The 72,089-nt window shown below is 36.4% G+C and overlaps 1 protein-coding gene across 1 annotated transcript; it reads left to right on the forward strand.

Annotated features, from left to right (window-relative positions):
- The first annotated feature begins 11,759 nt into the window (after positions 1 to 11,759).
- Positions 11,760 to 58,192, forward strand: LOC131064019 (uncharacterized). Its single transcript, XM_057998044.2, has 5 exons — positions 11,760 to 11,970; positions 12,296 to 12,621; positions 12,729 to 12,831; positions 35,575 to 35,776; positions 57,616 to 58,192. Exons 2-5 carry the CDS (start codon positions 12,322 to 12,324, stop codon positions 57,695 to 57,697), a joined length of 687 nt encoding a protein of 228 aa, XP_057854027.1. The 5' UTR covers positions 11,760 to 11,970; positions 12,296 to 12,321; the 3' UTR covers positions 57,698 to 58,192.
- Positions 58,193 to 72,089: the final 13,897 nt, after the last annotated feature.

Genomic DNA, 72,089 nt, shown 5'->3' on the forward strand with positions numbered 1-72,089 from the left:
CCTCTCAGTTGACTACCGGTTATCCTAACACCTTGTAGATCAACAAGAACCTCCTAAGGATTTGTGCATAACATTTGATCCTAGTGAGACCATTAAAGCACCTGATGGCCCATTATACATAAGTGCAAAAATCAAAGGTATACCCACTAGAGGAGTCGTTATTGATCCGTATTGCACGATTAATGTGATAACTGAAGAATTTATTTATACTCTGCAATTCCATCAAGTGATATATGATGATACTGATGTGATAGTTGAAGTTTTTGATGACTTCTCTTGTCCTGATATTGGTTCTATAACACTTCCTATTCATGTTGGCACTAAATGCTTAGATGTTCAATTTGCTATCATTCCTACATCTGATCAATTTTGTGTGAAGTTGGGACATCCTTGGCTCTCTTCGATGAAAGTGACTGCTTCTACTATTCACAAGTGTTTGAAATTTCTTCATAATGATAAAATCATAACTATTAATCATAGCCTATTTCAACCTACACTAAGGCGCATAGATGTTTATCCTGATTATTTTTGGTCCAAACAATTCAAGCCTCTTGAACCTAGAAGTCATACTCTTTTTAGATCATACCAAAACTGGAAAAATGAAATGATTTTATCCTTGAGTAAACCTGGTGTGAGATTTTTCCAAGATCAAGAGCTCAATGAAAAGTACAAAATAGAGAGACAAAATATAAGACAAGAATAAACTATATTCTCATCAATAGATAAATGATCAAAATAGTTGTTACATACAATGTAGATGAGCCTGCATATATAGGCAAGGCTATATGGATATGTGAGCACACAAACATGACATGTGGCTCAATAAGAAACAAGGGTAGGTAGGAAATAGGTGTGGTAGGTAGAGAAACAATAAAATATTCCACATGAGGTGGGTCACCCACCAAAGGTGGAATTATCACTCCACAATAAGTGGATAAGATAAAGTAGTAAGAAGATCGCACCATAAAAGGTAGAAATTCTCCTACACACACTATCCCAATGTGGCACAAACACCCAAGTGTCTCATACCCAAACTACTATGAAATGCATTTCCTAAGTAAACTTAAGTAAGGTGTAATAATATCTAACATGAATAATTAATTACACCAACACACCCCCTTAAGTGCAACTTAGGGGAACACACTTAAGTCTACAATGCAACTAAGCAGTGCAAGATGGGTCCCGACTACAAGGCCATGTTAGGTACCCATGTACAAATGCAAATGCATGCAAACCAATGCAATGAAATTTCTCACAAGGCGGGGAAAGAGAGAAAAACCCAATGGGAAAAAACCCTCCCCCAAAAGAGAGATAAAAAATATACAAGAGAACTCTCATAGAAGTATGTGAGGAACAAAACCCTATGTGAGGAAAAAGTCCCCCCCATATGAGAGAAGAAGAGAAGCTAGGTAGCCCCCCCTCAATGTAGAATCTGCACCAATGATAGATGCTCGAGGATGAATGAAGAAACTGCTCCATGAACGTCAAACAACATTCCTCCCCTTAGGAAGAAACAAAACCAAAGGTGTATCCATGAAGTCTCCCTAATCATGAAGGGAAGATGTAGGAAAAAAACTCATGATGAAAGGAATCTTTGAAAACTGCTCAAGTGTCCCCATGTCAATGATGAAAAATACCCCCTCCAAAGGTGGTAAACTGCTCCACACTGCTGAAAAAGGCACTCCAAGATCTAGTGGAGATGAATGTAGAACAAGTCTCAAAGACTCACATGTCTCCTCTAAGCATAAAGAGACCTCCTCCAACTATTGTACATAAGAATCCACAATCATATCAACCTCGAAAGAATGATCATGTAGAGAATGAACAAGAGGGTCGGAGTGTTCCCTCGCAATAATCGAAGAAGGATCATCTTCATCAAAGAGAAGATGAATATCATCAATGATGTCTCCCAAATCTGCAATGTAGGATTCCATAAACAAACCTCCAACGTCTATCAAGTAATCATCCCACGAAACTAAAGCTGGAAGACAATGAATATCCTACTGCACTGAATCACAAGAAGGCAAAATTGATCATTAGGTACAATAGGTGTTGTGATATTAATAGGAGGATATGAAGCACAAGGCTCGAGAATGGGGTAACATGTGAGAATCCCCAAGTTCAAGTACCCAAAGTTCTCCTCAAAATATAAATCATCACAAGAAGTGTGATCATCATGTGTAGAATCATCATATGTGAAATCATCCTTATCAACAAAATCTGAAAAGGAGTACAACCGAGATGCATGATCAACCACCCCAATTGCAATGATAGCTCTAGTCTCCAAGTCTCTAATGAAAACTAACTCAGGTGTGAACTCCACAATTATCTTTGTTGCCCCATGTGTGATTTGATAGATGGAAAGGAGATTGTTTGCCAAATGGGGTACTGGTGCAGAAGCACCTAGTTTTCTTGGTGAATTTTCACAATTTTGGAGTGAATGATCCTCAATTGGATCAATGAGTGAATAAAGGACCATTGGTAGGTCCAAAAGTGTGTTTTAAGGTTAATTGTAGTTTGTTTGTCTCTAGTGTTAACTTGTTTTCTTAGTTTTGGCCAATGTGCCTTTGGAAGCCTAAAATGGCATCATTTAGCAAAATTGGGTAAAGCTCCTTGTAAGGCCTCATAAGGGTTTTGGACATGTTGGTTTGATGTTAGGGAACTATCTTAGGGGGTTTAGAGTGAGTAAATATGTACACATTTTAAAAATGCATGGTGGAGCAAAAGTTGTCATGTTTGCTTGACAACTTTTTGCAACTTTTGGAGCAATTTTTGAAAAAATGATCAAATCAGTGGTTAGAGAACCAATGGGTGGTTAGTTATGAGTGAATAGGTATATATAATTCTTTTCAAATGATTTTAAAAGGGTTGGAAGATCAAAAGAGTAAATTTTGAATAACAATTAGAGGCAATTTCCAGATTTTTGCATAAAAACTTGTAATTTGCTTATAGCAGTCCGTACTAGATGGATTGATATTGGTACTGTTCTTTCATGGTGGCTTAGGGTTCATTGTTGTGGTTCTCTAGAAGTAATTGTACTCCTTCATTGTGCATGTTTAGTGGCATGTTTGAAATTGTTTCTTGATTGCACTGCTCTCACCTTGAGTAAAGGGATTAAGACCCTAGGCATGGCTCCAACTTGAATTCCCATTGTGTTTTCTCAATGGCCTTTGGGATTCAAGTCATGGATCTTGTGTACAGTGTAAATTTTCTTTTTAGTGTCCTGGAAGTTACTTTGAAGCAATTTGCTATCATAACTTAGGCAAGCTCTGCATAGCCCAGCTAGGGAACATCACTGTTATTTGCATTATTGCTTGCAGGGGTGAACAAATGTGATTGAGCCAAATGATTGACATGGAAGATGGTTGTCTAGCAGAGCCTTAGTGTGAGTATGGAGGTGTGACAAGTTGTGGAGATCAGTAAACCCTATTGGAGAAAGCTCTTAATCCTTAAACCCTTAAAAAGAGCCTTTTTGGGAGTCGTACCTGTACAGACGTGTCAGAAAATCTAACCTCCTGAATCTCAAAGAATGTCCAAAAGGGTATTCAGATCACTAAAGCTTTTCGGAGTTGTTACACCATCTCAGTATCCTCCTTGTCCCTTGCAAATGAAGGTTAAAGATTTTGGCATCATTTAGCAAAATTGGGTAAAACTCCTTGTAAGGCCTCATAAAGCTTTTGGACATGTTGGTTTGATGAGAAAGAGCATCAACCCATGTGTAGTTCCCACCACTTTGGCACCAAAGAAGGGAGGTACTTGGAGGCTTTGTACTAATTCAAGAGCCATCAACCGAATTACAATCAGGCATAGGTTTCCCATTCCAAGAATTGAAGATTTGATGGATTGTTTAGGGGGTGCTAAGTATTACACCAAGATAGACCTCAAGAGTTATCCCCAATGGCAATAGATCCTTTCCTAATCACATCCATGTATGTATGATTGCCCATCAAAATCTGCAACATGGTGCAAGGCTCAAATGTAGAGAACATAGACTGTGAAGATGCCAAATGATGAGAAGCCCTTGAATCTAGAAGCTATCTCCCTGAATCATGACTTGTAGTAGCATAAATAGATTTTCCTTTTCTTGTCCAAAAAGAGTGAGTCTTCCCACTTGTTGAAGCCATGAATGCTTGCCCTTTCCCCTTTGAATGTGAGGAAGTCAAAGTTTATGAATCCTCATTTTCTTGTAGGCATTAGGCAAATCAATGTTGTGCTTTTTGAGGATATGTGTGAGTTCATCAATCTTTTTAGAATGGCAATGACGCTCCTCATGACCAAACTTTTTACAATAGGCACAAGTAGGTCTCTCCCTCTTTGGTGAATTGTCCCTCTTGGAAGAGGATGAATCTCCTTATTGTGGAGAAGGTGATGCTTTGTCCTTAGGCTTTGATTGCCATTTCTTCTTGTTTGAGTTGTCGTTTCCTTGATTTCCTTTGTTCCCTTGATTTGCCACTAATGCTTGAGAATTAGAAGCCTTAAGAATGCCCATGCTTATCAACTTAGTTTATTCCATCATCAACATTTCGACAAAAGCATCAAATGTAGGCATTGTGTAGCTTGAACCCATTGTCATCCTATGGGTTTGGAAACTAGAAACAAATGTTGCATATTCTTGTGGAAGCTTGCCCATCAAATTGAAGATCAATTGAGTATCCTTCTTATCAATGCCACAATCTTTGAGTTGCGCCCTAAACTCTTTTGCCTTAGTGACATAGTCTTGTATAGTATAAAAGTTCTTGGGATCTAACATGGTGTGATCACTATCAATTTGTTATCCCTTAATCTCATCAACTTGACCATACAAGTCTTGAAACTTTTGCCAAGCATCCTTGATTATATTACATTTCTCAATATGAAAAATGAGATCCTTTGATACATACTTTCTTAAGGTACCAATTGTCATGATATTCTTAGTGAGCCAATCCAAGTGAGCAACAAGATCAACCTTAGGATCAACGGAAGCAACAATAGTTCCATCAATATAATGAGTTAGTCCTATTTTCATAAGTTTACTCCATGCATCAATTTTCCAAGTAGCATAATTATGAGGAGTTAAGAGAGGAAAATTAGGAGAACCAATAGAAGCAAATAAGGAAAGAACACAAGAGCACAAAAGCACAAGAGACACCCCCCCAAATTCACTCAATCAAAGTACCCCCCCCCAAAAAAAAAATAAATAAATAAATAAAAAATGATGATTTTGACACTTTATATGTAGTGCGTGTACAATAGGCCACTTGCAAATAATGGCAAGGTGGACTTCTGATTTTGTTTTACAACTGCCCCAATAGGCTAATAACTACAATGCAAAAGATCAGCAAGATAGATCTATACAATACAAGTGCCATTTTGGCCAAAAAACACCATATGTTGAAAGTACAATTTCTATCCAAAATTATTGCAAACTAATAGCATATTATGAAAGTAGATGAAAAATTATGCACTTTCAAAAAAAAATGGCACTTGAAAAGGAGTTCGTATGAGCCCAAACAAAGTCTCGAAAGTTGCAGAAATGGGGATTGGACAGGTACAGTAACCAAAAACTGAGATATCTGAAAAATATGTCCATCAAAATTAGAAAATAATGCCACCATGAGAAAGTACATGAAAAATTATCCCATTTCAAAAAAAATTGCACCCAAAAAGGAGCAAAAATGAGCAAGATATGGCCTTCCAAGTTGGAATGCAAAATCGAAAAGCTCAACGAGAGGGGGCTGATTTTTTTTTTAAAAAATGATGATGTCAACAATCTGTGAGCCTAAATTTGATAGCCATATTGTCGTCGCCAAAATTTCGTGTCCCCTGCTGACTGGGCGTCCGTACGGTATAGACTGTTGACGTGGCGAGTGACTAGTTGTACAGACGAATATGTGTCCTGCTGATGTGGCAGTGTACGGTTGCTGATGTGGCTAACCGTACGACTGATGTGGCATACCCTATGTAGGTGATGTGGCTGATAGACGAGGTCCACGTGGCAGTTGCACCGAGGCTGATGGCGGAGGTGGGTCGGCCAGAGTGCAGGAAGCCGACGAGGCAGAGAGCTGAGCCAGTACAGAGGGCGGAGCCGATAGGCAGTGGGGAGAGAAGGCCTGAGACTGGGGACCGTACAGGAGGTGGGGTCACCTGCAACTAGCGGTACACTCCCTGCAGCAAGTACAAGGTGTGCTGATGTGGCGCCCGGGAGGAGATTGTGTGGCGGTATCCACGTGGTGGGCCGCATAGCAGGCGAGGTCTATCAACGAGTGGGGCCAGTGCTGGTGGGAGGAAGGTCATCCAGCGGGCGGTGGACAAAATTACCTCAGCGGGAAGACCAATGTTGACGACTGGAGCAGAACGCGGGCGGTAGAGGTTTCGATGGACAGAGCACGGGTACGCCGGGGTTGTAGCCGTCGGGGTCGCCAGAAAGTGTTGCAGCAGACTAGAGATGGAGTGGTGACATCGGGTACAGCTGGCGATAGGGGTCTGGATGTGCAAAGTACATAGTACGAAGTACGGGGGTGGGGGTTACGACCCCCCCCCCCCAAAAAAAAAATATATATATATATTTTAAAAAATAAAAAACTTTTCAATAAAAAAAAATTTCTGCGGATTGAGTTTTTTTGTTTTTTTTTGTAGAAAAATAATTATTTATTTATTTAATTAATTTTTAAATTTCGAAAATCCAACCGCCCAAATTGGGCAAAAAAATTCTCTAGGCCCGAAATTTGACTTTCACCCAATATAGGCAAATTTATAGTCAAAATTCATGGAAATGACCACCTGAACACAATGGCGAGGTCAGATCTGGTCTAGGATGCCTCCAAAAGATGCTACTCCTCAGATCTGCTTCTTGACGCCGTAATAATGCCTCTCAAAGATGGATCAATGATGCTCTAATGGCTCTGATACCATGTGAGATTTTGCCAAGATCAAGAGCTCAATGAAAAGTACAAAATAGAGAGACAAAATATAAGACAAGAATAAACTATATTCTCATCAATAGATAAATGATCAAAATAGTTGTTACATACAATGTAGATGAGCCTGCATGTATAGGCAAGGCTATATGGATATGTGAGCACACAAACATGACATGTGGCTCAATAAGAAACAAGGGTAGGTAGGAAATAGGTGTGGTAGGTAGAGAAACAATAAAATATTCCACATGAGGTGGATCACCCACCAAAGGTGGAATTATCACTCCACGATAAGTGGATAAGATAAAGTAGTAAGAAGATCACACCATAAAAGGTAGAAATTCTCCTACACACACTATCCCAATGTGGCACAAACACCCAAGTGTCTCATACCCAAACTACTATGAAATGCATTTCCTAAGTAAACTTAAGTAATGTGTAATAATATCCAACATGAATAATTAATTACACCAACACCTGGAAATCCAACACTTAGCATTCTTCTTGATGATCATATACCTCTTCTCGAGGATAAGATTGTTCTTCCTCCTAAGGAAAGAAATAATCTACTTCCCAAATAAGCACCTATTCTTTCTCCCAAAGAGAAGAGTATCCTTTCACCCAATAAAAGAGATAATCCTCTTCCTAAAGAAGAATCCATTCCTTCTCCAATGAATGAGTCTCCTCTTCCTCCCAAAGGTAGAAAAACTCTCCTTCCTAAAAAATAAACTATCCCTCCTAAGGTTAGACCTATCCCTCCTCATGATGGACCCAGTCTCCTTCCTACACCTCCCATTCCTCCTTTATATGGTGCGGTTCCTCCTCCTCCATCTTATAGAGAGAAACGACTAACCTCTCCTATTGTCCAACCTAAAAGACCTCAACCCACTCATCCTTCCATAAAAGAAGAGATGAAGCCTATACCTAATGAACCTAACCCTCCTCAACCTTTAGCCAAGACTACACGAAACTGTTGTGCGAGAGAATGCAGACAAAGACTTTGTACTAGAGATCATGAGGTTGCTTCCCATACCATTTCTTCTCCCAAAACACCAACTGTTGACATGATTCCATTTTCTCCTAAACAAGATATTAAACCTAATTCTCCAAGACGCAAAATGCTTAAGACAAATGATGGTTCAATTTCTATTCCTATTAGAGCTCCTATTCTTATTAATCTTGATGAAGAAATAGGTGAAAATGTTCTTGATGATGAAAATGTTGATCCTAATATTTTTGATGATGAATATGAATATGTTGACATTGACAATGACTTATCTGCAAAATTTTCCAAAGCATTGATCCTAGCTCCTAGTAATGAACAAAGTGACTTATCATTAGAGCATGGTCCTTGTTTGGAACTTGTGATAGCTCCATCTACTATGCTCAATGCGGCTCCTATTGCATGTTGTCCACCTTCCTGAAATAATGATTAGCAAGATTGAGGGGAGGACGACGTGCTCGATTAGCTTCATTAGCACTATAGACTCTCTCTCTCTCTCTCTCTCACTTGTTTGTGACATTCTTCTATTTGTTCTCCCCATTCTTCTATTTGTTGTCCCTAGTGTTGTCTACTTGAGGACGATGCAAAGCATTGAGATCTCTTTTGGTTTCTCCCATGTGTTCCCTTCTTCCATGGTGGTTTCCTCTCTTTGGGGGATGAGGATGATTTTATACATATACATGATATACATGAGTTATCATAAAAAGCATACCGACTTCAAAATTAGGTGAAACCACCTCGTGCTTTGTATTTTGTGTTCATTACCCTTTGATTTGTCCTTTCTTGGAGGCTAAATTGCTGCAATAACATGCTTATCTTCTTTGGGTGTATCCTACCTTAAAGAAATTGCTCCTGATAAGGCGTACACAATTGCTTTAACGTGGGGGCATACACTCCACTCATGATTCTCTCTTTTGATACTTAAAGTTGCTTAGTGAACTTTGTCGTTGCTTTGTAATTTTTGGTATTCTTTTCACGACTCATAGTAAGAGAACCTTACTAGTCGTAGTCATGGTTGTCTCTTTCTCTCTCATGATCTTCCCTTTTACCTTATCATTGACGTTGTAAGATCATAAAGTCCACTAGGGGTTTGGTGAATCTTGCCTCCTTGATGTGGTGAAAGTCTTTCAATCTGAATTCCTTGTACTTTACTTACAGTATTTGCGTAAGCTCATACTCTCGCTAAAGTAGGGGCTAAATTTAACATCCTAAAATTGCACTCCTTGCAATTTTTGACTGCATTTGGGTCTTTGCCTTCGTGTTTGCACCCCTTGGCCTAATCAAAGACCTAAATATGCTCATACAAGTCAAAACTTGCATTTTGCTCAACCCTGCACCTTAAAGCCACCCTGATCGTGCCCCAAAACAGGGCAAGACCAGGGTGTGACGCCTTGGGACCTATTTTGGGGTCCCACCCTTTGACTCATCTCAAATTAGAGTGAGAAAATCTCCCCTATATGGGCCCAATTTGGAAAATCAGTCAATTAAACTCACTGGCAAGTATATAAGAGTGATTTCCCCTCTCATTTGACAATAACACACAAGATCAAGAAAATTCAATCAAGCATTCGAGCATTCAAGAGATCAAGCATTCAAGCATTCAAGAACAATCAAGCATTTTCAGTCTTCCTTCAAGCTTTGGAGCAACAATAGAGACAAGATTTCAAGCATTGAAGAGGAGATCAACATTATACTTCATGAAACCCTAATTCCATGTGGAGGCAAGCAAAAATTCACAAGGAGGTATAAGCATTTCAATTTCATTCAATTCAACATCCCCTCAAAGATGAGGATTTCTACTTTCAGTCATTTCATTTACATTATTTTAACCACTTGGTTAATTCCAAAATTGGGGTTTGATCTGAAGACAAACCCCTATTCCTAACACATTTCCCTTTCTTTCTGTGTAGGAAACAATTGCGTAGCTGTACTTCTGGAATTAAGGTTTATTCGTAGAGACGAAAAAACCCCTTTCGACGCGTGGAAAGTTCAGAGGACCGATAGGAGGGTGCCCCTGTCTGAACACACAGTCCCTGGAACTTTTGTCTGATTTCGCAGAGTAGCTTCGAATCATCTCAAACTTCTTAGTTCCAGGTGCACGACTGAATCCCAAATATGTAGCTCACTATTTTCTCATACTTTGTCTTCATTTCGAGCACTTAATCCTAATTCAATTAATTAACTTACAAAAGAGGGTTAATTACATTCCGATCTACTCAGTATTCAATCCTTGCATCTTTTGGGATTAGATCTAGTAGATTCATCCCCCTCTTTTGAATCTAAAGTTTCTCCAAGTGAAAATTGAACCTTATTTAAGTTCCCACCTTTCTCCCAAGTGGCAAATTTGGCTAAGGTTACCAATTTTCTACTTTACACCATTCACTCTGACCACCATAAAATTTGTACAATTAAACTAATACTTATGCACAAATGACCCAATATTCTTTCAGTATGGGTAAAAAAATAGTCATTTTGAGGTGCCGTCCAATACATATTGTCTATTTACCTTGTTAAAAATTCACTTTGACCACCATAAAATTTGTACAATTGAACTAATACTTATGCACAAATAACCCAATAATCTTGCACTATGTATACCAATAAAGTTGCACAATTCCTCTGAGTAGTAACTTTTTTCTCAGCTACCCAACATGACCATTAGATATTTTTTTAATGGACTTCAATACATTTACATGTCATGACCATTAGATGCTTTTTTAATGGACTTCAATACATTTACATGTAGGGTTTTATGGCTGGCCAACCATAGCCAGCCATGTTATTTTACATCTTTACCTAGAAAGAAAGTGGGCCAAACTCCACATTTACTTAAATAATTGACTTCAAACTTAATAAAATCACATACACACACACACACACACACACACATATACACCAGGAGGTGTATTATACTCAAATAATGGATTGCTCGTCATAATTACAATTAGTTTTACTATTACTTAAATAAAAATAATAAAAATAACTTTATTCCAGAGTTCTCAAATTAAATATTTAAAATTTTCATAATATTACTCTTTATATAAATAGAAATCAATACAATATTTACTAGATTTTATTTCAAATTAATGTAAATAAATAATAAATAAATTTAAACAATTTGAAATAATTTAAATAACTTTAACTTGTTAATCAGTTATAATAAGAGTTCTCATATTAAATATTCAAAATTATAATTAAAAGTAAATTAACCATTATAAAACAACTTATGATTAAAATTGACATTCGTCATAATTACAATTAGTTGTACTATTACTTTTACTTTTAATTTTTAGTTTAATAAAAAAATTGCATGGTAAATTTGAAACGATCTAAATACTCTATGAAAAAAATGAATTATAAATGAAATTCACTAGTAGATCAAGAGACAGAGACCATTGACAAAGGCTTTCATATGTAGTATTATTAATGCATGGTTGAACTTAATTCATTAACTTATAACAAGAATTTTCAAATTGAATATTTAAAATTTTCATTATATTACTCTCTCCCTCTCTACATAGAAATGAATCAAATGTTTAGTTTATTTCAAAAAAATAATAAAATAATAATTTAAATTAATAAAATTAAATAATTTAAAATAATTAAAATTAAAGTAAAATAATATAAATTAAATTAAATTAAAATATGTGTAGTATTTAACAAGTTAAAATCAATTTAATATACAGTTTTATATGGCTATATTTTATAAACATTATTATAATTGATCTAATAAATATACATCTAATTTTTCTCACATCAATATTTATCTATTTTGTTATCAATTTTGTTAATTTGTTGTGTCAATACATTTTAGATTTTTCGGCATAGCTTTACATAGATTTTTTAAATAGTTTTAATTTTGAAACTAATTGAAATTAAATTAAAAAAAAGAGAAAAAGCATTACGCCGCTGTGCAGCGAATCTCCGACTGCAAATCTCCGATGCTGCTGCGAATGAAGTCGATCACCTTCTACATATACACATGCCAGTATAAAGCCGAAGTTAAGGAAGAAGACGGAGGATCGTTTATGGGAAAATAAGTCAGAAATCACTGTGTACAGAGAAAAAATGGTACGTCTAGGGCGTAAACTCTATAGAATCGCGACATACGTTTCTTTCAGCGTTTTTATCTCGATATAATGGCAATTTGTTGGAGATAAAGCAAAAAATCGTCCAGACGGATTTCATGATCAAATTACCATTTTCAGCTCCAAAAATCGTTTTGCAGATTGACGCATGTTTTTTTTGTGGCGATTATAGTAATTTGGAAATATCAAATGGCTGGTTTATTAGGGTTAGGATGTTAAATTCTGGGCACACTTTACTAATCTATCTTGTGACTTCTTCTTCTCTTCCCTTGAATGAGGAATTACTAAGAAATACTGATAATAAGCAGGTGCGTTGATTAAAGAGCCGTTAATAATGGCAGAACCCACAATCGAAGAAGATATCCAGCGTATTCAAATGACTCAAGTTTTAACTGGTCAGGACACAAATAATTTGAATAAGACTGCCGTAGCGGATGCTAAAAAGGAACATGAGCAGGACAAGAATGGAAATGTCATGGAACACCAGGGAGGGGAAAGGACAACCAGAACTAATCCGACTCCTCGCAGAAAGAAGCTGAAAGAGTCAAAATTCTTGTTGTCAAAGAAGGCAATTGATAAAGAAGTAAGCGAGGAAGATAAGGCTTGGCTTGCATCCCGCACAGAACCAGAGTTGGTAAGTAAATCTCCAACAGTGCTTGTTTGCCTAAGAAACTCAACCTTGAGATGCATTTTCATTAGTTGATTAAAGAGACGATGATGAAATGAACCTTTTAATTGTAGGACATGTTGATCAGCATTAAAAAGATGGCTATGGAGCGTGCTAAGACCATTCAAGACGAGCGTGCTAACGGCATTTTCAATTTCAAATTGCTTCGTACTATAGGTAACCTAGCTTCAATCTTGAAGATTAAGTTGGTCCCTAGATTATTTTGTTTACTAGTATGGTACACTATGTTTGTACTTTCTAATATTCTCTCCCTCCCTATTTCTTTGGAGGCATCAAGATTTCTTTAATAGGTGTACTCTTTCCTTGTATTTGTCATACTTATCACCTTTTTGTTGTGTTGATCAGGTAATTATGTCATAATTATAAATTATGTTATTGCATATATAACTGTTTCATGAAATACTTAAAGTCTACTTCTCTCACATGTTGAGATATGTTATTGAAAATAAAACACTCATGATAATATGGAGTTTTGTTTACGAACAAGGTTAATTTGATGAGAAATGGAAGATTAGTCTAGAATTTTATCGCATAGTAGCATAGATTAAAAAATTGCCGACTTTGAGTACTTGAGAAAATTTCATGAGCAAATCACTTGTGATTTTACTTGCTGACGATTTTTTACAATACATTCCATGGCCAGAAAAGCATCAAAGTACTTAATTTAGTAACAATTTCTTGTTCCACTTTTCACTTCTTCGTCATGTTAACAATCTAAGTGCATTTGGAATTGATTTTGTGTGATCTTGGACTGATTTGACAATTAGTAAGGTTTTTGGCAACATTTGTAAGGTATGCAACATTGTGACCTTACAATATCCCTGTTGTGTTTTTACTTTTCAGATCTTTGTTTTATTTTTCCCTCTCATTCTAGGATTTTTTTATTATTATTTTTTAAAATTTCCCTATTATTTAGCGTCTAGTTAGCTGCTAGGGTTTACATTTTATAATTATTAGTTTTTAAAATTTATGCCAAGGTTTCAAATTCAGTTCTTCTTTTGGAGACATGATGTTTGCAAATAGGGACTCTGTTTTGAAGCATGGAACACTAGAGGGAGAAACATGACAAGTAGGGTGTCATTGTTGTCGGATGAAGATTAGAGGAATCAGCTACTGCAAAGATCATCTTATACGTATCCCTGGAAGAGATGTTCCACTTTCTCATCAAGTAGAGTCCAATATTATATGAGAGATTATGGCTCTTCTTTCTCATTTGAGGTGGCAGCATAGACAGTAATAGATGCGGCCGAATGCGATTTAGCAGCCAATATGATGTGTTTTGAATCACGATGCTTTTTTCCACAATGATCTTGATGTTTGAGATATATGATCATGACTATTGAAACAATTTAACTTGACATAATTAGTGATAATTATGAGCTTATGCAATATGAAGTATGATGAAATTATAAGTGATCAATGATCAATAATGTGTAATTGTATATTGAACTTTTTTTTTGATCTATAAAATTATGAATGAATGAAATACTACTTAGTGTTTATCAGTTATCACTTATGAGTTCTCTACAATCAGCTAAATGATTTATCATGATATGGATAATTTAGTGTGGGTTTTATTGGGGCCTGTTGTGACCATTTCACACATCGCCCCATTAAAATGGGGACCCCCTCTTTTTGCTCGTTTTTGCTCGCCTTTTGCTTTGCTTTTTAGGGTTTTGGTAGTTTGTCAGTTGTCTGGATTAGGGTCAAGCCTTAGGGTTTCCCGTTTTGTCGTTTTCAGGCCAGAATCCAGTCAATCTTGAGAGTTTTTTGAGCTTCCTCGCGTAGGATGTAATTTTGAATAAAGTAAATTCGCCAGAGGCTAAGTGAGTTGGTCTATTTTCAATTGGAATTTTGAATGAATTTGTCTAAGTGTTGATGATGAAATTGTGAATTTTGTCCAATTGAGTGATTTTGACCAAATTTTGAAAATTTTGATATTTGATTCCGGGCATTGGAAAGGTCTTGTTTTTGCCTTGTGAAGTGATTAAAATCCTAAAATCATGATATTTTGGCCTATAGGAGCAAAATCGCTCCTGTCCCTCAGTGAAGGACCGGAGCTCGTTTCTCAAAATCTTACTGTCCTTGCAGGATCAAGACGAATTTCAGAGTGGAAGTAATAAAGGGAGGCATGTTCTTTCCGTTGAATATAATTTGAAGAATTTCGCAAAGACAAAAATGTGCCAGGAGTAAAAATCGCTCCTGTCCCTCAGTGAAGGACCGGAGCTCAAAATCAAACAGTGCCTTGTCCTTGCAGGATTTGAACAATTTGACGATTTGAAGAGGTCAAAGGAGATGCATTTCATCAGTTGAATATAATTTGGAAACGCGAACATGAGGAAAACATGACTTTGAAGCAAAATCGCTCCTGTCCCTCAGTCAGGGACCAGGGCGAAATTCAGTGTAGCTCCCGTCCCTCTCCCAGGGACCAGAGCGAAATTCCTCATAGGGCAAAATTCAGGCAAAAGCAAGCAAGTTTTGAGTTTGAAGGCAAGAAAGGAGGGTGAAATGAACCCGTTGAATACAAATTGAAGATTACAAGACATCAACAGGAGACTCAAATTGGCCTAGGCGCTCCTGTCCCTCAGTCAGGGACCAGAGCGATTTTTGCCTTAGGACAATTTCTTGCCAAGTTTGAACGAAATCCAGGCCAAAGATGAATGAAGTGGGGCACTACGAGTCTATTGAAGATAAATTTGGAAGTTGGCAAAGTGTAAATGAGCTTGCACATGAAAATTCGCTCCTGTCCCTCAGTCAGGGACCAGGGCGAAATGTTTGTTATTATGCCTTCATCCCAAGTTTTAGACCACTCCAAGTCAGGATACAAGGAGGCAAGGACATTTTGAAGCATCTTAACGAAGAACAAAGTTATGAAGATCGCCAAAGAAAAAGGATTTGCACTAAAATGCCTAAATTCGCTCCTGTCCCTCAGTCAGAGACCAGGGCGAAATATTCAAATGTGTCCAAATTTAGGGTGCCACTCACATTTTAAGTGTTCGTAAGGAAGTGAAGAGCATCATTTTGAGCCTTGAAGATAATTACAAGATAAGATGATGAAAGAATTGCACTATAACTTCAAATTCGCTCCTATCCCTCAGTCAGGGACCAGGGCGATATTCATTTTATTAGCCAATTCATTCAAAAATCACGCTAAGTCAAGGTTGTGCGAGGTTGCAAAGTGTCAAAGGTATCTTAAGAAGATGATTTGCGAGAAAATCAAACGTCAAAAGGTGATCAAATTGAACCAAGAAGCTATATCGCTCCTGTCCTTCAGGCAAGGACCAGGGCGATTTTTATTAAATCACTCATTATCCTTCAAGATCACGTCAAAGCCAAGGTACACAAGGTAGAAGATATCGTTTGGAAGGCGATCAACAAGAAACAAAGGTTACAAAACAACAAATTTAGGCTAAGATACAAGGTTCGCTCCTGTCCCTCACCAAGGGACCAGGGCGATAATCCTTCAAGCATCAAAATGCCTTGTTAAAGACAAGAGAAACAAGCATGGAACGAAAGGCTAACGTTGTTTCTTCCTCATGATGAAATTTGGTGATCGTAGAAACAAAGGTCAAGGAGAAAACATCAAGTTCGCTCCTGTCCCTCAGTCAGGGACCAGGGCGATATTAGTCACAAAAGGCACTCATCCACAAAGTCAAGTTAACCAAGTTTGAAATTCCCAGCAAACATGCCAGTTTCAACGTGAAGATGGAGGTTTTGAAAGTCAAAGGCAAAAGAATCAAGACTAAAAGGATAGTTCGCTCCTGTCCCTCAGTCAGGGACCAGGGCGATAATGGTTTGTGTCCTTACCTTTTCCAAATTTGGCGCTAACAAACATTTTTTTTGAATTTTATTAAATGCTAGGGAAATCGATAAATTTAAAAAATTCAACTAATAGCATTTAAAAAATAGCGCAAAGCATTTATTAATTAATTTTTGCCTTTTTAAAAAAATCGAATTAATAAACAAAGGCATTTAATTAATTAATTATTAATTTAATTAAAAATCAAATTTGAAGCGCTTGGATTTAAATTCTTACAAAGTCGGCCTTTGGTTTTATTTATAAATTGTTTTAAAATTGCCTTATTTAGCAAAGTCGGCCTTGAGGTAGTTGTAAGGGTAAGCGCCTATAAAGGGAAGGTGATAATTTCATTTTCAAATCATTATTTCACCTTCATTCATGTGCTATTTGGAGAAGGCAAAAGGTGTGCGAATTGTGTTCAAAGAAATGCGAATTTCTATCCAAAGGAAGTGCGAATTTAGCAAAGGAAGTAGTTCGAAGCATCATTGAAAGGGAGTGCGAACCTTGGTTAGAATTAAGGCGAACTTGCCAAAGACATTGAAGATCACATCAAAGACCCCAAGGGTGGCGAATTGATAAAGAGGACGTTCATTTGAAGAGAGATCACGTGGGAAAGCTTCAAATTAATTTTTGCCTAGGCGATTTTCTTCATTTTGCATTTTAGAGTTAAGCTCTCAAGTAAGGTATGGCAATGTGATCCCTTGTTTTAAATTTTGAATTTTTGATCGTCATAGTCTTAAAGTTTGAATTTTGAAATTTTGAATTCCAATGGCTCAATCGTTTTTAGGAAATGATAACTCAAGGACTTATCATGAAGTTTCCTAAAATTAATCTAATCTATGCTATACATTACAAAGTCTAGTTACTTATTATGAAATGTTGTGTAGGTATGGCGACCCCGAAGGCGGGAGCATCCACCAGTCGTCCAGCTCTCATGAAGGAAGATCAAAAGACCGAAGAAGTGGAGACCAAGATCGTGTCTAAATGGAGCAACATTGGAGATACCAACTTGGGCAACTTCAGCACGAAGAAGTTTCGAGAGGTCCCTTACATTGGCAAGCCATCACCTGTCGCCCGGAGGATAATTGAAAGTGGCATCATTAAGGCGGCCGACTTCCCTCCAGCAGTTCAGTGCCATGAGTTGATGATCGAGTGTGCTCGCCATTATGATCCTCAGTCCAGAACGATCGTGTCCAAGGAAGGAAACACTTTAGCTTATCTTTCCGAGGAAGCTATAAGTGAGGCTTTCCATCTTCCAGAGCACAGAGATATGGTCTACAAGAGCATAGAAGGAGCCAGGTCCATGTACGAAGATGATCCAGATGCTTGTCTAAACATCATCAACAAGAACTGGTTACTCAAGAGTCGTCCTCACCTAAGCAAGATCCCGAACTCACCACATAGGATCGATTTTCAGGAGGAGTATAGAGATTTGATTACAATGCTCAACCGAGTTACAGGAGCCCCTCAAGCCTTCTACTTTGAGAAGTGGATGTTCTACTTTATCCAGGTGATAGTTCAGGGAAAATGAACAATTCATTGGGCTAGGATGATTAGCCATTGCTTGGACGTACAGTTGAGGAGACTCAAGGCTACCAAGTCCTTCCACATGAGTTCATACGTCATATATGCCTTGATCAGGAGTTTTGAGTACGCAGGACTACCTCACAGAGAAGTGATTGGAAGAGGACCCGGCGAGGTCAGAGTTTGTGATTCCTATGTCCACTTGCATCATCCGCCAGGAAGCAACTACAAGTTAGTTAATGATACCTTCACGATGAACATCACAAGGACGTTGCAGGGTGGGATTCACAACAAATTATCTCAGGATGCACAGGAACTAGTAAAGAGGTACGGTGCTTGGTTTATCCAATTTCCGAAGTTTACTTATATTAGAGTTCATGGATGTCCTTCACCTCCATACATGTTTCCGAGATATCCGACAGACAGAATTGTGTTACTTGAAGTAACAAGACAGTTGGCAGCATATGCGAAGGCATTCAGACACAGACATGGGAATGGAGTTCCTGTACCTATCATATTGGGCAATTCAGTTGAGGTATGTCCTAATGCTTTAGCCATGGATGACGCAGAGAAGGAGTTAGCTTTGTATTCTTTTTCATCCTTTGCCTTGAGAGAAAGCTTTGATCCACATGGATATATAGAGGAGACAGTCGGTAGGAAGTTTAAGTATGAGTTTCAGATAGAAGATTTTATGATGAATCTCTTAGACGATCTTGAAGTGAAAAGAAAGATGCATTCTAGATTGCCTTTGGATTTCATCAGGAAATGCAAGATTTATAGAGTGGCCGACCAAGCACAGGACAGTGGCAGACATCTCCAGTCATCCTATGATCGAGAAAGCAAATCAATAAGGTTAGATTGGAATGAGCCTGAGGTCGTGGATCTAGATGCTTTGATGGCTCCAGTCTTGTCTTGTACTCGCAGATGGGTTGATGTGCAGCATCAGAAGTTGAGAGAGCAAGGCATAGCTATGACTTTCACTTTGGAAGAGAAACCAGCCGAAGGTGGAGCTAGTGTAAGCGAAGGCAATCCTAATCCTAGGAATACAAGTGAAGGTGACCTTCGATGTGCAAGTGAAGGCAATCTTCATCCAAGAGGTTCGAAGAGGAAAGAGGGACCTGAAAAGAGGGAATCTTCCAAGAAGAAGCAAGGGGCCAACCGAGATCGTTCATCCGGCACATCTTCTCGACCAGAGAAGAGGACACTTGAAGTGGAAGAGTCTATGGAGTCAATGGTACAGAATGATAGGCAGGAAGAAGGACAGGCACCGCAAGGGTCACCAGATGGATCTCTCCAAGATTATGAGCTACATGAAGATAGAGAAAATAATGAAGTAACATCTCCTCCCAGAGAAGAAGAAGCACTGCATAAGGAGATACAGGTTAAAGAGACAAGATCGGCCATCCCAGATTGGTTGAAGGAAAGATTAACCAAGGTGATCGTGATTGAGGAAGAAGATAATGTAATTGATTTGGAGAGCCTTGTTGGACGTTCTCAGGAAGTGACAGAAAAGAGAAAGGCTACCAAGATGTCCAAGATGATTAGAGATGAGACTGGATCCAGAAAATTACAGATAGCTACACCGGTAGTGGACAAATATGAAGGGGAGATCCTAGCAGAGGAATATGATATAGAGACATTTGAGCTAGGTCCATCCACAGCCGAACAGACGATGGACGATGCCACCGATTCATTTGAGGCCTTGAAAGACAAGCTTAGAGAAGAAATGGAGAAGAATAGAAAGCTTGAGAGAGAGGTCGGTGCATGGAGAACATATTTTAGCCATCTCAATGAACCTTTGGGACGTCAGGATCCAGCAAGATCACCCGTGCAGGCACTTCCCCTTCAATCGATTAATGAGGCAGAGAGATTCAGGAGTATGGTCCAGCGTATGAGTACTTGGATGGACAAATCTCATACAGTTGCCATAGAATTTGCAACAAGGATGATGAAGACTATTCATAGGGCTATCCAGATTCTTGAGATCATCCACAACTTGATGATAACAGTAGCCGCTTTTGCCCATACCAAAGATGTTATCATTCCTGTCTTGAAGGTAATCAGACAAACATCGAGGAAGGTCTTAGCGCAGGAAAAGATCATGGATGGAGGACCTCACAGTTTGCTTCAGTGGTCAACCTTACTCCAGATGAAGAGTGTTCTCTTTGAGGACATCAGTACTAGATGTAGCCATGTTGAGGAAGTGATCAACTCGATCCAGGACAGAGTATTTGAGGTACTTCGTACCATTCTTGGCAGGAGGATTGAAGTTGAGACAGATGTGGATTTGCAGGAATTGGAGGATAGAATCAAGGTCATCTTTTGCAAGGACGCTAATATCACAGATGAGCAACAGGACCAGATGTTTGCTACCATGCTCCTGATTGAAAAGACTAAGGAACATGAACCTGAATGGGACGTAGCTCTTCTTGAGGCATTTGATCAGGTCATCCATTTGGAAGAAAGAATGAAGAATCTTCCCGAGATTCCAATTGCTGAGATCGAAGGAATCGTATCAAGATTCATTGCATATGCTAAAAAGGAGCATTGGAAAGGGAATAAGATTCTAGATGAGAGGTTGTTATAGATGACATGGCACCTTAATTGTCATTGGTCTATGTCTCCTAGATTTTTGTGCCAAATTTAATATTTGGCTATGCATTTAATATTGTTCAGTAAAAAGGAGGCCATTTGTAACAAACCCTAATTAGGGTTTAGGTGTCATGATCTTGACCGTTGATCTGCTTTTTGATCTGGACCGTTCATTGTAATTGAGGATGCTATTTATACCCTCATTTCATTTCATTTTGAAATTTAGAAATTAGAGATTAGATATCAGAGAGTTTGATGTATTAGAGAGATTAGAGTTTAGAAGCAATTTACTTTTGTAGCAAGATTGAGTTTTGAAGAAAGAATTCAAACAATTGTTGTATATGATGGCTTTGAGATCAATGAAATATTGAAGTTATGGTGTTTTGTTGCAATTCTCTTGGTTATCTTCATGGTTGTTCATTTTTCTTGAATCATTCTCAATCAAGGTAGTGTGTTAATTTGAAGGACAAAGTGTTGGACTTGATCCTTGGTAGGATTCACTATCCAAACCACTAGCTTCTTGCTGATTGTAGGAACGCCTTGCGTGGTCAACTGGAGATACTTGAATCACTTAACCTTCAATCGTTGTTGTATCTTGGATATGTACCTTCGTGGTAGTGTCTTTGATCTTTGATGCATTGAAAAATCATTTGTTACCTTAGAAGATCGCATCAATTTCAATTGAGTTGTTATTTTATGGCAAAATTGAAGTTGGTAGAATCTTGCCAAGTCTTGTCCACATGAAGTCATTCTTAGGGTTAGGCTAGATTAGACCTCTTGCAAACCCTATCCTTTTGTTATTTTTTGAAAAAAGCTTGTTTAGTTTAGCAAAATCTTCGGCAACGTAAGGCCCCTTGAGGACACAGCAAATCACAACGACCATTGGTGCTTATCCACACGCAGAGACCCTACTTACAAGAACATTGGAGTCATCCTAACTGATCCTTTTTGCGAATCTTCAGCAGTTAGTGACTTTATTCAAGAGAGGATAAGATGCCTTTGGGTATTTTATTCTGTGTATGATGGTGTACAAAATACACGTCAACAGGGCCCCGCCTATGAAATTCTTTCATTACTTCTGTAACTAATACAAGATCATCCTATGCCACTCATATTAGAGCTGACATTTAAACGCCCCCTTACTATCCAAACACCCAACACCCAACATTATTCTTATTTATCCCTGGAAATCTTATTTACCTCTCTTTGATATTCCAAACACTCAACATTATTCTCGAATGATATTACTAAAAGATTATAAATCTCTTCTCTATTCAAATCCGAACATCCTGTTTTCAATATTCCATCACCTTGTTGTGGGGCTCTCCTCTCTATCCTTCACCTCTACCTTATTTTTAGAAGTCACAAGCTCCTTCTAGCTACCACCATCAGGCCCAGGAACCAAAACATCTTGCTTCTTAGGAGTATTATTTGCCTCTACCTTAGCATTTGTGACTAGGCTCTTCAGAGGAAAATCAAAAGAGCGGCCATCTAGTTGATGTTGGATGGTAGCATATCCTTCCTCCAAGTAGAACGCTTTGAGGGTTTTGGGTTTCCTACATAACTCAGTCATGTGACCAACCTGAAAATGGTTCTATACGCTTTGAGGGTTTTGGGTTTCCTACATAACTCAGTCATGTGACCAACCTGAAAATGGTTCTATTAGTGGAATGCTTTTTTTTTCATAAATAGGTATTTTCCAACTTTTAGGTCCATATTTAAGGAAGACCCTGAGACAAGTCCATTTCTACTATTATCCTAGCTATCACAGTAAGCATACACCTTTGAGTTTCATGCGATGAAGCCATAAATTCACCTAAGGACTCACCAATATTTTTCAAAGTGGATGGAAGCCAAAAGTGAAGAAAAAGATTTGATAGTCTTAATGCATTAAATCCAGGAAACAAAGGCTTCAGATACGGAGAGGCTTCATACCAGGATTAGCGACCTTTCTGTAAAATCTTATTTCTGTTATTTAACTAGTTACATGCTATCACAAAAAAACCTTGCAATTGGAGCTTCTGAAAAGGTTTCCATGTTTGTGAAGCCCATTTATTTAAATTTGGGAAGCTGGGCCAAAGAGAGCAGAATCTGCCTATAAGTGTCATTTCTATGTAATGCTCCATCTCCTCTATCACCTCTTCATGTAACTCAAGGATTAACATTTCTGCTACCTTTACTCTTATGAACGCTTCTTTTTCTTCTTATCACTGGAATGCAAATGTAAAGTGCTATTTTTTCTTGATGCTAGCTTATTTTTCCCTACCACTTCCGCATATGTGCAGCCATGCCCATATTTAAGACGTAGCATATCTTTTGGCTTAAATTCTTTCGTTGTTTTAATGCCTATCTCATGTTTGAGGGGTGTCCCTGGCACCACTTGCCTTCCAAAAACACACCCTCTTGCTCTGAGTGCTGATCTTCACTATCACCAACATGACTAACAGCCTCTTTGGCCTGAGTTCCTGCTGCTCCATTCTGTCCCTCCTTATTTTGTACACCCAGAGACAGGTGTGGTGGCCCTTTTGCTATCACTATTGAAATAGGGTTTGATTCCTTCTTCTCCATCATTCCCTTATGACTATGTTAATGGGTACTGCTGGGAAAGCCTGGGTCCTGGCACAGGTACATTTCGGATATGGGTACAGCCCTGGGTATGGCTTGGGTACTTCCTGGGTGCACGGGTTCGCTCAGTGAACCCAAGCATTTAGGTAGTACCAAGGTCCATACCCAAGCATAATTCCATACCTTAAAATCTCAATTTCACTCTTCATCATTTTGGGTATGCCATTTCCTTTGTCCATCCAATCCCAGCTTTATCATAACTTTGTGACAGCATTTTATGTTGGCATATGCCAGCAAGCAAGCAATCAAATATCGTTTCAGTTGCATTTGTGATTTGTACCTGTGATCACTGGTTTGGTAAACTTTATATCAGCATTAATGAGATTGATTTCATTTGATTTACATTATGCAATTGAACCAGCTTCTGCACTTGACACAGCTAGTGGGAGTGGCAATCCAATTGGTTGTGGTTCAAATGAAATTGAACCAAATGTTGATATTGACCTTGATGCTTCTGATGAAGAAAAATATAAATATTAGATATTGATTGTAGTTTGAATTTTCATTATGTAATGACATTTTGAGGTCGGTATTTTCATTTTTGCAAATTATGCATATGAGGTATATATATATTCCCGTATCCACACCCAAGCAAATTTATTTTGCCATACCATTGTACCCATATCTCGTACTCATACCTGTTCCTATACCAGAACTGACAACTTAGCGTTATGATTTACTATGATATATTATGCATGTTTTTAAAGATCATTTTGTTAATATATGTTTTGTTTTTTATGTTTGGAAAATTTGCTGAGTTTTGGTGAGATTTCGTTGAGTTGCAGAGATAAGTCGAATTTGGGTCTGCTGAGTTTTGCATGGTCATGAATTTATAAACTAAGGATAGTAGTAAGTACAACAAGATACCTATGTACAGCTGAAATTCATTCCTCTGAAGATTCTACATGTTCTGATCCATTTTTCTTATGTCCATGTTCACAAATATTAAAATTTTGGCTTATGGGCCTTTTATTAGAATTCGTCAGCTCTTAATATTGCAGTAAAAGTAGATTTATGACTTCTGTTACAGCATAAAGATTCCTTAAATTAAAAATTCGAGATTCCTTCAATTAAAATTTGAAGTTGGTTTGTCTATATGGTTGACTGTAGCACTGTAATTCAGTTCATCCATCTGTGCAGTGTAGTTATTCATCACAATTACACCCTATCTTTCTTTATTTCATGATATTTTAGAGTGAAACTTAGATATGAACCTGTGGTTGTGATTGAAAATCTTATGAACTATTTCACATAAACGACAACACTAGTTTTGATTTAGAATATTTATTTATTGAGATGAACCCAGGGTTTCTTCACCTTGAAATTGAACCCTCCATGATTTCCTACTTTTGCAAGCCATTTCACTGTTCAAAGCAACAGGCCTGATTAGGGGTTTGCTATGGTTTATGTTTGATCCATAAAAAATTAGATGGTCACTAAGGAAGGTCAAGTATCCTAACATTAGTTCAAATTTGTGGCCACATACTGAAGATATAGATATCAAGCACCATATCCTCCAAGGCTTCTCCTGCCACTCTATACTTGAAACTTCTCTGTGCAAGCTGACAGTAAACTAGTCTCTGATTGGATGGAAATGATGCTGTGGGAATCTTCAATATGAATATCATATGCAGTCCTATTTGAGATGGAATTCTGCATGATTGTAGAATGGTCTTCATTCTAGAGTCAACAATCTAGATCGTATGTTTAAAGATGCCTTTCCAGGGTTGGCTGCTCTGTTAATTTGATAGAGGTTGGCTAGTTCATGATGTAATTTCCCAAATATTCCAATGAATTATATTCTTTATCCAGCTTAGTATACAATTGAAAGAAATCTTATTCAACTAAGGTAAAAGGATTTATAGATTATGCCCAAATGTTTATGAAATAAATGCTTTATTGCTATAGCACTAGGATAACATCTGTAAAAAGATAAATCTATTAATCTAATTTCCTAAGACCATCCACATGCAGAAAATTCCATTATAAGCTAAATCCTCGTCTTTTAGTGTTCTTCATCTCCAAAGGATGACAAAATACAATCTCAATTCTTCTTAGTCAAATTTTCTTGGCCTACATGGGAGTTGAATGCTAGGTTGCTTGTAGAATGTGTGATATTTACTGTTGGGCTGTTGGCTGCTTGACATGACTTTCTTTGAGGTACACTGCCTATGTTTTGGTTATGAGGAGAACATAAATAAGTATACACTGTCTATTTAAGATATCTCTATCAACAGTTACTATTTGTTATCACGAAATAGTGTGGGTGGGGGAATGGAAGGATGTATTTAATCTAAATGAATACAATTCTAGATGATTCAATATAGTTAAAAACAATTTAATACAAAACAATGCTATGAATGGGAGGTCCTTATGAAAAGGAACTGCCAATAGAGCAAGGCACTAGTGTACGCCAGAGTTAGGAGAAGAACAAATAAGCTAACAATCAACATTCTAGTCAATCACCATGCAAGTGTGTATACTGAATTTGATGTCCTCAGAAGAATGGCTTGAGCAAAGAGAGCCCAATAAAACAATCTCAGGAGGAGGCATGGTACCCAACTTCTATGTTTTTCCTGGTATCCATGATCATCAATCCTCTAGAGAGTAATGCACATTTGCCTTTAGAGTTTGGACTTTGAATTGGGAGGGTAGGTAGCACTAACGCCCCATACATATTGTGTGGGGACAAGAAGTTAAAGTGCCCTGGTGGCTGCTTGAGAAGTATGAATTCCCAAACAGCTCTAGACACTCCCATTGCCTAAAATCGGCTGAAGAAATCAATATGCAATTCTTTGTATTCCAAGAAGTCAAATCTTGGGTTCCATGTTTTAAAGGATTGGTTTCCAACTCAAGCGACCCTCCTTTACATTTATATGCAATATATTCTTCATATCACGTATTAGTTGGGTGACTTGCTCCTCCATATTCACCTCTTTGGAGAGATTGAAGGCAATAGGTGACTATTATTGTGTATAATATTGCAGTTTGACTCAACTAGTAACTACTAAGAACATGCCATTAGATAGACCAACAAGATGCTAAGGCATTGTGACTGAAGATGCTGAATATGGTCAAGATGTATGATGGTGCCATTGATAGTGTGCAATAAATGCTCATAACAGAAAGTAGTTGTGGATTTGAGAGGTTGTTAGTGGGAGGGGATTGTGGAGATTTACATAAAGCAAGTTAACTGGGTGCTTCTCACCTATCATGTTCGTGTTAAAACTATTAGGGATGACTTTGACAAAGTTGTGCATTAGTAAGAGAACCAAGAGATTCCAACAGAAAAGCCCATAGATTTATTAAGAAAAGAACTCGTGCCATCAGTGCCCTAGGTCACCTTATAAAGCTTCACCTGTAAGATTTTTTGTGGAGACTTGCATTCTTTGGAAAACAGATTGCAGCTTTGACCTCCACCAAAGACAACAAACATTCAGGTTGCTTTACTTCTAAAAGAGGACATCATAGAGTTGCAACTTTTGTCTCTTTGTAGTCTTATATGAATTATCCATTGTTCAATTTAATTATCTTTGTTATCATTTTAAGGGCATGATTAGATGTTTATGAATCTGAAACTAAGGAGGCAGCTGTTATTTATTAAAAGAGATATTTTCCTTTTACAAACTTTGATCTGTTATAACATGCTCAATTATGCTCCAAGGTATGCACTATTGCCACTCAAACGAACTTGTTTGACATTTACTTTCTTATGTAAAGATCAAGGAGCTGTTAAAATAGATAGCATCGGTTGGATAAACCAAATGTCTAATTGAGCTTACAGTCTTAGACATTTGTCTTGTATTTATCCGTATATCTATCCTTATTATTCTGATCACATATAGATATATATTTATGTAATCATTTATGTATTGAATGGTAATAATTATTCATAATATTAATTATGTTAATTCATTAATTGACATTACCAATTCGTTGCAAGTAATAGCATGTAATTATCGGGTTTGTTGACCGATTAGTTTGCTAAGAAACCGACGATATATATTCGTGAGTTATGCACTGGTTATATTGCCGACGTGACTCCACATAGGAGTCACGACTCCTTGAGGAAGCATGTCGGTTCCACAAGGAGTCGTGACTCCTTTGTGGATCACCATCGGATATAAATCCAAATGCTGTCGTTGGATTTAAAGGGAACGAAATAATACAAATAAACAGATAGAAGACCAATATTCTGTTACAGGTGAAAAGAAAGGCTGTCGTGGGAGTGACTGTCACTTTTGTGTGAAATACTTCATTCCATACGTTGTAATCTGCAGTTAAAGTACAAGCAAAAACAGTTAATATTGTGGCAACAATATTCAGCAATATTTATCATTGCACATACAGCAGTCAACATATTTGTTCATCATTATTATATTATAATTTTAAAATTACCTATATAGATAAATCTTATCAGCTTTAACAGGAGCTTGGTTAATTACAAGTCATGAATGAGAAATTGTAAAGATCAAGGAACTTGCTTAATTACTAGTCATGAATGAGAAATTATAAAGAAATTATAACCTTTCAAGTGTGGCCCAAGAGTATGGACAGAAAATATGAGAATGTTTAGTTGTACATTTAGATGCATGCAAGTAAAACAAAGACATTTTTCCAAAATGTGAAATCAGTGGTCTTGGTTGTTTACTTTCTAAAAAAGTACAAGGATCTAGATTATTGAACTTGGAAAATGGATGCAGTCCAACTTTCTGGAACTTCATCTTCTTGGTGGGGGCCCACTAAAGAATTACCCAAACCTAGCTGTTGGAGTAAATATGGATTTATTCTATTTACTCATGCGTAAGTTTACTTAGGCATCGTCATTTAATAATTAGATATTTAGGTGAATATTATTTACTAATGTTTACCTTGCATTTAATAATTATTTTTTGGTAGTTGTTGGTAGTTGAACTCTACTACCCTTGCATATGATTGAGACACATGTCCATATCGTGTGTTCTCCTATCTATTGCCTTGCCTATATATGCAGACATATTGTACATATTATGTTATCTCAAAAAATCAATTCGTCTCTTTGGTGAAATATCTGTTTCTCTCTGTGAAGGTTATATTACAGGTTGTAGATTTTGGCAATGGAGTTTTACTCCAACATGGTATCAGAGCTGTCTTCTTGTGTTTCCTTCCCTTGAGTTTGTTTTTGAGGTCCGATTTTGGGTGGTTCGATTTGCAGTTGAGGCACTCATCATTTGATGCCCTAAGTTAATTACAGATCTCATTCACTTTCAGGCAATATATTCATGCCATTGCATTTGGTGCATCACCATCAGTCCTAGTTTTTATTTGGCATTTGAAATTGTTTCACAATTTTTTATTTCGCCAAAGCTGATTATCATTTGTTGGCAGACTTGAGGAGCTGTGTTCTTTTTTGCTTTCATGGCATTTCGTGGGTAGTGTTTGAGTGGCATCCTTGCTCAATTAGGGCTTCTTGGACGTGCAACATAGTAGGTTTGCTCTAGTTTTTGACCAGCCGTAGATATTGTTATTGGGCTGTCTAAAAAATTTGAAAGGGATTTTGTTTGTTGCATTCCTTGCTATTGCTGCGGCCTGTGCTTTTTCAAGTCTAGCGACCCTTTTATTGGATGAAGTCACTCCACCTCACGTATCTGCGGACTCTTCTCCTTCCGCTGGATTCTAACCTCAAGCGTCGAGCATCCAATCTCCTCATGCGGACCCATTCTCTGCGGACTCATACACTTTGCTAGTTTATTACAAAGCTGTGATAATTTGGGCAGCTCCTAAGGTTTATATTTAGGGTTTTCACTATATTCATGGGTGCATAAGAGGAGTGCGTGGCTTTGTTGGAGATTGGCATTCGGGATATTAATCCCAAATGTGGGAGAAGAAAGTCTTTTTGGCTATTAATATAGCCCGACCCTCACTATCTATTGTGAGCTTAGGCTCATGCGAACAATTGGCTAGTCCTTGTATGACCATGGAGTCTTGACTTGGTTCTTTGACCCATGTTTGGACCTTGTTGAATTGCTCGACTATGCTTGGTGACTTGGCTCATGGTGTTTGGTTTGGTAACTTGTTGACGTGGTGCGGGAACTCGCCACTTTATTGCATATCGCCTTGGAGGGCTTATTTTGTGCACTGGTGCTCATTGTGGTCATATGGGTGACTTGTGTTAAGCCCTCGACTGCTTGTTGGCACTTCACAAGTGCCTTTCTATAGGCCTTTTTTTCATTTTTACATAACTTTTGCAAACTAGATATCGACAGAAAGGTCTTTTCGTCAACTTCATAATGGACAAGGTATTTTTCAGATATTTTGCTATTTGGTGCCAAATGTTGTCCATTGAAGTTTGAATCTTGGTTTTGCACAATTTCATAGGTTGATCTCTATTTGTGATTTGATAACTGTATCATTGATGTAATCATGGGTTATGCAAAACATCCTTCTGTTTTCACTTTGACTAAGGATATAATTACGAGTCATGAGCAAAAGGGAATCATCACACACTGTAGATGGCTTAATCTCTTGCCTCATCTTTATGGACTCATTCCTGAGCCAAAGACACCATGGAAGCAATCAATTTTGGGAAATCAAAATGATCATATCATTGGGTAATTGGTTTTAGTATCAATTGTAGCTTCATCCATGACATCTACCCCAAGTTTAGAGGTATTTAGTGCCCATGCACAGTTTGGACCATTATTTGGGAGATTTTTGGAGATCCATGTGTTCCTCCATTCCTAGATAATCCTGCTTTAGATTGCCCTCTTCCACTTGGTGATGTTGACATTATTCCCTTTTATGATAGTATCTTAGAGGAGTTTGAGCATGAAGCAACACTTGAGAGTTATGATGATCCAGTGACTCCACCTGCAGTTCCTACTTCTCTAGTTGAGATCACACATTTATCTTTTGTTGGTGATTCGAATGAGAGTTATTGCAAGAGGTATCTATTTGTCTTCCTGATTGGGATTCCTATTTGCTTAACATTGGTTCATTGTTTGTGGAGTCTGACATTTCAGATTTGGGAGACACATTTGAGGGTTTATCTCTCCTATTTGCATTGTACATGGGTACCTAAAATGGTTGTGTGACCGGGGCCCATATTACATCTTGCTCATATTGCATAATAATCTCCCTGAGTTGCACCTAAGGGGGGTGTTAGAGTATATATGGATTTATCCTATTTACTTAGCTTAGGCATCATCATTTAAAAATCAGATATTGGGTGAATATTATTTACTAATGTTTACCTTGCATTTAATAATTATTGCTGGTTAGTTGTCAGTAATTGAACTCTACCCACCCTTGCATATGATTGAGATACATACCCATATCGTGTGTTCTCCTATCTATTGCCTTGCCTATATATGCAGGTGTATTGTACATATTATCTCATCTCAAAAAATCAATTCATCTCTTTGGTGAAATATTTGTTTCTCTCTGTGAAGGTTATTTTGCAGGTTGTAGATTCTGGCAATGGAGTTTTACTCTAACACTAGTTGCCTACCACTTAACTAACAAGTGCACTCAACCAATGGAAGCAAGACAACAACACAGAATGCATTAGATTGAAATTTGGCCTTGAGTAGGCTTACAAACATGCTCACAAGAGCACAGTTCATTGATGAGCCACGAGACCATTGCTTGCCCTTGAATGATAAACAAAAGAATAATTTTGAAAATTTCTATTTCACTCTTCTCCTTTGTCCCTGCTTTGTTTGAAAGACTAAAACCAGTTGAAATTTTCTATTTCACTGGTCTTCTTTGTCCCTGCCTTGTTTGAAAGACTAAAACCAGCCTTTTATTATTTTTGCCCAAAGGATCAGTTCTTATCCTCTAATGCCCTTTGCTTGGAGGATTCCCCCTCTTTTCTATCTGCATTCTCCTTTCCCTCAAGGAGTAGTCCCTGCCTCTCTAGAAGATCACTTCTATACTCCTTTCCTTTTTTCCCCTTTTGAATTTTCCTGGTGTTGCACATTTTGGGTATGATTACTCCTCCAATATGGCCTTCCCAGCCTTTTTTCCCCTTTCTTGACTGAATATGCTTAACTTGGGCACTGGCAGAGGAAGCCTAATCATTTTTGAATGGAAAATGTCAGCCTTGCTTCTTCTCCATGCCTAGACCAGCCTTTTCATCTCCATCTTCAATGAGTGTTTCAGTTCTTCCTTTAAAAATTACTGAACAAGCAAGATGCCAGCTCCAACAGACGTCAACAGTCTGCCACATGAATAAACGTCCATCCAACTAATATTAAGAGATGCCTCACAACATAAAATGAACAATCATGATAAAAAATAGAATAACAACTACCATATCAGAATGGCTCGATGCACTAGTGCTGCCAAGACAGAAAAGATGAAAGCATGATCCCCTTAAGAAGTTAGACAACAACCAAAAGGAATAAACATCTGCCTACATCACCTCCACTATAATGACCCCTATCGAATACACAAATAACAGACACAAAATACTCCCCAGCAACAATTTTACCTTTTTATAATTTTCTGCTACAACATACATTAAAAGGGAGCTTCTAGCTTAAAAAGATTATACTAACTGATATGTACTCTCTTGAGGGTTTCTGCCCCCAAGATAATAGGTTCATGTATGAAGGGTTTCGTCTCCAATGCACCCAGCTGCTGTAGGAATGCCACAAACACTGATATGAGAGTTGAATATTTGTTAATTTTCCAAAAGTCCCATATTTTCTACCTCCGTTTTGTAGACCCAGCTCCCAGCCATCCTCAATCCTGGTAAAGTCATTCCACAAATGGTGGCAACTAACTGACAACTGATTTCCTCAATGTAGGCAGCAAACTGAAGAACACTCCTGCAAAAGTATTGATTCACAATTAAGGGCAATTCCGATAGAGAGAGTAAGGGACCAAAAATTTGGACCCCCATGTATAAGTTGAAGAAATTTCCAAAGCTGCCCTTTTATAGAAGAACCAGAATTTGGAAAGAGAATGTTTGGACTTTGGAGATGTTAAAAATCACGACCTCAGTTTTACCAAGGTTGACCACAAGCTAGCTAAGTTCACAAAAGTGAGCAAGAACATTCAGTTGTTGCTATAAGTCTTTGGCAGAATGAGAGAGGAGAAGAACATCATTTGCAAAATGTAGAATGGCTATAACCACCTCATGTAAAATGCCACCATCATCCATGTGAGAATGTTGTTGAAGGAACTCCTCTAACTCATCAATGTAAATGCTAAAGAGGGTTGGGGAGAGAGGACACCTTTGTTTGATCTCAATGGTATTACTCACAAAGTTAGAAGGATTGGGAGAGGTACAGAACTGCCCAATAATTGTCTCATAAAGCCTCCAAGCTACAATCACGAGAAACTCAAGAATGTCAACATTGTGCATCCTTTGGAAAAGCAAGTGTCTTGGAGCTGAGTCAAAGACCTTTTACAAATCTATGAAACAACAGAATACCGTGGAAGATAGGGTGATGAGTCTCAATAATAGATTAGAGGGTAAAGATGTGGTCAATGATCTGGCAGTACAGGACTCTGCGAGGCTAGCCCAGACTCTATGAGTCCAGAGGCGGGTTGACTCTGCAGAGTCCAGAAGACTCTAGACTCGGACTTGGTCGAGTCTGGCCGAGTCTCGAGCCTCAGACTTTGCCGTACCCAGCAAAAAATAAAAAAACCAAAATAATAAAAAATGGTTTGTTTTAACTTGGACAAAAGGTGAATATTAAAAAATTAAAAACTCAGTTAGATGCGTTTAAAAACTAGAAGATCTGTCAGTCTAAAAAATATATCCTGGGCACATAACCTAGCAGCCAAAAAAGTATATAATACAGAAGAGGTATGACATTTGAGTGTAATTTAGTTTCAGTTTAGTAAATGACAGTTTTTTTGCTTGTTTTTGTTAGTATTTTCAGTGGTGTGTATTTATGAGTGCAGACTCAGCAAACTCGTTGATTCTCGAGCCTCAGACTCTGCCGCACCCAGCAAAAAATATAAAACAAAAATAATAGAAAATGGTTTGTTTTAACTTGGACAAAAGGTGAATATAAAAAAATTAAAAACTCAGATGCGTTTAAAAACTAGAAGATCTGTAAGTCTAAAAAATATATCCTGGGCACATAACCTAGCAGCCAAAAAAGTATATAATACAGAAGAGGTATGACATTTGAGAGTAATTTAGTTTCAGTTTAGTAAATGACAATTTTTTTGATTGTTTTTGTTAGTATTTTCAGTGGTGTGTATTTATGAGTTATTGCACTCAAGTTTGTAGTTACAATTGCCTTTTTGAATTCAGAATCTACTTACCATGGTCTGAAAATTAACATGATTTTAGAGCACATTGACTGAAAACTTTTAGGTCCTTGTAGGGAGTGCAGCACTACATGTTAGATGGAATTGTCAAAAGATTCACTACTTATTTCAGTCTTAGAGAGTGTGATAGTCTAGAGGGCACTTCTAATTCTACACCTTGGAAGTGTAGATTGCAAAAGCTATTGTAAGAAGTTGATTGACTTTTTGTGGAAGCTAAGACTGCACCTCCTAACAATCTTGTTTAATTGACTGAGCATAACAAAAAGTTGGCTAAGGCAAAGAAAATCATCCTAGTTTTGGTGAAAGACCATTTGGTCCCTCACATCGTAGAGAGGACACTATCATGAATACTTCCTGGAAGATGCTGCCAAAGAACAATCTTAGTGCCACATACAAGAATGATACAAACATGATGGCTGTTACCTTATGAAGATCATTAAACATCGGATCAACTTGTTGCTACAGTGGGAAAGGTCAATGATGATGAGTTGCTGTCCATAGCACTAAATGAATTCTTATCTTGGGATCCATTTGTTCAATCTGTTTGCTGTTGTGAGATGCTTACCACTTTTGAGAAGCTTTGGGATGATATTTATCCAATATGAGAACCTTCTTTTAGTTTCACTTCAAAGTAGCTTCTATTTGATGAGATTATTGTGTCTAAGGTTTATTAATTAAAGGATGCATGAAACAAGTTTTAAGTGCTTAAAAATCTTTGAATTTCTTGGGTTTTTCAATTTTCTGAGTCTTGGTCAAGTTTTTGCCGAGTCTGGGTGCCAAGCCCGAGTCCGAGTCAAAAATCAGCTTGCTGAGTCCGAGTCTTGTAACTATGGTTCTTCCTAGAGCTGGCTTGCCCTCGAGTTGTAAAATTACCTCTCTCTAGGCGCTCAGAAAATTTCATGTCCAACAATATGGCATAAAGTCTGGTAAATGTATGTCCAATCATGATTTGTAGTTACCAAGATTGGCAAGTTCTCTAGATTTATGAATAGGGTGAATTCAATGTTGAGACCAAGACTGCGGAAAGCCAGGACAAACCACCTTATTAAAAGCTTTTGCCAAAGTTGTGGACTAGAGGATCCACACCCTATTTGAATGAATTTTTAGTATGGAAGCCTTCACAATCTTCTGCTTTGCTGGTACATTACTTCAGAATGGCCCTCTTGATTGTACACACAGAGAAAATAGTAGATGGCGATGGGGTGGGGAGCATAAACAAAAATAGAATCAATATGCACCAAAAACATCTAGAACCTGATGTTTGCCTTTCCAAGAACTATAGAAAAGTCCATGGAGCAACCAGAAAGCTCTCCTCTTTGCCTTGATCATGATTTGCAACTGGAAACACCTAAATCAATTCCAGAGGTATCTGAGATAGATTGACTTTAAATATAATTATATTGATCCCTTGAAAGAAAAAACACATATTGATTATGATGTTTTATATCAACTATTAAATGCCTTATCAGTTCCAGGTGCACCACTTATATACCTAAATAGCACATAATATTCATTATCAATTTTTTAAATGGTTTTCCTATCCTCCATAAGAATTCTACATGCAAATTGCTTGAATCGTTTGATCAAGCATCTCCTTACAGGGTTTCAACTCTTGAGCTTAGAGTAAGTCTTGTCCAGCTGAAGAGCTGTTAAATGGATCTGGTTTAACCACCTTTGGACTGGAGAATCTAACGGTACTCTTCTCCTTATACTAAACAGTAACACATCGGCTAAGTTGGAAACTAATCAAATGTTTTAGTTTATGTAGGAGAGCTAGCTTTCTTATCTTATAAGACATGTATCTACTGTTTGCTTTTCTTTAGTTTTTTTGTTGCCAGATAACTTCACAAATTCCTTCAGTTTTTTTCTTGTTTTTGCAAATGGACTTTTAGGTAACACCAAGAAGAAAATTATAGGAGCAACACCCTAGTCAATTGCAACAGGTGTTGGTGAGCTAATTGTATTAGTTTATCGTATACTTTCTAATTACCAGGACTCTTGGCTATTAGTTTCGAGAATTTCTCTGTGTGAATGTGTGTGTGTGTGTTTTTCTTGGAGATATTGCAACTAATATTGGACCATTCCAGGTTTACTCTTAGAAGAATTTGTAAAGGAGAGTTTGAAGAATGCCCATTCCCTAGGAGACGTAGTCGAGACTCCAACGGTTCCATCAGAGAAGGATGAGGGAAGGATTCCATTAGAGAAAGAAAGAGAACACAATCACATTAAACCAATTGTTAAAGTAGAATTGGAGGAGATGACTACATCAGATGTGACAAAACGGAAAAGGTATGTGCTTTTTTGCAATATAGTGATATTGCTAGAGTAATGTTTTAAGGTTCATAACCAGAAGTGAAGGATGTTAGCAAATATCATGTTGTATTTCATATTCCAAATGGGTTATGAAGTTAGTAATGTCAGTAATAATAGTGGTCTGAAGTTTGAACATATTCCAATTGGGTTATAATGTTGCATATTCTTTATGTTTTTGAATTATGTTCATTTGTTCTAGTGGGATTTTTGAATTAATCTACAGTTGGTAGAATGAACCTAGAGGTGACATTTATTGAATTTGAAAATTAGGCTAATTAAGACTGTGTTGGCTGGCCTGCATAAGGTTACAAGTATTTTTGATATCTGTTGTTGCAATGCTCATGTAATCAATGGATACTTCCATGTTTATTTCTTAATTAGAGCTGAGGAATTTCTCCTAAATATGCCTTGAAATTGCTTTCTTCCACATGTAATTAAGACAAACTTTGTATTTTATGTTAAAAATGTTAATGTGGGTAAAACGTTGTGTTGTACATATTGGAATACTAGAATACACTTAAGTTGTTTGTCCTCATATGGGAACGGGTACACCGTATGTGTATAGGGTTTGGATATAGTGGTACGTTAAATTTTTTTCCCTTGGGTATGAGTACAGGTTTGTGTTGGTGTGAAGAGGGGTGTTTCCTAACGGATTTCCCTCTTTGTTGTGTGAAGAAGGCACATTATCTAACAAGATATTAGTTAGGCCCTTTTCACACATGTTCATATGTTTAGTTAGGAACCTAGAAATCTTTCTAGAAGGCCTTAGTTGTCATCTTATCTTATCTTTAGTTGTCTCATGTCATAGGATTAAGACTCTTGTCTAGTCCCATCTCTTAACCTTGCCTATATAAGCAAGACATATGTACATTGATCACATAATCCAATCCATTGTGCCCATAATCAAGCATAATTTTTCTCTTGTTGCTCTCTTGTGGAAGGCATCTTTTGGTTTTTGTAGGTGATATTGGAGAATTGAGTCCATTGGTGACTTTAACATGGTATCAAAGATTCAGATTTGCAAGTCGCTTCTCAAATCTAGGAGTTAATCAGGCTTGAGATTTTGCTGGGAACACTTTGGTGCAAATTGGATTGCACCTTCGAGTCCAAAAGGGCCAAATCTATAAGGATCGACAGTAAACTCGATATGCATTGGAGAAAATTTGATCTATTGTTTTTTTAGCGTCCTTGCCTTGTCTCATGACTTGCTGTGTGACCCACGTCATCACTATTTGGTACTGGCATTAGAAAATCTAGGTTAATCACGTAAACTTTGAATTTTTTCAAAAGTTAAAAAAAAAAAATTCTTTTGAAATTATATATATATATATCAGTCAAGTAAAAAAAAAACAAAAAAGTTTGCAGATTTGTCGTACTGTACTTTTAGTAGGGCCGTCGGCAATGTGTGCATTGCGCTCCACGGCTTAAAGGGCACTTAGTGCATACAAACCAAGAACTAAGCGCTTTGATGCAATGCTCGACAAAGTCATATGGGAGATCACACGCTGGCCCCAAGGGGGCTTATTTTACCTCCCCAATGCCCTAGATAGGGTTTGTTTTCAAATTTGCATAACTTTCAATCCAAAATGCCATTTTTGAAAAACAAGATATCACCAAAAAGTTCGCTTACTGAACTTCGTAGTGGCAAAGGTAATTTTTCCAAAATTTTCTGTTTGCTGTTTGTTTTCCCCATTGAAGTCAGATCTGTTTTCTCAACCTTCAAGCTCATAACTTCTCGCTTCAATCTCGGATTTTTGTTATTCCTATGGCATTGGAAAGGTATTCAAGAGATCTTTAGATCTACACATGCACTCTTTGCAGATTTTTTTCCAAGTAGTCAGAATTTCAGTTTGAAGTCAGATTTGGTACTTTGGCATATTCTTTTGTAAATTTGCAAAAAAATTGGAATTTTCTCTTGAACAAAGGGGCCAATTGCTTGTATTGTGAGGGGTAAATTGTTGTTCTTTCATTGTATTTTCTGATTTTATCATGGATTTGCCAAAAGTTGTTCTTCTTACTCCATATAACTATCATGAATGGAAATCACAAATGGAATTGTTATTGCTCAAATTGAAGTTACAATAGATCACATTTGGCATAGATCCAGCACCCGCAGGGGTTGTAGAAAGAAGAAAATGGCTTGATAGGAGAGTTGAAGTTCATGGTACTTTAATTTTGTCAATTTCTCCAAATCTTCAGTATCATGTTACATCTCGCACAACACCAAATGATATTTGCACTATCTTGGAGGGTCCCTTTGTAAAGTACGATAAGATGAGGTGGTGCAAGTTGGGAGAATGAACTCATCAGTCTTAATCCATCAAATTCTGACAATATCCCGAACTTCATCAACAAGCTCAATTCTATTAGGCTGTAGTTATGAGAATGTGGAATTGATAAAGAGGATGATCAATTGATTGCTTCTATCCTTGCTAAACTAGGTTCTGATTATTCAATTTTTGTTTCTACATTTTATGCTACTATGGATGCTCTAGGTACTACACACAATATGCCTACTCTTGATGCATTTACAACTTCACTCACAAGGGAACATGCCAAGTTGTTACACATGGGCACATTGAAGTCTTCCAAATCACAAGCTCTTATCTCACAAAATCCAAAGGCTGAATTCAAATAGAAAAGGCAAGAAGTAGAAAAATAAGGAATCTCAAAAAAATGAGCAAGCCAAGGAATCACCATCACAAAATACCCATGAGTTCTCTTCCTCTTCCAAAGGGGAATCATCCAAGAAGGGGAGGAAAAAAACGTGCATATTGCAAAAAGTTGGGACATAGTGAGCATAAGTGCTCTAAAAAGAAGATCGATGAGCCGACACGCCTCGAAAGCACAAGAGTTGCAAGTGGGATAGAGAAAATGAAAGGTAGAGCACTCTTAGCATCCACAAGTCCTGAATTAGAGAGACGGCTCCTTGATTTTGGAGAATCTCATTTATATGGCATCATCTATGGGTATGTTCTCTTCTTTTGAGCCTTATAATTCACAAAACATTTTGATGGGTAACAACACATATTTGCGCGTGTGTGGGAAAGGTTCATCTATGGGTGTGCTCTCTTCTTTTGAGCCTTATAATTCATTAAACATTTTGATGGGTAACAACACATATATGCATGTGTGTGGGAAAAGTTCTATTGACATGGGAGAAGGCACTTTCAATGATCTACTTTGTGTTCCATCCTTGTCAACAAATCTCCTTTTTGTCTATCAAATTGCACATAGTGGACAAAGTAAAACAATTAAGTTCACTCCTAATTCCCTATACATTAGGGACTTGGAGACTAGATAAATCATAGCTATTAGGAAGGTTGATCATGCATTTCATTTGCATTCTTTTTCCCATTTTACTTTTGATGATGATACTGTTCCATTGACTAATATACACACTTGTGCATCAAGTGTGAATCATGTTTGCGAGGAGAAGTTTGGTCATTTGAATCTTGGTATTCTTGAGACTAGTATTGAGCTTCCATCTTCTATACTTCCCGCTTCTTTAGATTTTAGTGTGGCCATGGCTTCTAGTACTTCTATTTCGTAGGAAAATCTTGCTTTGTGAGATGATTATTTGATACAAAGTTTGAAAACTCGGAATCAACGTGGACTCGACAACCCAAAATAGGACTCGGACTTGAGACAAGACATAGACTTGACAAAAAACTTGGCTAAGACTGAACAAAAAAGAAAATAGTAGTTTTACCATAAAAAAAGAAACTAATTCATTTAGAGAACATTAAAGCCTAATATGAGTATCAATTCATCATAATTCAAACGTTACACATGTCATATGATCTTCAAACACTCAATATTTGAAATTTCATAATTCATATTCATAGTTTCAAAATTTCAAATGTATAACAACATCATAAATTTATAAATGTTTGCATATAATGATATGTCAAAATGAGAAAAACAACCAAATACAATCTACATCTTCCTCTTTCCCCTTCTAATGTAACTCAATTTCTTAGGTGTCAAACTAAAAGGTGCTACAATATAAAAATGATGACGAATTGTTTCTTCAACATTGTGTTTTTGGATCTCAAATGCTCCTCTCCTTTCCTATTTTGGTGTTCAGCCTTGTTTTGGTCAAGATTGGACAAAAAAAAGGTAAAGGAAAAGTTACTTTTTTAATGTTTTTTTAACCTCCCTAGCGGCCCGCAAGTGGACTCAAGAGTCTATGCCCAAAACTCGGGAGTTCGAGTCTGGGACTTGGAGAGTCCTAGGGGGAGACTTGGATGAGTACTCCCTAGAATTCTTTCAGACTCTCCTCGAGAGTCAGTGGCAAGTGGACTCAACTAGAGATAGGACTTGAGAGTCTGGAGAGTTTTGGAGAGTCCTCCAAGATTCCTCAAACTCTGATCACGCCGATGAGTGTAAGTGTTGAGATGCACTGGAGTCTATGTACCAAGCATAAAACTTCACATGATCTGTAGGTCTTTTTGCCATGAAAGGGTAAAAGGCAGATTATTTTTGCTTTGAGCGCTTTGCGACATTAGCCTTAGGTTGAGACCCTCCCTACTTCTACTGTTCGAAAGCCAAAGAATTTTGATAGTCCTTTATCAAGTGACCATACTTGTGGCAATAGTTACACTTGACTTTCTTCTTCTTCGAGCTATCTTGAGACTGACTAGGGCCTTTCTACTCAGAGGACTGTGATTTCCCTTTGTCCTTAGCAAAATGTTTTGCTGCGAAGACTTGTTCTGTGGAGGACGAAGTGGCACTGCTACCAAACTGTTGTTTCCAACGATCTTGCTGCAAAAGTTTGGTGGATAACTCTAGAAACTTCAAGTCAACATTAGTTGAAGTAATGTTGAGTGTTTCTATAAAGTGCTCATAGGATTTAGGTAGACTCTTCAGGGTGATGACTACCATTTTTTCTTCCTCCATTTTCCAACCAATTTCTTCCAGCTGATCTCGAATGCCCTAAATCTTCGTCAGATGCTCCTGTAAGGACATACGTTCATCCATCATGATACAAAATAGTTGGTTCTTTATAAAGTACGCACGACTCTTGTTTGATGTCTAATGGAGATCCTTCAGAATAGTCCAGATCTTTGCAACTTTCTTACTGAATGGCACTTGAGGCAGTCGATCATCAGTAATTGAAAGTTTGATAAGCATGACCGCTTCCGGGTTGCGTTTATCAAACTTATTCTGATCTTGTCCAGTTACGGTAGGACGAGACTCTTTACCCAGAACAAGATCATCTAGGCGACGATATTCAAAGATCGTCATCATCCGCTGCTTCCATGTGTTGTAATTTCTGCCATTAAATCATTGATTGCCTTCCAAACATTATGTTGGTCAAATACGCCATCTTGCACGCTTTTCGAGATAGAAAACAAGATTCACTGAAGAGGTGAAAAATTGATTTTTGAAGAGCACAGAACCCAAGGCATGGATTCCAATGTAGAAATTGAGGCAGATTCAGGTACAAACTTCGATACTTGAAAGAAGTACGATTGACACAAATCCCAAGGTATAGATTTTGACAAACCCAAAAAAATTTGACGAAGACCCAAAAAAGTATGGGAAAAACCCACAAAGAATCTAGTCTTAAAAATTATTTTTGGCTGAAAAATCAGAGGGTTTTCTACAAAACCCTAGCCGTAGAAAATCAGAACCCTAGGTTACCCAAAAAAGGGTCAAAATCCTAGACGGAAAACCGCAGGTCAAGATAAGACAAATCATGTCACCGGAAAAAGTTGTAGGTTTTTTTTTCGGTTGCAAGAGACATGACACAAACTCTCATCATGCACAAAATTGAGCTGCTTACAAAAAAATGTTGCAGAAGATACGTAGGTTGTAGGAAGACGGAGGGTGGTTGCGTGGGTTTTGTCGGGAAATCGCAAACTGCAAGCCGTGATATTAAAAAATTGCGTGAAAAAACATAGGCCTGACGTGACGCGATTGTAGACTTCACATGAAAACAGAGCCACGAGAAATTAACTCGAACTAGGGAGATCATGGCCTGAGACATGCGAAATCACAAACCCTTAGTTGGCAAAAGAAGAACAAACGCGAGGAATCTTGTGTCTAGCCCACACAAACCTAGAAAAATCGAAGGCCACAAAAGAATTTCAGACCCTAAAAAATTCGTTTTTCAAAAGTGAAAAAATTTCGTTCGAAATTTTTAGAAAAACAATTTAATTTAATTTTTTTTTGCTTTGATATCATGTTTTGGTAAAATATTGAATGAATTAAATGAAATGATCAAACGATCATTTAAAGAATACAACAACGATGTTTCCAACTTTCTATAATGAAACTAACGTCCAAAATAGAAGCAAGCTATAATTACATTAAATTACATTATTGACCATTAATAAGAACTAATAAAGATATTATTCTAATAAACAATTCTTGTTCAAGATCCACTTCTCCATCTTCTTCATCAAAAACATCTTCATCCTCTTGATTTTCAACGTGAGTTTCTTCTAGAGCCATAAACAAAATCTCATCACTCTGAGATTCTTCATCACTTCCTTTAGATGAATCACTTTCCTCTTTTGAATAAAGGCTCTTTTTGGATTTCCAAGTCTTATCTTTTGCTCTATACTTCTTTTGGTTAAACTTTGGCTTCTTTTCATAACTGCTGTCTTCATTATTCTCATATGGACATTTGGTTGCAAAATGTCCAACCTTTCCACAGTTAAAACATTTAAGAGGCATCTTCTTCTTTTGTTTGTTGAATTCCTTCTTCAACTTTTTTATAAACAAAGCTTCTTCTGAGTCTGAATCATCATCTGAACTATCACTTGAAGCTTGCTCCTTTTGTTTACCTTTCTTTGAAGCTTTGAATGTAGTCTCCCTTTTTGAAGACTCTGTGTTTGTTCTCATTTCATATGCAGTCTATATACCATGGAGTTTGTAAATGGACAATTTATCAAGGTCAACCATCTCCTCTATGGCTGAGATCTTTGCATCAAATCTTAAAGGTAAAGACCTTAAGATTTTTTGAATAACCAAACTATCATCAACCTTATCACCAAGACTCTTAAGAGAATTCACTACTTCATCTACTCTTAGAAAATAGGCTACAACATTCTCATCATCTTTCATTTTCACTTTCAAATTGCATCTTGTGAGTTTGAAGGTTAGCTTTCTTCACCTTTTCATCTCCTTCATAGGCATTCATAAGTTTATCCCGCATGGCTTGAGTAGTATCACAATGCATGACTTTAACAAATTCAGATTCCCACAGTGCATGACTTTAACAAATTCAGATTATGACAATTCACTAAGTATAGAATTCTTAGCCTTTGCGTTGCTTTAAAAAGCTTTCTTTTCATCAACAATGGATGAAGAATTTTGAGGAACTATATAGCCCGTCACAATGCAATTCCAAACATCAAAACCAATAGACATCGAGTATGCTTGCATTTTGACACACCAAAAGGTGTAGTTAGAGCCATCAAACAGAGGAGCTCTATTCGTTGCAAGTCCTTTGAGTGCATTCATCTTAGTGTGCAAACAGGATCCACCCTCAAGCTTTTAAGCTTTAACAAAAGGCACTTGCTCTGATACCAATTGAGAATCAAAAACTGAGAGGGAGGGGGGGTGAATTAATATTTGAAGAAATTAAAACTTGAAACCACAAAGACAAGCATAAAATATGAGAAATAAATCAGAGAGAGTCAGATGCCAAAAATTCTCGTAGAAAACCCTTTTGAGTAAAAAACCACGGCATAAACAGGCTCTTATTAATCTCAACAAATGGGCACCAACCCAATCAATACAAAATTGAGCTTCAACTCACAAAGGGCACCAACCCTTCAAAGTACCAACTTCTCAACATCTGAAGCACCAACTTCAAACTTTCAAAACACTTTTAATTATATCTGATTAAGTTGAAAATATATTATTATTCACTTTGCTGCATCCTCTGTTGTCATAGAAATATGATTCTTCAACTTTTAAAATATAACTCAAAGATCACTATCTTGTCCCTTACTATTTAGAAAACTTTTCAAAAACACTACACACACTAAAAATGCAGACTTCATAATATTCGTTCAGCCCTCTCCAAATGTCATGCACCCACAAATGTCTTGATTCGTATCAACTTCAAGAAGCACCAAATTTTTAATCAACACAAAATGATGATTTCTGCACCCCGTTCTTCATGACAGCTCAAAAAATACCCTTCCTTGTGCGCAACACCCTTGAATCATCTTAAACAAAAACGTATTTGTATCTATATCACCACTCACACTCTCAAAATGTAATGTCCCCATTTTTTCTAGCCTCTTATGAAGTTTTAGCCTTTTGGCTAAGTGGAGAAATAAGGAGAAATTAATTAATTAATTTCTTATGAAGTCATGAAATAAATTAAAAATTAAAAGGGTGACTTTATATTTAATTAATTAATTAATTAGTGACTTAAAATAAAATAATTAATTCTTTAAGATGAATAAATATCATTTCTAGAATCCTCTAGAAGTTTATGAGACGTATGGAGAAAAAAGATAAATAGAGGTTGAGCCTCATTGTATGATCATTGGAGATTTGGATTATGGATTTGATGAACTGACTGATGCTTTGCATTAGTTGAATCTTTGAGGACGCAAACCTTCAGCAGATTGATAGAAGGGCTGGACGAAACCCTAGTTCTTCATCTTGGGAGTGGATTCGTGACGGAATCTACATCGGCACCTAATTTGTGAAGTGTTCTTTCGAAGACAAATTTGCATCTTTCGAAGACAAATTTGCAGCTGAGAGGAAGATATTCCGGTCTTCCTATTTGAGCTTAATTTGTGGCCAAGGGCCAACTTTGCTTAGGTTCGATTTTTGAGAAGGGGTTGAAGATCGTGTTAATGTTTGAGGATTTCATTCCTTTCAAGAAGCCGTTAGCACCTGTTCATATCTGAGATTTAATTGCAGGCATCTTTAGACTGCCATCAATTAGGAAAAAATCACAATCTTGGAAAATACATCAGCTATTGGTTATTTTGACATCCAAGTGTGCATCGATTGTTAAAGGAAGCAAGGCGAACTCTCTAGGAGCATATTGAAGGGGATATAATCAGAGTTCGGCGTTCTTTCAGATCTGAGACAAATCGGGTTTCTCCATCAAAACCCACGATTCCATATTTATTCCATCATTGGAGCATCAATCACACAAAGGAGGGCAGCACTAATGTTGGCAATAAAGGGCGATTCCCTTGGGGGTATTTTGAAGGGGTTTTAAGGAAGGAATCAAACCCAAATTCAATTCTGAAGATAAATTGATCAGACTGCTGGGACACATGAAATTGCTCCTAGGCGTCCATATTGGTATCGAATTCGGCTCTTGTCACTAGCATCTTGATTTGAGGGAGTGAGTGATCATTCTTGGTGAAAAGGGGAAGAATTAGAAGCTGTCAAATTGTTAATTCTGAGACCTCCATTGTAGCAACAGGGGCGATTTTGGTAAAGTCTTCATTTTGGCACAAAGGAGGCACAAAGACCATCGATATTGCTGGTTTCTTCATCTACACAGCAGGGCGCTACATTCAGGTTCTCTTTGGCCTTTGTTACAATGAGTTTTTAGTAATATATATGTGAATTCTTGCTGCTATTAATACTCAGAAAATTCTGAGTCATGTTCGTTTGTAAACCAATGTTGGCTATGGTTTTGACATTGTAAGCAGTCTATTGTAAGGAGGAATAAGGTCTGAAATTAAGTCTGAAACATATTGTAACAGACCTGGTTATTAAATTGTAAGTCTGAAGTATGCATGACATATGTTTGACGAAATGTCAATGATCTAGCGAAGTCTGATTTGAAGTATTTTCCTTGTGTATTTTGATGATTGAATTCATCTTGTTCATTTGCTCTAAGCAATTGTGAGTTTCAGCGTGTTTGCCAACTGTTGGACAATATCCCTTGAGCCCAAAATCCATTATTTCATTGCACCATCAGCAACGGATATTACACAAAAGTTCAACCTTTAAAAAAAAAACTCCACCAAAACGGTACCACCCTTACCAAGTGCTCTGCATAAGATGCCATCATTTTTAAAATCATTCACATACACCACGATATCTGAGTTCGTATTTTTTTAATTTATCCAACCATACGTATTAGACAATACCTCCCTCTTGAAAAATCAACACACAACACCAAAGAATAGCATCCCAAATTTTTTATTAAAAAAAAATGACTTTGATAAAAAGCCACAGCTAAAGAGTTAATCACATACTTCTGAGATGGCTCATAAATGAAGAAGAAAGGCATTACCGAAACCACCCCACTCACACGGCAGGAGTCCGTCGATATAACATAGCACTTGTTTCAAAACGACTCTAAATCGGTGTAATTCCCACACAGCCTTTTAATGTCCAGCACATATTTCTGAAAATATGTGAATGCTGTTACAAACGTGGTCCACCAAAAAATTTCATCCAGCTACCTCTTTTATACACAATACTGTAAAAAACAAAAGGCGCTAAGAAAAACTTTGAAGCATCTTCAAAATCAACAACTTCAAGAATTTCGATGCCTACCTGAATTTTCACTCCACACACGACCTCCCTGACAAATAATATCTAAAAACGGACTCCATCATGCCGTCTAAACTCTAATTCAAACATGCCCAACCCACTACAGAGAACGTAAGAACATAAGCGTGTAAAACACACAAGCATGAGAGGATGATTTTCGATTTTAAAAACAGTTGCCAAAATAGCTCTGCGATTTTATTAATATATGCTTTGCATGACCTTAATTTGTAATGCATACACAATTAATAGCATCATTTCATTTACTTTTGTATCCAGTGGCAAATACAAAATCCATGTGGCCACTTCAGTCCAAAAACTTCATTCCCACTAAGCGGTTTATTCCATACGAATGTGCTGAAGATAATAAATGATGAAAAATAAACATGACATGGCATAAAGTCTGATCTGGCACAAGTAGAAGACAAATAAGCAACTGAGTCAGACAAGCAGGCACACAGCTTAAGTAGACAAGCAACAAAGTAGCTCCAGCAAGCATACAAGCACCTCAAGCAGGTAACCAAGCAGCTCAAGCTGCTCAAGCAGGCACACAGGCAGCTCAATCAAAATTCACAAACAGCAATTGAGCACACTCAACAAGCCTTTGACATCAATGACAAATATTCCAACATTGATGATAAGATTAGAGTTGCCTTCAATAATTAGTTTATAAACTCCAACTTGAATGTCTAGCTTGAGACCCAAAGTGAGACCTTCACCTTTGGTATATTAGTCTAGTTGAGCATTGTAAAGTGAGTTCCCATGGCAACCACATAATCATCATGATTCCTATTAAAAGTTCTTGCCCTAGATATATGGGATTCTTCTTTGAGGCTTCGTTAAAGTTTAATTTGACCCTATCAATTGGTGGAGAACATGAGTGCTCCATCTCATTCTTATTCTATGGTTTAGGAAGAGAGATGTCATAGATTTGTCCAATATCAAACCAATTTCTCAAGCTCAATAAGATTAACCTCATTAGAATTTTAGTTATTTTGCATAGCAATACTACTAAAGAAAGTTTCTTAAGATCTCTTTCCGTGTTCGGTCTTGATTTTTTTTTCATTGAAAATTCTATTATGCCTTTTTAAACACACCTTCCAAGAAATGATCCTAGAAACCCCTCTTTTTGGAGTTGATCCCAAGTGAGAATCCGATAGTGATAGGACAGCCAAAGGAAAAATTTAGCTTTGGGCCAAGCTTTATAATGCCAAATCTTATCCCGATAGAATGGTGAAGGGCCAATAGAAAGAAAAAACAAACTATATCCCTCTTTGATAGAGTAGATACCTTTCCCCACCCAATTCCATCCAAAGAGATCTTCATCCCTACTCCAAATAGGAATTTTTAATAATGGCATTCCAATCTATGTAGCTCATGCTCCTTGCTATAAGGAGGCTATGGAAAAGATGATAAGAGCAAGAGGATCATACGTGCCACCAAGGGAGACAAAATTGAGAGCAACAAATTTGGATAAGAACTATTCAAAGATTAATATTTTAATAGAGAATGAAGACTACTTGGGTTGCCAGTGGTTGCAACATAGTCATGGATAAATGGATGGATATCAGGCATCATCTGTTGGGAATTCAATCCCTGATACAATTGACCAATGGATTGGGATATTGGAACACATGATTATGTGATCAAAATATACTCATGTGCATTATCCAATTCAATTGAGCAAGACTAAAGAAGCACATAAAGAATACAAAAGTCACAGATGCAAATGAGGCAAATCTTTGTGTGGAATACTTATAGGGAAAGACTCACTGGCTAAAAGACATTCGCAATTGTATTATATAGGAAAAATAACATCCAATAGAATGGGTCTCTTTCACACAGTCTTAATTCGTAGACTAATAATGTCAAGCCTTCAACTATGACTTCCCACCTTAGAATACAACACATCACACCAACATCCAACCAATCCAATTTTGTTCCATCCATACATAAAGCCACAAAAACCATTCACTAGGAATTCCAAACATTTAACTAACTGCTCACATGGAGTACCAATAGTCATGCAACTGTCTCATGATTGTACTATAATGTTTGCTCACTACATATTACATGAAACATGACTTCTCTATATGGATGATCACCACACATAATAAGCTAGTAGCATGCTTGGATGTAAGCTGCTCCTTACTACTTTAATAGCTACACTACTGTCTCAGCCTTGTTAATGTTTATAGCGTTGGTCAGATTCTTCCCTAAACTGACTCTGCAAATCCAATTTCGGCCTTAGACATTTTGTGGATCAATTTATATTTGCATTGTCTTATGGGCTCGCCGATATTTGTGGTTATAAAAATGTTTAAGTGTAATCAGCCACTCATTGGATTATGAGATGTGGCTATTAAGACGTGACCTATGTTTAACTTAAACACGTGTTGATTAAAGTATAACTAATCTCCAATGAAGAGACATGATTGCCGACCCTTGGAGGAATCGTGTTGATTGGCATCATTCATGAATGGGTATATATAGTTCAATCCTCTCTCTCTTTGAGGGCATCGATTAAGACATTCAAGCAGATTGTGTTCTCCCTACTTGCAGTTCGAATGTATTCTTCAGCAGTTCGTTGATATTCTACAGAAGATAGAAGACTATCTACAGCAAGTTGAGCATCAACTAAGGAATCCCGATTCTCTATAAGAGATCGTATATTCTCTATATTGAATTGTTGTCGTTCATATATAGCTTCAAGAGTGAAGCAAATTCTTTGTAAAGTCTCTTGACATAATTGAGATAATAAAGACATATTTCATTGCTGGGTTTTTCACCTTCAAGAGGAAGGTTTTCCCAGGATAATATCTGTGCATTTGTGTGAATTATTGTGTTATCTAATCTGATCATAAAACTTAACAAGCCTTTCCCAAAAAACTATGAACAGCTGGAATTTCCTATTCTTGTTCGTTACAATGTTCTTTATTCCCCCCATGCATTCTTACAATACTAGTAGCATGCTTGTGTTGTGCCATTTTCACACATCACCCCCCCACTTTTTGCTTGATAGGTTAGTTGTTTTACCTTAGTCGTCTAGCTTGGCAATAGTTTTGATGTCTTTAACCTTTTGCTTGTGAGAGGATGCAGTGTCTTGATGGTCGGAAGGTGGGCAAGTTAGGGAGTCATGTTTTATGTCTGGAGTCCATGGTGGAGCGATAGGACTGAGTTTTAGAGTTGAGATAGTGAAAAGAGTAAAATGTTGTTGTCAAGATAGGAAAGTTATCAAGCAGTGTCGATGTTTCAAGGATGTCAAGGAATGAACTCAATGAAGTCATGACCATATAGAGATTAAGTGGAGCAATCAATCAAGAAATATGAAGTATTCCTAAAGGTGGATTTCAAGAAAAAAGACGTGTGGATGAAACTAAAAATTCCATGAGGTGGAGAATTCCACGATTGGCTGGAATCCACGACTTTGTGGAATCCCCGACCTCGAGGTGAAGTGCAACAATTCGTCCACCATTTGCTAAAATCCATGATCTAGTGTCCTTAGTGCTCAAGATGATGTGAGGTGGAAAGATCAATTTTGTCCTTGGAGAGCCAAAATCCACGACTTGAGTTGGAGATCAACAAATTTACCCATGGAGTGCTAAAATCCACGCTTGAAAGAAATCCACACCTTGGAAGTCTTGAAAGCTATGTGGGATGAGAGTTGCCTTAATCAAATTTATCCTTAGAATCTTCCAAAATTTGCAAACAAATGTCTTTTAAAGATCATCTTGAGTGAGTGATGAAGCAGTCAACTTGGAGAGGAGGTCAATGAGTTTATCCTTGGGTCATCAAAATCCACGACCCATGTGTTGACGTGTATTTTGTACACAATCAAACACAGAAAAAAATACCCAAGGGTACCTTATCCTCTCTTGAGTAAAGTCTCCGAATGCTGAAGATATCGCGAAAAGGATCAATCGGGATGACTTCAAGGTTCTTGTATGTAGGATCTCTACGTGTGGATAATCTCTTTGTGGTATGATGTGATTTGCTGGAATCACAAGGGGACTTACATTTGATGATTGAACTTTTGATTTGCCTTTGAATACTGCTGGAACATAGGATCTTACTGTCTTAGATTTGAAAAAAAAGAAAAAGGACGAGGGCGAAGAGAGGATCTAATCCTAACACTAAGAATGTAAGAGCAATGAATGATCTTTGATGAAATTCTAACTAAGTCTTGTTTTTGACATCGCAGGACCATCTCCACAAGGTTAGTGCGATCTTCGAAGGAAAGCTTTATGATGTTCAAATCATCACTGCAGGCATAGACACCATCAAGCTGATGCATATCAATGAAGAAGCGATAATTGAAGTTAGGCTTAAGTTGAACGATTCCAGTTGACTACGCAAGGCAAGTCTGCAATCAACAAACTGCTAGTAGTATGGATATACGAATTTCACCATCAATCAAGCACATGTCTTCCACTCATCTAATAACATGAAATCAAATATGAGAAATATAAAGACTATGCAGATTGTCGAATCGACCCATAAATTTCACCATTTCTTCAATGAAGTTACAAGTCTTTTACAACAACATCTTGGCAACAATCTTCGCCTTCTCTCTCTACTCTACTCTAATTGCTATTCTAATCACCTTCTAACTACTCTCTATTCACTAACTCCTTTCTATTATTTCTATCTATCTGCTTCTATATTGCCTTTACAAAATGAAATGCCAGGGCTTATATAGTGCCCTCAATACAATTCGATGGCTTAGATCGATTTGAGATCAATGGCCAAGATTCAACAATGAAAACCCTAATTAGGGTTTGTTACAACCATTACATAACATTTAATGCTTGACCAATGATAAAATTGTATTGCTTGGACACATGTCCTCTCTGGAAAATTCCACCAATGAATAGCCGGGGTAGGTACATCGAAGTATGTGTCACCTCCCATGAGTTAGGTACATTGAATTTGGACATGTTGAGGTGGACCACACTGACTGGAGAAGTGATGACTAGGATGCCACCTCGTCTGACACTTGTAACTTGGTAGGTATTCGATTTGATGTTGTTGAGAAGCTAGCTTTAATTAACTCTTCTGGAACTATCTGCTTCTTCAATGAACCCTTTGCTCTGACTTCTTGTGTCTTTGATGTGCAGGACGATTGATGTACCTTGCCTTGGAATACTGGATTGGAGAAGTCGCCCTTGATGACGTTAGTCCAAAGAAGGCCGTCCTTGTCGATGCTAGACTGGAGGAGGTCGCCCTTGTCCCTTGGTTGATCTTCTTGGAGGAGACCGTCCTTGATCTGGCTTGATTTTCCTTGAGGAGAGCCTTCCGACTTGTAGATCCTTCGAGCCTGGGAGTCGCCATCTTGATACCTACACAACATTTCACAATTAATAATATATCTTGAAGTGAAGAAAGGAAGATTCAAGATTCTAATTTAGGAAACTTCATGAGAAATCTTGAGTTATCATTTCCTAATTTAGGATTTTCAAAACAAAATGCAAAATTTAAATCTTCAAAAAATGGTGCCAAGGTGATTACGCCATACCTCCACTTGGGAATTAATTCTAAAAAATGATGCAAAAATAAGGCGAATTTGCTAGGCAAAATGTAGATCAAGACTCCCTTTAGCAAAATGCGCCTCCTTTAGTCTTCACAAGCATCAACTCCACCACCTTAAGTCTTCAACACTTGAGGAAAATTCGCTCCAAATAGGCCAGCTTTCGCACTTCTTCTTTGCTTCTCCAAATCGCACTTGAAACAATGAATGAATGATTTGAATAATGAAAAACACACCCCAAATATATAGAGTGCTCACCATTTCACCTCCCCATAGGCCGACTTGATGAAAATAGGCCAAAAAATAAATAAAATTAAAAAGGAAGAGGCCGACTTAATAAAATAATGAAAATGATACCTCAAGCGCTCTCTTTTTTAATTTTAATTTAATAAAAAATTAATTTTAAATGCCTTAATAATAATAAAAAAGAAAAAGTCGATCTTCCAAGGCTTAAAATTAATTATTAAATGCCCATGCGCTTTTATTAAATGCCAATTCAATTAAAATTTTCCTCTTTCGAAAATCTCGAAGTTGGCAAATTTGGTATCTAATGCGATTTGGAGGAATAGGGCAAAAAATAATGAATGTTAACAACTTCGCTCTGGTCCCTTGGAGAGGGACAGGAGCGCTCTTGCATTTTAAACCTTGCATCTTTCGCTTCCACGTTCAAAACTTCATCCTAGGCATTCAAAATGGCATTTTTATAGGAGTCTTGAGTTTAATTCGCTCGACCTTTAGAAAGAACATGCCTTAGGATATTTTCGCCCTGGTCCCTTGGTGAGGGACAGGAGCGCCTATTGTCTTTTGGGTTGATTCTCTCCTTTGTGGCCCACTCAAGTTATATTCAACGGACAGAACTCGCTTCCCTTGGCCTCCTCAAACCGCAAAATTACTTAAATCTTGCAATGATAATGCAAATTTGGATTTCAAGCTCCGGTCCTTCAGTGAGGGACAGGAGCGAATTTTGTCTTCTAGGCCAAAATGCTTCACTTTTGACCATGAAATGTCTTGGCTAAGGAAGATATCATCTTGTTACACGCCATGAATAAGAGTTCGAGTCCAAACAAGGTCTAAAAATGTGTATATGAATAAAACCGCTCTGGTTCTTCAGAGAGGGACAGGAGCACTTTTACCTTTCTAGACAAAAACTCCATCATTTCATCGTCTTTGATCAAGTTTGGATGCTCTATCACGTTCATTTTGTCCTCCATCATGCCTTTGATGTCTCAATTTGTCCAAACAAGGTCAGGAATGACTCCACTAAGCCTTTTCGCTCTGGACCCTTGGTGAGGGACAGGAGCGATTCGCCTTGGACCCTTGGAGAGGGACAGGAGCGCTTTTCGCTCTAGATCCTCAGTGAAGGACAGAAGCGAAATTTGACTTTTTGAACTCTCTATCAGGATAATTTTTATGGATTATAACATTTAAGTATAAGTTTCTTATACTTTAAGTTATATTCCATATATGCTTTCAGGATGTTTGAGAGTGGTTTCAGACCTCCAGGAGTTATTTTGCAAAATCTAGTTTTTTGAGGTTTTTCAGTTTCCAGACTTAGTCAAATTTCAGGATCAGGACATTCCAGACTTAGCCAAATTTCAGGATCAGGACTTTAGACTTAGCCAAATTTCAGGACATTCCAGACTTAGCCACATTTCAGGATCAAGACATCACTCAAGCCGGACTTGCTATCCATGTGATCCCCTCGGCGACACTCAAAATGCAAAGGCTAACTGACAAAACCCTAAAAAACCTAAAAAGACAAACCCTAAAAAGCAAAAAAGCAAGGGTCCCCATTTGCAATGGGGCGATGTGTGAAATGGTCACAACACCATGGAAATCCATGACCTACCAAAATCCACGACTTTGGGGTCATAGTTGGCAATGATGAAATTAAGGGACGCTATCCCAATGTCTTGATAGGTGATGAAGGATTACCTTGGATTGAATTGAATGAGGAAATCAACATAATGAAGGCAAAGTGAAATGATGATCAGGTCAATGTGGAGGTCACACTTATGCACTTTTCCTTGAGTTGCCAAAATCCACGCCTCAAGCATGGAGATGACAAGATTGAACCTTGAAGTGAAGATGAAACATTGAACTCGCTCAGCCCTTGCTTGGAGAGAATTGAAGGAAGATTAATATCATATCGAAGGTTAAGTGAATTGATCAACTAAGTGATTGAAGTCAGCAAGCTTGAACAACGATGATGACTATCCTCCACTCACCAAAATCCACGACTTGACAAAATTCACACCTTCCAAAAAATCCATGACCTGGAAAATTCCACAACTTTGGCAAATCAGACATAAAACATGAAAATCAGAAACTCAAATCAGGCCTCAGACCTTAAAACATTACAAAGTCAGATATGAAATCAGAGATCAAGTCACCATTTCACCATCATTTAGGATGCATATTAGATCAGGGGCTGGTCAAATCTGTCTATTTCATATGTGTTTGATGCTATCGTTTGTTTTGTGGGCGACTGAGGAAGAGGGTGGAGGAGCAGGCTGCAAGCATCTCAAGGAAACATTGCAACAAAGAAGAAAAGCTCTCCACAATACTTCAGCAAGGCGAAGAAGATTGAACAGTGCAAGAGAGAAGACTTCACAATGGGAGAGATCAGCAAAGCAAGGAAGCGGATTGCTCCACATGATGAACACTCCAATAGTCATTAACATTGCAAGGGAAGAGTGAAGATTCATCATCACAAGCTCAAGATCAATACCTTGAAGGGAGAAGAACTTTATAGGATGAAGAAAGACTTCAACATGTGAAAGAGACATCATGACATCCAGCATTTACGTCTATCATCACATTCATCAAAGAGCAATTGGAAATGCTGATTATCAAGAGATATTGTCTCAATCTCAAATCACCTCATGATGAGTTGCAAGGAGTAAGCTGAGGTGGTGATGACTCACCTTCATTCATCAATCAAGGTCAACACATGTAGATACATTGAACCTAATTTATTCAAAGGTGGAGCAAGTGACACATGTCACTTTATCGAATATTGTTTATCCTACCTAACCTCATCTTTCATTGGTTGGAATTCAATAATGGACATTGGTCAAGCATTAAATGTAATGTAATGTCCTAAACTGAAAATGTAATTTTATCATTGGTCAAGCATTAAATGTTATGTAATGGGTGTAACAAACCCTAATTAGGGTTTCTATTTTTCAATCTTGGCCATTGATATGGATTTGATCTGGGCCATTCATTTGTAAAGAGGAGTCTATATAAGGCTTGCTCTCCTCATTTGTAATAGTTAATAGACAATAGTTAACAGCCAAATCATTAGAAGTAGAGTAGAGTAGGAGTAGGCAGAAATTGTTGCCAAGCTTGTAAATAAACATCCTTTTCATTGAATTCATGGTGGATAGTGGCGTTTTTTCTACTTATTGCATGGTTTCTTGTTATATCCTCATGTTATATGAAGTTCATTGATTGTGATGGAGTAATGTGTGGATGTTGATAATTCCTTGGTTCATGCTATTTGTGCTTGGATGATTTTCAATTGCAGGGAATAGCTATCCAAGACATTATAATGTGCTAAGTTCAATCGTGGATATGTTTATTCAAGTTGCGCTAATATATTGGGTATTTTGGTGAATGATTCATGATATTAAAACCTTTCATTTCCCGTGGAAGATTGCATCGGTTTTGTGGAGTTGTTTGTAACATGGCGAAGCAAAGCTCAGTTTAAGGAATGTGTCCATCCAAGTGTGATCCAGTGCTATCATTGATCTTAGGAGTAGATTAGATTTCTCTAAACCCTCAATCCTTTTTATCTTTTTTTTTATCAAATCAATTCAATTAGATCTCAAGTTCCAGCAGCATTCAAGAGTTCAAATTCAACGTAAGTCCCCCTTGTGATTCCAGCAATATCACATCAAACCATGGAGTTATCCACACGTCAAGACCTGACAGTATAAACCTTGGAGTCACCTCGTATGATCACATAGCTTAGCATTCGAGAGGATTTTGTTCAAGAGAGGATAAAATACTTGGTATTTTATTCTGTGTATAAGTGCATAAAAAACACATCAACAGCTTGGATGTAAGCTACCCCTTACTCTAACAGCTGCACTATTGTCTGAGCCTTTCCAGACCAATTATGAACAGCTGGAACTTTCTATTCATGCTCATTACAATATTCTTCATTCCTCCCATGCCTTCTGACAACCAATACAGTCACATATATCTAGTTTCCTTTGCACAGTAGAGTTTTCCTTGACCCAAGAAGAAGTTTTGTTGATACAAAAAGTTCAAAGCAAGCTTGTTCAGTTTGGATTCCGAGTTCTGGCATATGTGCTGTTGGTGCGTGTGGCCACAAATCCTGGACAATCCAGGATGCTTATGCAATCGTGGTACTGCCCGTCTTTTTCCTGTCCCACAATGTGTCCAATACCTGCAACTGCATATAGTTTTCCTGGGTCCAATTTTTAGTGTTCACAAAATTTACATCTTGGTAAGTTTATTTTGTTTTTAATGATCCATTCAGATCAATTCTAGGGCAGACATAAATTCTCACCAATAGCTTTATTAATCAACTTAATATTCTGGATTGTAAGGCTTTTAGAGGTTTTTCCGTGGGGACATTACTGTTGTTAGTAATTACTCCAGATTTTGCCAATTCTCTTATCTTTGCTTGATTTCACTATTATTAGGTATCATTAATCTTTTTGTGTGCAAATGTTTGTGTTGATTAACTGCTACTAATTGCAGACAACTCATCCTTCCATTTTTTAGATATGTTTGATGAGATTAATGTAGAGAACTTTTAGTTAGTATGACAATTGAAGAAATATCAAATAGAATTGAATGATAAAAAATTTCTACGTGATACTTATTCATTGCCTCTAATTATCATCAAATACAAAGTAATCACAGGATAAACCGCTTCAAAAGATAATTGAGCTGTAATGTATTATTCTACGTTACTGTGTACTGCCCTCAAGGCACCTGTACCCATATTGGTATGGTTCTAGTACTGGAATTGGTCTGGGTATCTTTCAAGTTGTTCTATTATCAAGTGTCCAGTCTAGTTATGTTTCAAGAAGGATCTGTGATCCCCAGGTCAAGCTGATTGTCAAACAATGTCAAATAAATATTTAAAATATTTAAAACCAAAGATAAAACAATGAAAATGAAAATAAAAAAAACAATTTGAAACACATAAAGCACATACATAAATAATTTGGTGCTTTGAGTTTACCAATTATCCTTGGTGTTTTGCTTATTTTATGCATATTATATTGATATTATGATTAATCTTGTTAAATTTGTGTATATTTCAAATTTTCCTAATCTTGTTAATTTTTGTTTATATTTTTTGTACAAACCCAAACCACACTGAACCCCATGTCCCTAAAAAACAATGGATCCCATATCCTTAGTCTACCTCATTAAACATGGGTATTATTTGAGCAAATGCTACTTTCATGTCATAGATGCTTGTTAAATTTGTTTATATTTAAAATTTTCATAATCTTGTTAATTTTTGGTAATATTTTTTGTACGAACCTAAACCACACTGAATCCCATTTCCCCCCAAAAGTGGATCCTATATCCTTATGCTTACCTCGTTAAACATAGGTAATATTTGAGCAACTGCTACTTTCATGTTATAGATGCATAATTTTGGATACTTTTTGGAAATGATTTAATCAAATGGCTTTGTGTTGATTTAGTGGCATGCTAATCAACTTTTTATTTTCTGAATTTGGCATCCAGAGTTGACTAATGATTTTTTTCCCATGACAAATGATGTTTCATACAGAAACTCTTCAGGTGAACAAGAAGATGTCCACCTCAAGAAACGAAAGAAAAAGCGACACCGTACGACGAACGCTGAATCTTGAACCTTGAATTTGAAAGCATAAATTTCTTTTCTCCTGATGATAACTGATAAAGTTTTCATTTTAAAGAATGTGATCATTTTCCTTTTGTACTTATGTCTTGATTTTTTGACAATTTTCACAGTAAAATTATTATATTAGAACACTGAGAATTTATTGTAAAATGCAGACTGTTAGTCCTGTCTGGTATAACCCATGGCTTAGTAGGAGAAATACCTAAAACAAACTGTTGAACAAAATGCCTCACGTTGACTATAGCTGAAAAAATGGAGGCAAGCACAACTATTAATTTTTACTCTTAACAAGGTTATAACTGAAGACAGGCTGCATCATAATTGTTAGTCACTAGGAATTAGAATATGTCGTGTATTGTGCAGTAAAAAATGAGGCATAATGTACAGAAGGACAAAGTAGAGTAGTCACCTATTAGTCTTGCTTTGGATGTAGTCAATAATTTGCGTGAAGGAAGGTTAAAGATAATTGGCCATCTATCTTCAATCCAGTTAGAAAAGTACATTGTTATGTTTATGGGGTAATTGTCAATCAATTTTCTTAGGTGATTGGGGTTCTAATTGAGATGTCTATTTTGGGACAAGGTGTATCCAATTGTGCATGATTCGTACAAGTTCTAAGGATTTAGTTTGATAACAGATATCTTGCCAAATCCATCATGGCTCATCAGCAGCCTTCCTCTTTCAGCAAAGAACAAACTATTCAATGCTTGCACATCAGAATATTTTTAAAGGGTCAATGCTTCTATGTGACCCACAGGTAATTCATATGCAAATGATGTTACAATTTTTTTGGCAAGTAGTTGGAAATTGTGTGATAATGTGTTTTTGGCAATATTTTATCTTTCTACACTCAACCAAAATGAATTTTGTAAAGAAGAATGCGCATGTTGACTATTCAAATTCTACATATAGCTCATGAACCCTAACATACACTTATAAGTTATATGCATATTATACAAGTTTATTCAAAAGTTTTCAAAATTTGGTAGGTTGACTGTGTATAACCCAGCATCATAATTTGATATTTATCTACTTCCATAACCCTCCAACTCTATAGATGTCTAAGGAATGAATAACATCATTTGTGTCGAAGATCAAGAAAGGATATTCATATCATAGTTTTAAAACTCGTGGACTCGCCACGGACTCGCCACAGACTCGCGAGTCTTTTGCATGGACTCGCAAGTCTTTTAGATGGACTCACACGACCCAGAAAAAAAGTCATGCAAGCTTTAAAATTGAGTTCAACATGTGAAAAAATTTGGTCTCTCCGTCAGGATTCATATATGGAATATATGCTGTCAGGATGTTTGAGAGTGGTTTCGGACCTCCATGAGTTATAATGCAAAATCTAGTTTTTGGAGGATTCTTCAATTTTCCAGACTTAGTCAAATTTCAGGATCCTTCGGCGATGCCCCTTGACCCCAACTTGGGGGCGCTGCCCCCAAACCCCCGTCGAAAAATATAGGGGGAAATTGCGCCGATGGAAGTAGGGAAAATTTAACCTCTGAGTCTGGTTAGGCTCCATATAAAAGCATAATTAGCATTGAAGAAATCTTGGTATTATACATTTTAGAGTTGAAAGTTTGAAACTATGAGTATGTGACATGTGTAATGTTTCAATTATGGCTCTTATGTTCTCTAAATGCATTAATTTCTTTATGTTTTTTTGTAAAACTACGGTTTTTTTTTTGCAAAGTCCTTGTTGAGTCTTTCACGAGTCTTTCACGAGTCTGAGTCTGAGTCCAAATTTTTGGTTTGCCGAGTCCGTGGCGAGTCCGAGTTTTTCAACTATGATTCATATACTCTATCGATGTTTTGGGATGGATTAGAATATGAAGGCTCCAAATTTGAAACACCTACAAAAGGATCAATCTTTTTAACTTTGTAATATTAGGAAAGACTTTGAGCTAAGTTTAATTTCTCTAGTTACGTTCTTAGGGTTTTTCTCCTCCAAATTCAATATTTGAAACCTTCAACAAGTAAAACATTAAGGTACATCATTTGATTACAAACAAAACACTATTGCTCATTTTTGGTATCCTCGCTGAAAAATGCATGAAACCATGGGAGCAATCACTATCTCAAACATGAAAACATTTTTGTTATCATGTAGTCGTGCATGTCGCATGATATATGATTGGGTTATGGAATAAATGACTTGCAGTGTGCACAATCTTAGTCCCCTAGCAGCTTTAAAGTTCTCTTGCTAATGGGTTGCCCTAACACATCTGCCCTAATACTTCTTGGCTCAATAAATTTTAACATTTTAGCAATCTGACATCATTTATCATTTCAGATCTGGTTTTTTATTGCTATTTTGCACTACTTCACTATCATCGTGTACATTGTTACCACAGCATAACTTTCATAATATTTCAGTTGCAAAATATATAAATATTATTAGATTTTCATAGACTGATAAAAAATTAACTACAAAATAGATAAATGAAAATAATAGAACATTTTCTAGCTTTATTATTATGCTGAATATCTATCAATGGCCAGTCAAGGTCAGATTGACGACTCCTTGATTAAACATCAACAGTATTAAACATAGAGATGAAAATGTTGCACATTTTTCTAAGCTGCATTTCACATCTATTTATATACATTTGAAAGACTGGATTGTCATTGATTGTTGTCATTTGAAAGAAAGCTGGCCTTGGTGGGTAGTCAAAGAAGCAAAATAGTAGATATTGTAGTCTCAATCATAGAGATACATAAATGAGTTGGATCAGCATTACCTACCGGTAAACTTGAAAAAGCTTAAAATAGAGGATTTGGGCGAAGGAAACCTCCACCCGTTTTTAACAATGGAGCACCTCAATACTTCTTTAATTGGAATTTCAGGATAAGTGGATTAACCCTCTCTCTTGTCATACATTTAAATAGAGACAAGCATTTGTTTAGTCGTTAGGCTCTCAATTTTTAATGTGAATAAATGAGTACTTCAGTGATCTATTTGTAATGTCCCCATTTTCATGAGGATCAGTTTGCAGAGGAGTTTGGCCTATTAGTTGATCCTCGTAGGCCAAAAGTTTGATAAGAGGGTTGACTGGGCAGTTGCTTGCGGCTTCACATTCCATTTTAATATGATTTTTAATAAGATAATGTGTTCTCACGTATGATGTGACGTGTGTTGCACTTTATATTCATAATGATATTTTAATTATCTAAAGTGCAATTAAATAATAAAGTCACTTAAATAATATTATTATTTAAGGGGAATATTCTAGAAAGATCAATTAAATATTATTTCATTTCTTCTAGGAGGCCGACCTCTCAAAGGAAAATAATAAATAGAGGATGCAGCCTCATTGTTGAGCAGCCACGAATTGATATTTCTATTGATTGAGTTTTGTGGAGCCAAGGGTTTCTGTAGATCTATTTGTCTTTGAGAACGGAAACTCCTATTGATAGCATAACTGAGGTGGTGAAAGATTCCTCCGAAGGGTTGTAATTAAGAGGAGACATTTCAGTCTTTCTAATTGAGCTTCATTGGTGGCCAAGGGCCGATTTTGCTTGGGTTTGAATTTAAGCATTTTGGCATCAGGTGTCTTCAAGCGATTTTGATATTTGGAGTTTATTGCAGCTATCATTCACTGAGTTCTTATCTCAGTAATTTTTTAGATTTCATATCCGAGATTATAGAGTTTGGTACCAGCATTCATGGTGGACGATTTTTGGAGAAAACTGCAACTCATTGGTGAATTGACATCCAAGTTTGCATCTGCATATTAAGAAGGGTTAGGCGACTCCTTAGGAGCATATTGGAGATGATTTGAAGGAGGTTTCCTGTCATATATCAGATCTGAAGCAAGGTTGAACACACCTACTGATTCCTACATTTTGGTTCATTGCTCATAGCTGGAAGGACAAAATCTTGTGGGTATTGGTTCATTCATTTCAAGTTGCCAAGACAATCATTTTTATCGCACATTCAGGGTGGGATATTATTTTATTTTGCACCTGCAAACCAAGGGCAAGAGGCGGCTTCTAGCAAGGGGGCGATTTTGTATTTAGAAGGCTCCAAAAATTCCAATATAAATCATTCTTCATTGGGACAACCTCCTTTTCAATTCGGCATCACTGAATCAGGTTTTTGAGCATTCATTGTTATTAAAAACAATTCTTTTTTGAGGCACTAGTGTTTTGAAAATTAGGAGACAACCATTAGAGTTTTCGTTACATCTTGTAATTGCATCAATAATTGACATTTCTTATTTTAGGTAAGTCTGAAAAAGAATCTAAAATTTAGTTGCAGCAAAGTGTACTTCAAACTTCATTATTTTTGAAGCATGTATGACAATTATTTGACAAAATGTCAACTTCAAAATTGATGCAAATTTGAGTTGTTTCCTTTAATGGTTAGCTTGTCATATGTTCCTAGATTGGAAATTAGTTTATATAAGTTTCAGATTGTATGTGATCTGTTTGACAATATTCCTTGAATCAAAAACCAAAACTGCATCAGAAACTGCATAACACACATGACTATACCAGCTGTCCAAAACTGCATAACACGCAAGTTATTTAGTTTGAAACTAGAACAACAGGTTGAAGGTTATCAAACAATTGTTTGTCAATATTCCTTATACATTTTAGTCAGATAACTACAAGGGAAATTATAGTGGTATCAGAGTGGTTTCCTGCCATCTTGTGTGGGAAATATGGCTTCTAAATTTGTTGATGAAGTGATGATTACTGAGGAGTATAGAACACTTCCAGATAAGACCAAAAGTTTTCTCGATTTCAACTGCTATATGGAGTATTGGATGGATTGTGGCAAGCAAAAAAGAAGAACAATGAATAGAGATACTTCACCCATGTTAGGTAGAAATTTATATGCTGAATTTGTTAGGCATGTTGATTTAACTCGAGGATATGAGGACAACCATGGGGATTGAGTTGTCTACATCATCTTTGCAAGAAGTTTCACTTGAGACTTCTACTTTGGAGGCTAGCAGTATAGCATGTTAATGATATGGGTAGCAATGGCATGGATTTATCAGATGATCATATTGCTTCTTCACCATCACATAATGAAAAATCAGACTATGGCAGCCAAGGACAGTTGGAACAAAAGCTCTTGGTTTGGGAAGATTTGCGAGTTTAAATATTGGTGAAGGAAGATGGAATAACTCATGCATTGACAAGGATGGACAACACTCATAGACATCTAGAGGATCTCATTTGGACAACTCAAAGAGAGGAAAGACAAAAAGGAATGGGACATGGCATTCCTCATACACATTTGCATCCTTTCAAAGAGGCTTTGGAGTTGATAAAAGAAGACTATCTACAAATGGTTAGAGATAGGGATAGGGTTGTCCAATCGGTAAAAGATCAAGATAGAGAGATTGCCAACCTTTGTCTACTTTTGAGTCGGCATAGTCACTCCTCTCATAATCCAGAAAATCAGTCCTTTATAGCAGCTACTCCTAGAGAAGAAGATGAGACAAATCAAGACTGGATAGTAATTGATGACTTCAATGAAAAAGAAGATTCCAAATATCAGATTTGGGACAGTGATATTCCTCCTCATTCTTATGAGATTGCTGCTCTTATACGTGGGAGAACTTGTGAAGACAATTCTCTAAGTGTTGGTTTACAAAGTGCAAGTGTTGAGGGTGAAAATTCCAATAGAAATGCACTTGTGAAGCTTGAAGAATATGACAGGTATACTAATTACAACACACATTTCTTCACTTCATCATGAGAATGATGATACCTTGGAATCATCTCTAGATGACACTCAAGTATTGGATGTTAAAGATGGGTTTGGTGGGATGAATTCAAATCATGAGCATTCTAATTTTTTATATCAGACTTGGGTGGATGTGAAAGTTGATCCTCTTCTTAGTGAAACAACCACTATGTTTTGATCACTCATGATGAAGATAACATTTTGCAATGGCATGATATCATCACTGATTTGTTTGAGGACAACAACATTATGTTCTACAATTCTTATGAGATCACAATCCTTACACATGGAATAAATTGTGAAGATGAGTCTACAAGGGTGGGGCATGAAGCTTGCATTGAAGAGGGTGCTTGAAAAGGGTGAAGACTTTACACAATGGTATGACAATAATTTGGATTTTGATAACAACAGTCATACTTCTTTTACATCAATATGAGGTAACCACATTGTCACATGAAGAAGATAATATGGATTCAAGCCACCAAAGCCATGCAATTGTTCATCATTCCAAGGAGGGATTCATAGGCAAGGACAAACAAGTTGAAATCAATCCCTATTTTCTATTCATGAACAACAATGACATGTCTTCATTTTCATATGATATGACAGCTATCTACTTGTTGGTTGGTGATTTAATCTTCTTAGATTCGTCATTGATCAATGGTTGCCCTACTTGGGTTCCCATTGCACATCTTTCTTTGGCATGGTTCACATCAACTATTGAGTTGATACAACATATTCAGTTTGTGGAGTTAGTGCTGGTGTTACAGGTGCTCTTTGGTGATAGCAGGGACATCACACATATCTTCTTTTGGGATGTAGTTGGAGTAGAGTTTTTCCTTTGCAGTTGAGATTGTTTGGGGACAAGCAATTTCAAGGAGGGAAGATTGTAATGTCTCCATTTTCATGAGGATCAGTTTGCAGAGGAGTTTGGCCTATTCCTTGATCTTCGTAGGCCAAAAGTTTGATAAGAGGGTTGACTGGGCAGTTGCTTGCGGCTTCACATTCCATTTTAATATGATTTTTTAATAAGATACTGTGTTCTCACGTATGATGTCACGTGTGTTGCACTTTATATTCATAATGATATTTTAATTATTTGAAGTGCAAATAAATAATAAAGTCACTTAAATATTATTATTTAAGGGGAATCTTCTAGAAAGATCAATTAACTATTATTTCATTTCTTCTAGGAGGCCGACCTCTCAAAGGAAAAGAATAAATAGAGGAGGCAACCTCATTGTTGAGCAACTAGGAATTGATATTTGTATTGATTGAGTTTTGTGGAGCCAAGGGTTTCTATAGATCTATTTGTCATTGAGAACGGAAACTCTTATTGATAGCATAACTGAGGTGGTGAAAGATTCTCCCGAAGGGTTGCAGCTAAGAGGAAGACATTTCAGTCTTTCTAATTGAGCTTCATCCGTAGCCAAGGGTCAATTTTGCTTGGGTTTGAATTGGAGGCATTTTGGCATCAGGTATCTTCAAACGATTTTGATATTTGGAGTTGATTGCAGCTATCATTCACTGAGTTCTTATCTCAGTAATTTTTCAGATTTCATATATGAGATTATTGAGTTTGGTACCAACATTCATGGTGGACGATTTTTGGAGAAAACTACAACTCATTGATGAATTGACATCCAAGTTTGCATCTGCATATTAAGAAGGGTTAGGCGACTCCTTAGGAGCATATTGGAGATGATTTGAAGGAGGTTTCATGTCATATATCAGATCTGAAGCAAGTTCGAACAAACCTACTAGTTCCTACATTTTGGTTCATTGCTCATAGCTGGAAGGACAATCTTGTGGGTATTGGTTCATTCATTTCAAGTTGCCAAGACAATCATTTTTATCACACATTCAGGGTGGGAGATTGTTGATATTATTTTATTTTGCACCTGCAAACCAAGGGCAGGAGGCGACATCTAGCAAGGGGGCGATTTTGTATTTAGAAGGCTCAAAAAATTCCAATAAAAATCATTCTTCATTGGGACAGCCTCCTTCAATTCGACATCACTGAATCCGGTTTTTGAGCATTCATTGTTATTAAAAACAATTCTTTTCTAAGGCACTGGTGTTCTGAAAATTAGGAGACAACCATTAGAGTTTCCATTACATCTTTTAATTGCATCAATAATTGACATTGCTTATTTTAGGTAAGTCTGAAAAAGAATCTGAAATTTAATTGCAGCAAAGTGTACTTCAAACTTCATTATTTCTGAAGCATGTATGACAATTATTTGACAAAGTGTCAACTTCAGAATTGATGCAAATTTGAGTTGTTTCCTTTAATGGTTAGCTTGTCATATGTTCCTAGATGCTTTAAATCAGTTTATATAAGTTTCAGATTGTATGTGATCTGTTTGACAATATTCCTTAATCAAAAACCAAAACTGCATTAGAAATCGCATAACGAGCAGGATTATACTAGCTGTCCAAAACTGCATAACACGCAAGTTATTCAGTTTGAAACTAGAACAACAGGTTGAAGGTTATCAGACAATTGTTTGTCAATATTCCCTATACATTTCAGTCACATAACAACAGGGGATATTACACTATTTGCTTGTGTGATTTGATTTAATTTGTTTGGCCATAGTGCTTAGTCATGGGTATCGAGAGAGTGCTCCAACATCTTTACATTTGAAATGCATAGTTGCAAGAAATGAATTGATGCTTTGAAAGCCTTTTAGATGATCTAACTTGTAATATTATTATTATTAATAGTAATACCATGTGCTTCAAATTATGTTTGCTACCATTCAAGCTCTCAAATTATTTTGGTGAGAGTAGAAACAAAGTTTTTAAGAGCCATAGAAAAAAGATTATATCAATTTGTCAAGAAAGTGATAAGCTCTTTCATGTTGTTTCTTCAAAGGGAAAACCTAATCTAATAGAATCACATAATTTAAAATGATTTTAATAGCGTAATGGCAAGTGGGATTTATTTTATTAAGCCCATGTGGAAAAGCCCAAGAATAGCATTACTCAAGTTATACTATTGCAATGCCATTGTAATACGGTAGGAGAATAATTGTGTTTATCACCCTAACTTAGATAAAATCCAATAGCATGCACTTAATCTTAAAACCATACTTACGCTATCATAAGCATCCAATATATATGTCAAGTCAATCTAGGAAACCACAAACAATTTACTAAAGCCATAAGCTCAAAATCATAAAAGCTACAAGCAAATCCTTGGTTAAATTGGCTCAACTTGATCTCATGTGCCCACTCTACATGAATGGATCATTTGACAATAAATTTAGCTTGCATCGGTGGATCTTGACCCCTACAATCAAGGTGGTCAAATGGTTAAACCACTCACAAGGTGCTTTACACCTGTCTAAAAATGTTGGTAAAAAATGATCCATCTAGTTTACATTTTAGACCAATTTCAATGCTCTCTTACATGCTTCATAAGACAAATTTCAAATGGCATAGTGTGTCATAAAGGGAATCTATAGATCCTCAAGGGTGGCACTTCATTTCATGAGAGGCGCAAACTTACAACACAACAATTCAATTTTTATTACAAAGATGTGTAATGTATACTACACACAATCCTAACAATAGCCCACTGCTTATATACATTACAAGAGATATGGGATCTAATAAAAATTAGGCTAACAACTTCATTTTGAAAATGGACCCATATTTTGTAGTCTTTCGTATAATTTGGGATGGCGGTTGGTTTCTTTGATATTAGAGTATGCGCAAGGTGGCATGGTAAATTAGTCAATTGATGAGGAAACGATACAAGGTGATTTTTATTTTTCAGCCTTGTGGTGAATTTACTAGTTGTTGTAGTGTGAATTTGCTATGGTGATTATGCAATCACGATGATATTTAATTTTTTTTTTTTGTTTTAAATTTTTTTTTTATGTTTTGGTGTCCTCTAATTCAATCTTTTTTGGTTTCCTTTTCTTCCTTGTTGTCTTTTGGGCCTTTCCTTAATGCTTGGGAATCTATAGATAAAATAACTAAGGTTGAATTGAAGAAAGATTAAGTTTGTAATCTTTTAACTCGTGTTAGGAAATATTGCGAGTTTTGTCTCATATTTTTTGTTGTATTGGGGTAGGGATTTCATTGGATGGATTCACATTGGTCTTGAAGAGAGGTTTTAGTTACTTATGAGAGCTCTTAGATGAAATTGTGTTGAGATCATTCATTTATTATCATTTTGGAGCATTTAGCGTGATCACATTTTGGTGGAAAATTTACCCACAAGGGATTTCTCCACCTTCATGGGGTGATCCCATAATATTGGGTTACGCTTTTTGATCAAACTTGATATTGAAATCATAAATTTTGCATAAGATCTTTACTTTGTAAAATATATAGCAGCTAAACCATTAAGAATTTGAAGATGAAGTAAACTACTAATTTGCGATATTTTTCATATAGTTTCTAAATTTATATATTTTTAAAAATAATTCAAAATTAATTGTCCATATTGTTATGTAACTTTTAATAATTCAATTTTTACAGTAATTGACATTTTTCAGAAGTGACATTTATTTGGTAATGCATAAACATTTTTTAATAGCAAGAAGGAAACTCTATTTTTTCAAATATAGAATTGTCACACCAATATCTAGTGAATGAATGTTTTTCCATAATTTTTTGTTACATATATATATTTTAGTTATTTTTTTAAGACAGTAATTATAATTTGGGCAAAGGTGTATTCTGTAATGCATGACTTTTTTTTGTATGCATTATAATTAACTTCTTCTTTTTGTGCTGAAATGAGGATATCAATATCAAAGGAAAATATATTTTTAACAATTTTTTTCTCTATTTTTCAAATTTTCCACTTGTGTGAAACACAATCTTTAATGTTCGATGAAAAACCAACATTCATAAAAAATAAAATATAATAGATTAATTAAATTAAATATACTAAAAATTATACTATATGGAAAGCTTATAATTAGGAATACATACTATAAAAATAAAACTTTGAAATGAATTCATTTGACCCCCCAATAACTAATGTAAAAGTAGTTTTTTTATCAACATTTTGATAGCGCGAAGGAAACTCCATTGCAAGTATGATTTAGAAGTCGAGAGGTTCTATCCAAGAAATTTTGATCTAAGAGCCTTTGATCTAACTCTTCTCAATTAATTACTTCACATGGGACCTCTTAAAGTTTAAAACATTACATTTTGAAAAAAAAAATTGATTTCAGCAAAAATCAGGATGTACCAAAAAGTGTAGTGCAATATTGTGGAATCACCCCATGTCTTGTGTTGTTCTTTCCTTTATTGTTCTTAATTATAGTGTGATATTGTAAAATCTTAGATGGTTTAGTTGCTTTCATAATTCCTATCTCATTTACATATGTTGCTAACTAATCTAAGGAATATCATTTGTAGTTTATGAATTGTGGTATTATAACATATTAATTTCGAGGACTTTAGAACATAACAAAGGAATTAGGATGATACACTTAGACTATTATTAGGGATTGAGAGGATAACACCAAAGATAACAAGAAAGAGCCCCTTTTAATTGGTAAAGAGTAATGTTGTATTTATTATCAATTAAGAGCTACTATATATAAATTAGTGTAACAAATGGATGAAGTTGAAGATAGCTTGATTTATTAAAGGATAAATAAGTTATTCAAATTAGAAGATATGAGAAGAATGTTAAGAAAAGGGTGTTGTACACTATACACAAGAAAGATTAATTTTAATCATGTCAAAAGAATATGTCTTTGTAGTGCATCTTTAAAGATGTGTTTGTGTGTTTTAGAGAACATGAGGCTATAGTTCTATGGGGAAAGTATGTAATCAATTTTATTTATTCATCTCTATATCATCCTTAGGGTAAGGAGAATTAACCAAAAATTTGATGACCATTATGAGGACTTTAGAACTTAACAAAATAATATAGGATAATAAGCTTAGGCTACTATTAGGGATTGAGAGGATAATACCAAATAAGACAACATGAAAGAGATCCTTTTAATTGTATATAGAGTGAATTTTGTATTTCCTATTAATTAGGAGATACCTATATACAAGTTAGTGTATCAAATGGATGAAATTGAAGATACTCAATTAATCAAAGGATAAATGAGTTAGTCAAATAAGATGATATGAGAAGAGTGTTGGGAAAGGTATTTTGTACACCTTACACAAGACAATTATCTTAATCATGTCAAATGGATATGTCTTTGCGGTGCATCTTTAAAAGATGTGTTCATGTATTTAAGAGAACACGAGGTTATAGTTCTATGTGAAAAGATAACACGAGTTTATAGTTCTATGTGAAAAGAGAACATGAGTTTATAGTTCTATGTGAAAAGTATGGAATCAATTGTATTTGTTCATCTCTATATACATCCTTAGGGTAATGACAATTAACCAAAGACTTGATGATCATTAAGAGGAATTTAGAATATAACAAAAGAAGATAGGATGATAAGTTTACACTACTATTAGGGATTGAGAGGATAATATCAAACAAGACAATAGGAAAGAGCCCCTTTTAATTAGCATATAGACTGAATTTTGTATTGTCTATCAATTTGGAGCAACCTATATACAAATTATTGTAGTAAATGGATGAAGTTGAAGATAGCTCAATCAATCAAAGGATAAATAAGTTGGTCAAATTAGATAATATGAGAAGAGTGTTAGGAAAATGATCTTGTACACCTTACACAAGAAAGAATTATTTTAATTATGTAAAATGAATATTTCTTTGTGGTGCATCTTTAAAAGATGTCTTTAACCCACAATAAAGTTGTATGTAATATGGTTATATATTTTGTGTGGGCTAAACATGGGAAAAATATTTAATATTTGAAAAACTAAGTAAAAAAATTAAATGTAGGGCTTAATAGCTTTATACACATGGTTTTGAGACACATGCCTTTACCTCACCACTTGGTTGTATTTGTGTGAGTTTGAATCCATAAAAGCAAGCACATGTTTAGAAATTAGTGTTGGTTTTTGGTTGGTTGAATGAGTTGTAACTGTATCGAGATCTCTTATTGAGTGCCTATGTGAAGCATGGGATGTGATATGTGGATACATTCTTGGACACATATAAGATGCATTGGAGAAGCTTGATGATTCAAAATCATTCATGGAGACTTTGTAAGTGTATTATAATTATTTCATTACTAAATAATAGATTAAGAATGAATTTCGAAGTTTATTTTTTCACTCTTAAGTGTTTTCTTGAAGAATATCTTATTCAATCTTGTGGTATGTATTTTATCTTTGCATTATAGGTATTTTGTAAGATTTCATGCATGATTTTCTCTCATGAGGTTATCTAAGAAATGTTTTGATCAACTTGGTGATTTCCTAAAAATGAGTATATTATGAATAGAATTTGAAAATCTAAGAGAAATCCAAAATGTTGTTTTATAAGAAAGTAAAGGATATGGTTTTCAAGCTTGAAGATATGGTGTTATTACAAATGCTAGAGTAGGAGACAAGGGAAAGTATGGAAAATTTGATGCCTTATTTTATGGTCCATACATCATTAAAAAACCCTATGATTATGTTTATACTCAGTGAAGTATTTTATGTTTTATAGATCCATTGAATTGAGTTTTATCTATTAATATTCTTATCCATGAAATTCCTGTATTTCAATCCACTATCCTAAAGGAATTTTTAAAATCTATATATGCCCGCAAAAGACCCCAACTAGAATTATCATAAAACAATAAATTAAGATTCCCTTTATGTTTCCAAGTTTTTTCTTAATTCCACTTATGTATTGTCCATTTGATTATATTTTCCCTTTCCTCAATAAAAAAATTATTGATTATTTTTTTCACCAATTTTCTCATCGAGTTTTCAAAGAAAACTAATCTATTTATTGTTGCAAAACCTAGGAATTGTTTGAACTATATGTACTTATGTTGTATTTCAAAAGTGACTTATCATTGGTAGTGATATTAATTCAATAATTTATTCCTTGTGTATAAACACCTATCCATTGAAAGATGTGTTGAACACTTTTGGACGATGAGAAGGGTGGAGCTCAATCAACATATATTAAAACTTATACACTCAGTTACCATTCAATTCATTACCACATGTATAGGAATAAAAAATTGAAAAACATAAAAGAAACCACACGTGAACACCAAGATTTTATTTGGAAAACCCAATGAGGGAAAAACCATGGTAAGAGCTATCCCATGATATGAAAAATAGGTTACAATGTTTAGGCTCAAGGCCAAGGAGCTCATTGCCTCTAAGGTGGACTTGCATGACTGAGGCACACAAGCTTAGGGTAAGATATAAATATGTGTGGACATTGAAGATCACTTCTTCAGGGAAAGATACAATACATATGAAAGAGAAACATCAATATGATTGAAATGCAGGCAACTGTATCCATTGATATGTTGATTACAGTTCATTGTCAAAACACATATGAAATTGGCTTCATTACTGCTTTACTGTACTTGCAAACCTTTGCACAACTTCACATACACTTCACACAACACACAACTCATACACAAATCTACAAAATGAGTTCATTCCTTTTATACCATTCACAACCAAAGCAACATCAATTAGGTTGGCCTAATTAGATGTTATGTGTAATATCAAAATAATCGGCCCAAATACAATCTTCAATGCAATGTGAAAGGAAAAATTAAACATGTGAAGCATCTCAAAA

This window comes from Cryptomeria japonica, chromosome 11 (genome assembly GCF_030272615.1).
Source record: "Cryptomeria japonica chromosome 11, Sugi_1.0, whole genome shotgun sequence".
Lineage (NCBI taxonomy): Eukaryota > Viridiplantae > Streptophyta > Pinopsida > Cupressales > Cupressaceae > Cryptomeria > Cryptomeria japonica.

Excerpts from the sequence above, each read along its gene's own strand:
- LOC131064019 (XM_057998044.2), top strand. The coding sequence starts at position 12,322 with ATGGCAGAACCCACAATCGAAGAAGATATCCAGCGTATTCAAATGACT. Across the intron at positions 12,832-35,574 it reads CAAATTGCTTCGTACTATAG|GTTTACTCTTAGAAGAATTT; the intron begins GTAACCTAGCTT and ends GGACCATTCCAG. Across the intron at positions 35,777-57,615 it reads GATGTGACAAAACGGAAAAG|AAACTCTTCAGGTGAACAAG; the intron begins GTATGTGCTTTT and ends TGTTTCATACAG.